The sequence below is a fragment of the Lontra canadensis genome, unplaced genomic scaffold (genome assembly GCF_010015895.1).
Source record: "Lontra canadensis isolate GAN:19392208 unplaced genomic scaffold, GSC_riverotter_1.0 scaffold103, whole genome shotgun sequence".
Classification (NCBI taxonomy): Eukaryota; Metazoa; Chordata; class Mammalia; order Carnivora; family Mustelidae; genus Lontra; species Lontra canadensis.
In genome coordinates, this window is record NW_022631097.1 from 3,216,922 (window position 1) to 3,289,010 (window position 72,089).

Here is a 72,089-nt window from a genome sequence, read left to right on the forward strand (position 1 = left end):
TTATGTAATGTCCCTCTCTGTCTCTGGTAATTTCTACTCTTACTTTCTTTTGATTAGTGGTTGTCTAACATATTTCTTCCATTATTTTACTTTCAGTCTACCCATATCATTATATTGAGTTGTGTTCCTCATATGTCATGTTTTCAAATCTTCCTCATATATCATGTTTCAAATCCATTCCACCAATCCCTGTCATTGAGTTGGCATATTTGAATCATATACATTTAATATAATTATTGGTACATTAGGGCTTAAGTCTGCTATTTTATTTTTGTTTCCTGTTTGTTCCTTTTGCTTTTAACTTCTTTATTTTTTTTTTCATGTTTTCTTTCTGTGGGTTATCTGAACACTTCTTTAAATTCCATTTTAATTTGTCTTTAGTGTTTTTGAGTATATATCTTTGTATAGCTTTTTTAGTAGTTACTCTACAATCATAAATATTTTCTCTACATATGTTTAGAACCATATCTAAGTGCTATAATTTTTCTTCAGCATTCAAACATGATTTAGAAACTCAAGAGAAGTAAAATATATTTGCCCACGTTTTTACTATTTCTCTTGTTTTCTTTTTTCCTTCCCCTGATGTTCCAAGATTTCTCCTTTTATTAAATCTTTTCTGTTTAGAGAAATTTCTTTAGGCATTTCTTGAAAGTAGACCTGCTGGTGATAATTCTATTAATTTTCCTCCATTTGAGAATGTTTTGATTTCCCATTCATTCTATGAAAGATATTCTTCCCTGAACATAGAATTTACAGTTCTTCTCTTTTATCACTTAAAAAAAATGTTGTATTACTTTCTTCTGGACTCCATGATTTCTGATGAAAAATCTACTGTCATTCAAATTATTTTTCTCTGTAGATAATACATTATTTCTCTTTTGTTTTTTAAAGATTATTCATCTTTGGTTTTTAGAACTTTGACTATACTGTGTTTTGGGGTGGATTCTTTGGATTTATACTGCTCAGATTCTTTTAGAGTCTTGAATCTATAGGTTTATAGGCTTTTGCTAAATTTGGGAAGCTGCAGCTACTTTTTAAAACTTCACCCTCTTTCCACATTCCTTCTGAGTTTTCAATGACAAGAATGTTTAATATTTTCTTATAGTCCCATAGGTCCCTGAGGCTCTGTTCATTTTCTTTAGTCTATTTTCTCTCTATTTTTAGGATTGGGTAATTTATGTTGTTCTATCTTCTAGTTCATTGATTTTTCCCTCTACATCTTCTTTCTGTTAGTGAGTTCACCAATGAGTTTGTATTTCTGTTATTATATTTTTCAGTTATACAATTTCCATTCTATCTTCTATATGATGAGATTTTTTAATTGTTCCAAGTGTGTCCATAGTAGCTCATTGAAGCATTTTAATGATGACTTCTTAATCTCTAAAATCTTTGTCAGATTTTAATATCTTTGTCCTTTTTCTGTTAGTACCTATTGATTGTCTTTTTTACTCCAGCTGAGATTTTCCTTGTTCTTAGTATGTTGAGTAATTTCTAATTGAAACCAGGACATTTTAGTTATTATATTATAAGACCCTGAATCTCATTTAAACCTGTTTTAGCTGGCTTCCTCTGACATCTCTCTAGCAGAAAAATGGGAGATGGATTGCCTCATTATTATCAGGTGTGAGTAACAGTCCATTCCCTTGGCCTCTGTTGATGCTCAATTTGGTGAGAGCTCCTTGTTACTGCTGGAAAATGATGGGAGTACTGGTTCTCCAAAAGACCCCTATTTATTCCTGGAGTGGGGATGAGAGTGCTTTATCAGTGCTCCCCACATGACCTTCACTGACACCAGGGATGTGGCCTCAATCATCACTGAGTAATAGTGAAAGACCTGACTCTCATGAGACTTCTTGTGACATCATCACAGCTGAGAGCTAAGGAATTCCTCATTCCTACCAGGACAGGGTGGAAATCCAGGTTCCCCACAAGGTTTCCTCTGGTCCTGCTGTGTGGAGCCTCATTACCATTTGGCAGTTATGAAAGTCCCAGTCTTCTACTCAGCCTTTTTTAATACCACACCAATAAAAGAGATTGAGATGTCTCATTTTAGCCTGCATTAAATGGAAGTCTAGGTTCCCCACTTCACCTTTTCCCCACTTACCTACATGGGTAAGTGTAGGGCCATGTTTCATTTAGGTGGAGTAAAACAATATTGCTAAGCTGGAGTATTAGCAATACTGCTAAGCTGCTGTTTTACTGGTTCTTTGGCTAGAAAGAGGCTTTTCTTGGGGCTTAATTTTGTCTGTACCTATTAGCATTTTCGGGGTGGTCAGCTACTCCAGCTCCAATGTAAGATATATAAAGGAAAAAAAAAAAGTCAAAACTAAACTCCAAAAACTCACTACCATGCTCTTCCTACATTCCCTAGTCAGTGTGACTTCTTCCCCTTTCACAGCCTTCTTAAATTTATTTTATATAGATTATCCAGGTTCTTAGTTGCACTTAGCAGGGAGAACAAGAAGTATTACTATTCCATTTGTCTGGAAGTAGAAGTCTGGCTTATTGATTTTTAATTATTGAAGACAGTTCTTTGATGAATAGTAAATTCTGCACTGGTGTGACAAATAAGACACCCCACTAGGAAAGGCAACATTTGTAGGGCAACATTCTATGGGTCCTGCCCTTCTCAGTGATTGGCTTCAGACTCTAATGGAGCAACTGGACAGTGTCTGTGTGATCAGAATAGCGCTCTAAACTGAAACATGAGTGGGGCTTTTATTTACTTTATTGTGACAGGAAAATTTGATCAGAATAAAATAATTGCATCTTACGATATCAGAAATATTTCATATGTTGTTTGAAAATTTAAGTATAATTATATACATCATAACTAAGTATAATAAAACTAGGTTCAAATTTGAACTGTTCATTCAATCTCACAAGGAGTTGATGAAATCCTTAAGAAAACTGTCTCTACTCTAATTCCAGTATGTGTTTACCTTCTTTCATTGTCCTTGCTCTATTAAATGTGTGTTCCATTGTATTATTCCAAATGTATTATTCCCAATGTATTATTCCCATCCATTATATTTTAGTAATAAATAATAATGACTGTGCTGATAGTAATGGTAGTAGTAGAGAATTAGTAGTTAACACCTATTTCGTTCCTTCTACATAAATTAAGCACTTTAATCACAACAAGCAATAGTTAGTTACTATTACTATTCCCTTAATACAGATAAGAAATTAATGAACAAGGAGATGAAATCACTTCCTTAGTAAGCGGTATAGCTGGGGTTTGAATTAAGGCAGATGTGGTGGCTTTGATTTCTTCAAAGAGTCTGTCACCAGTGATTAATTATCCTAAAAATGGCTTCTCTATTTGGAAGATGCTGTTGGGAGACACGCCTCCATGGGTTTCTCATGTCTATACATGTCTTGCTGTGTATCCCAAGAATAAAAGTTCCTGAAGTCTGTCATTGCTCTTTACCTGGCCATTTCTCAGGGTTTTGTCTGAATTGAGAACAACCTAGAGGGATTAGTTACCATTTCTCAAAAAAAAAAAAAAAAAAAAAAAGACAGGGAAATCATTGGATTGGTCCTGCTATTACTGTAAAAACAGTCACTTTCCCAAAGTTAAGGTTTGTTTCCTATAATGCAACTCATAGGTATCATCTGTTCCTCCATGTTCTTGTGGGACTCAGGCTTGGGTAATTGATGCAGCAATGCCAACACTTTGGCTACTGCTTTTGCTGTGACTAAGAAAACCGTTTGTCCTTGACCCAAGAGTTGTGTGTCTTCTGTGGCATCAGTGAAACTGGCTGACTAAATATTTTGTTAGCTTGCAGGTAGGTAGAGTAAAATCCCAGAAACTTTAGTTTTGATAGTGATGCAGGTCCACTCTTGCCTCCTAATCTGAGTGCTCTGGGAGCTAGCCCACACTTCAATGACTGGGACTTAAACTCTGCTTTTTTTGCAGGAAGAGTAAGTTAAAAATTGATCAGGCAGAAGATAAATTCTTCATCATTTAGAAGCATGAACTTTCTGATTCTTCCTGTGTGACATTATTGGAAATTCTCTCTAAATACAGTAGTTTTACATTTTACCAGCCCATTATTCCATGCCCTCAGCCACATAGACCAAATTGATCCGTTGTTAACTTGTTATCTTATAATGCTATTTCCATCTAATTATCTTAGAGAAAATTCTAGTGGATACAAGCTGACATGTGCTATTTTGGTCAAGCCAAAAAAAAAAAAAAAAGTAAATGGAGAAATAAAATGAAAATAAATAATATTCTGGTTAAGAGAAGATCCAGGAAATTATTTTTAAAAACAAGGTGAAATATATACTTATTTTGAGAGTTATTACTTTACACACAATGAAGGTAATTATTATTTTTATTTGATATAAATTTATACTTTGTCCCCCAAATCTGAACTTTCTAAATAGTCAAAAAGTTGATGGATTCCTCACCTGTACATAAAAGAAACTTACCTGGGCTCGCTTAAGTTAGGGTCTCCATACATTACATTTAACATTAAATACCAGACACAATAACAATAGATGAGGGCATAGCCTGTATCTGAACCATGATGCAAGGTTTATGCAAAACTCTAAGCTATGTTTTCATAGCAAAGGACAAATAGCAGAAGACTTGAAGTGGTAGAGTGTTTGTTGTCTGAAAAGAGACAACTGAAAGAAATATGAATAGCAGAAATAATCTAATGACAGACTGAAATAAGGTTTGGAAATGTTTTATTATTTATTTATTTATTTATTTATTTAGACTTTATTTTTCAGTGTTCCAAGATTCATTGTTTATGTACCACAAAGTGTTGGTTTGTATTAATAAAGTAGCAACAATTATTCCTCTCTTATTGTTGTGCCTTCCAGTAATCTCTCTCTCTCTCTCTCTCTCACACACACACACACATATACACATGCACAGGATCACACATGGGTTCAAAGGAGAAAATGTCTTCTAGAAGCTTGAATCCATGCTGTGTCCTTTTAGACAAAGTGGTGAAAACAAGTGTGGAGTTAAATGATTTTTAGTTTAAAGTTTCCTTCCTCAGTTTCCTCCTTCTTTGGCAGATATTTGATATAGTAGGCCATTTCCTTGAGGCAGAACACTATGGAGAAGGAGATGCATTTTGGTATTTTATTGTTCTATTTGCACCTCTTTTTTGTTCTTTCTTTCTTCTGGCCATCCCATTTTTTAAACACACTTGTCTGTGCTGTTTTGATTTTTTTGGTACATATTTTGCTGAATATGCCTTTTATTTTATTTTTAAAAAATATGCATTTTAAATATCATCTTTATTTATTTTTCTTTTTTTCTCCTGTTTTTGTCTTTGTTTGTCTGATTTTCTGGGCAGTGGGCCCAGTCTGGTTTATATTTCTTTTTGTGTCTATACTCTTTTCAAAAACAATTCTTTCCTTTATAGTTATTATTCTCATTCATTTATTTTCTCATCAGTGAATTGAGTGATGTGTAAAAGGGACCTCCCAGCTGATCCTTAAGGGGGAGTATTTCCTTCTATGTCTTTAAAAATACTCTTTTATGATGTTGGAAGATGGGGCTTAATGCTTTCCTTACACATTTGGCTGCTGGGTAAAGTGACATTTGTTTTGACCAATGCTCAGTTCATTTTCTTTCCTCTTACTGAATCAGGTAGAAATCGTGCACATGTCTCTCTGTGTTTGTATGCCTGAGTGTAGTATAGTTGCTGAGAATTCTCTGTGTGTGTTGGTGTGTTTGTGTGCCTCTGGGTTTGGGTGGCTGAGTGCAATGCACTGTAGATGCATAGAATGCTCCACTGCGCTTTGGCATGTTTATTTTGGAATGTCATTTCCAATCAGATCTAACATTTATAACTGGCCTCCCTTCATGGTTTTCTGGGCCACAGTTTAAATGCCCAAGAATAAACATGTCAGCTCTAAATGGAAGATTATGGCAGCAACCAAGACAGATTGCCATCTCATCAGCTGCTTAAAAATTAAAATTTCCTTCTGTGGTTAGACTTGCTTACAGCTGTGTCTATGGGTTATGAAGAAAGCAGATATTTAGTAGAGTGAATGGGATATAGGCTGTGAGATGTTAAAAATACAAGATACCTTTTCTGTCAGTAACAAACAGCTGTAGAAAATACCAAGTTAAGCTATACTGCTTTTAAAGAAATTTCTTCCAAACCACCATCATCTGGTGATTCAAGCATCTAAGAAGATTAAATTGTGTAGTGTGATGTATATTATATAGATACTGAAACCCAGATTCATATATTCATGTGTAAGTGCATACATTTTAAAGAGGTCAATGTCCAGTTTCAAAGAGAAGTGTCACTTACATGTCATTTTCTTTTGGAAACTAAAGTGTTTTTTACAAATAAATATACCCAATGTACTGACATATTTTCTGGATTTACCAAGTAAAAATAGCAGTGTCTGGAGTAATTTGCCAGTGCCTTCAGTAAGTATGAGCTTAATAGAGTTCTCATATTAAGAAGTCAGCAGAAACTGTCAATTGACCAACTCAGTGTCTCACTGAGTTTGGTTAACACTACCAAATGAACGCAATGAAATATTACTTCATTGATGTTGGCATATTGTGATTCTATTAGAGGCTTCTCTTATGAAACATTATTCATCATGGTGCTTTCCTTGATTATTACAAATATATTGATTCCTACCACTTGCTATAGCCATTTGAGGGGATCTGAGAAAAGATGTTTCACAAGCAACTCAAATGGATTCTTTATCACGCAATGTTGGTCTTATTATTATCTTAAATATGGGCTTTATCAATGAAGTTTAAGAATTTTCTGGATCCCCTGACAAATAATAAGGTAGGAGTTTATTCCTTTGAAAATCAAGCTGTGGCATTGAAGGTAGTGTTAGTGTTCAGATCAATGCATGATATATTCATGAATGTTTCATCCTGTTCCCATGTTTTAATCTGAGAGACCAGCAGACTAGCAGCTGTTGACCTAGAAAAGGTGGATCAATGCTCATGTCCATTGCCTGTATTAGTTTCCTTATCTTTGCAAGTTGGGTCCTATTGGGTTTCAAATCCAGCTGCCTTTAATAGTCAGGAAGAGCCATGACACATAAAGGAGTTACTAGATATTGCTTCCCTCTGTTTTTGCTCATAAACAGGCAGCAAGGATGGAGATGCACCAAGATTCATGTGCACAACTCAAATAAGGAAAAAAATAAAATCCATGGTAATTATAAGAAGGCAGTAATTTTTTAACATTTAGTTTGTTAAATGTTTGTTTAAGAAAAAGTTGCCTCCATTATTAAGACTGAATTTATCTTTAGATGAATAGTAGGAAATAGTGTCTATTTTTTCTTTAATATAGTGTCTATGTTCATACAAGCAAAATGAACTAAAGCATTGGAATTTTATCTGTATAATTCAAGTCCCTAACTTATCTTTACCTGATTATTACAAGAGAAAAATTTTGGTGGGTATGAATAAGGTCGAAGTCATCTACGGAATTGATCTAGTGCTCATTTTATTGTTTTATTTTTACATAACCTACAGGGCATGACTCAACAAATAAAGAAAGAAGGTGTTATTATTTAATACACATTGTGTGCTTGTTAGTAAAAACTACGTGCATCAAAATTGGTTGAAAGATATCAATAGGGTTTAATAATCCTCTATCTTAATATCACCTGTCATCAGTTGGACCTAGTTGATGTTGCTCTACCTCCAAAATCTAGACTAATTTCTATAGTCTCTACAGCTCTAAAATTTTAGAGTTTACTGTTCTGTTTTCTATAAATTTAAGTATCAGTAATGGATTTACAGATCATTTTTACTTCTTTTTCTGTGTCAGTTAACAAACAATAATCATTTTTGTCCCACACTTACTAAAAGAGCAAAATTTGCCAATGGTTATCTAATAATTATATTTCTGACCATCCCCTAGTTACAGTAAATTTCACACATACTGGAGTTACTTTATCCCCATTTGTATCCCCATTCCCTTCCCAGGAGAATGTTCTTTCTATCACAGTAATGTCCAGCAGATGAAATCAAGACATGGATCAGTTGGTGAGCAAAATGGGATTAGAGAAAATTGGTCTGGAACAGCCCAAATTCACAAATAAGCCATACCATGCATGGTATTTTATTTATCAGGAATCTTAATAAATGCTTCTATCATAATTCTTTTAAAAATAGTCTTGGCACAGCTTGGTTTTCTTCCTTCTTGTGGTCTTTATAACTAACTCTGTAAGCACAACCTGATACAGAAGCAGACTACTTGGGGGATTTATCCAATCTGGTAACTCTGCATACTATGCTCAAGACCTGGACTGATAACCAGTGAGACAACTACTGGTGAATATTAGCTGTCTCTCTCACATATTTAACCAAAGAAATTTAGCTATTCATTGGTTTGAGGCTTTTCTTAACCTTAAATGGCACCTGAAAGAGAGTTCTAGAAATCAGAGAGGATTAGGAAAAGGATTTTGGATTCCTGGTGTTTCTAAGCAGTGTAGAAAGAGCACTGTGTGCCTGTTATTCATATTTAACAGTTATTGAGTGCTTACTTTAGGTGCCAGGTACATTGGCAGGTGTATTGTATTCAAAGAAAAGTATAAGGAGTAGTAATCTTTTCTCCTCAGAGAAAAATGTATTGGTGGAGCTCTTAGTAGGGACACTGTGAATTTTAGTACCTCTGACATGGAGGTTCCTCACTAATAGTGGAAGGGAAGTAGGTAAGTGATTGACTTGGTCTATTCTAGGTGTTACAATAAAATACCCCAGACTGTGCAGCCTATAAGCAACAGAAAATTATTTCTTGCCATTCTGGAGGCTGAGAAGTCCAAGATCAAGGAACTATTTGCTCACATTCTTGTGAGGCTTACTTTCCTGGTTCCTACCTAGCACCTTCTCTCCATGTCCTCACATGGTGGAAGGGGTAAGTGATCCCTCTGGAGCACTAATTCCATTAATGGGGGCTCTACTCTCATGACCTAAGTACCTCCTAAAAGCTCCACCTCCTGACATCATCATCTTTGGATGAAGTTGAAAGTTAGGGAACACACACACAGTCAAACCATAGCAATCATCAATCATGTATGAATACTTAAGACTGAGACTTACTCAAGGGTCTACAAAGTGTTATGAAATTTATTTGAATTTATGAGAAAGAATTTTTTAAATCTAAATGTCTATGCTATAAACTGTTTCAGTTATTTTTTATTTTTTTTATTGTGTTATGTTAGTTACCATAAAAATACAACATTAGTTTTTGATGCAGTGTTCCAACTTTTTTTCACTCCACGTGCCAATACTCTATTAGGTATTTTTTTATTTTCACTCTATCCATCAGGGACTAGAAAAACAGTGTGAGGATCAATCTGTCCTTGGGAGCTGACCTAAAGGATGATGAAGAATGGTTCTCAGGAGGAATATAACTAATCATGAAACCTGAAGAAATTCTATTTATCATAGAGTCAAGATGTTGACATACTGCCTACATCCAGATTCAAATCAGAGAAAATAACAATAGATCATTACAATAACAAAAAGTAGCATAAAACTTGAAGCAGAGTATTAAAAATGCTATTATGCAACATATAGTAATCACATTCATTAAATCTTCACCTTCTTTCTAATTTAAACCTAATGTCACTATTAACTGTGCTTTAACCCCCTCCAAATCCCATTAGAGCATTCTACTATACCTCACTCCTTGACTCTGCAGGTAACCATCCCTAGTATACCGAGATAAAGTTATACACAAAAGATATGAAAGAGTTCAACTTTCTTCCTTCCTTTTTCTAACTCTGGCTGCTCAACAAACCTTCTTTTCAGTCTCTATGTTTCTTCCCCAAACCAGGCTTCCCTCAGGCCCCTCATTTCCAACCTCTTTTGTTTCATTATTGTGTACCTAAAAATTTATGCCTTCTTCACTAATTTCCTCAACCTATACATATGGCTAATTAGCCTATTCTTGGAGAAACCCTTCCTTGGGCTTGAATCATAATCTAGTTACTGCCTCCTTCCCTTTTCCTTCTCATCCAGTGTCATTTATTTATTCAATAGAAGTTACTGAGCATCTATTATATGCCAGGCACCATGCTAAACATTTTAATTCTATAATACAAATGTTTTTTCAAATTAAAAGAAGCACATATGTTTTAAATTAGGAAAATATAGAACTGAATAAAAAATAAAAGTCACAAGTAATCCTACTCACACACTAAACACTGTGTTAATACTTTATATTTAGCCAACCATTTATGTATAGCTGCCTATTGATAATGATGTACTTTAGATAAAATGCAATGTGTATTGTAGATACTGCTCTCTTTTATAGAAACTTTCTATTATGAGATTTTTTTTTCATGCTCTGGAATAGTGTTTGAAAGCACAATTGGTTATAGTTACATAGTGTTCTGTTTGACCTGGATAGCTAGCTGATGACCAAAGATTCACACTCTTGTTCCATTCTGTAAAGTTGGTCTGGGATGTGGTTACCCAGAGAAGATTATGTTTCGTAATCCACCTTCATTAAGGTAGAACCATGTGGCTAATTCTCATTAACAATGGTATATGTTACTTCTGGACCAAAGTAAGGATGATGTTTCTTCTCCAAGCTCTATGACTCCCCTTATTTAGTGTCTGGATATCAATGACCAAGGTCACTTTAGAAGCTATGTATTGAAGATTGACAGAGTCCCCATTGAACTAGAGCCATAAGGACTGTATAGAATAGATCACATTCTACCTACTTGTAATGACAGCTACATTTCACATAGTGAGAAATACAATTTTACAGGATTAAGCTTTTGACATATGGAATTTATTTGTTATATTAACTAGTGTTACTTTAATGTAGAAACTAGTACCTTAAAGTCAAAGCTGCCATAATGAAAATCTTAAAATACATGACATTGCTTTAAAGGGTAGGCAGAAGGTAATAGAAAACCTAATAATGATGGTTAGGAAGATGGAGGCCCAAGTTATAGGTGACAGGACATTTGGTTAAATTGTTTGCAAAAATGTTTAAGGACATCAATTTGTCTGTAGCTCTAAGAGAAGACTTTGAAAAGTAGAATATTGTAGAATAAATAGAGTAAATAAATAATAAATAAATAAATAAATAAAGTAGAATATCTATGTTGATTGAATTCATATTGTGTTAGTTTCCTATGATTGCCAGAAACTGAGCACTTAAAACAACAGAAATTTATTTTTTTGCAGTTCTGAAGCTTGGCAGTCCAAATCAAATTGTTGGGCCATGCTCCCTTGAAGGTTCTAGTGAAGAATCTTCTATGCTTCTTCCCAGCTTCTGGTATTTATAAACTCCTTTACATTCCTTGGTTTCTAGCTGTGTACTCCAATTTCTGTGTGTATTTTCACATGCCCATCTTCCCTCTGTGCAGGTGTCTTTGTCACCAAATGTCTCTCTTTATAAGGATACCAGTCATTGGATTTAGGGTCCACTGTCATCCAGTATCCATTTATGTTAACCCAATTACCTCTGCAAACACCCTAACCTCAAATAAAGTCACACAGTACTAAGGGTTTGAACTTCAGCATATCTTGTAGGGGGACACAATTGAGCCCACAAAATTGACATTGAAAAATTACAGTAGATCTGGGAAAATATTCTTGTTTGTAGGCAAAAATGAAAGGGAATAAAAATAGTCTAGATGTTTGCAGTCTTACAAGTTAGAAAAGGCAGGATCCATTATGTTGTTTGGAAAGCCAGATTGATAAGAATACCTACCATCTTCAACATGTGGCTTCCAAGGTTACCAGGGTGGGGAGGATAGTTTCTACATGTAAGAATAGAGAAATACACTGATATTTGGCCAGAGGTGGGTTGTGGCAGAGATGACTAGCTGCCCATGAGAGATCAGGTTCCCTTTTCATAATATAAAACCGTGACTGGAAAGGAATCCAGGTGCAGGAATGGAAGGGATATATTTCACTTCCACCTGGTCAATAAGTGAGTGGGCTTTCTCCGTTCACTCTTTCTTTCTCCTTCTCATTAGATGTCCATATTCAGGATTAGTTTGGGTTCAGCATTTTGAAGAGTAGAGCCTCCGTCAGCTTGGATCCCTTAATAATTGGATGAAGAAGTAAATATATTTTGTTAAGCCACTGAGGTTTCAGAGTTTATCTGTAATGGCAATAGAAAATTTTACCCTAACCACCACGTGAGATGTTTCTTAATTTATCTGAAATATCCTCAACTTTCAGACATTTTAGATGTGTTTAGGCTTCCAATGTTAACATCATATTTATCTGTGATGTTTTATATTTAACCCTGCTTATTTCTTCAGGATACATTCCTAAATGTGAAATTTTGGGGCTATGAGGGATTGTCAATATCTATTGCTTTCCAGATGGAATATTTCAATTTATTATTTCTATCATAATTATATGATAATAACATATTTTTACACTTTAGCAAGCTACTTTATAAAAATTTGCCAAATTGACAGAAGAAAAAAATCACAACTCAACTAAACTTTTGAAGTGCAGCCTGTGTGTGATTTCATCACTGTGTCAGCTTCCATTTACTTCCAAACCTATTACAATCTGACTTCCACCCCATTAAGCAAATGAAAATGCACTTCTTGATAGTCTCTAATGAATTCCTAGTTATCAAATCAAATGGATGTATTTAATTCTTTGTCTTACTTTAACTATTTACAGCACTTTGAAAAAAATGAACAGCTGCTTTTTTCTTCTTGTTACTCCTTTTTCTTCTTGGCTTCAGTTTTGTCATTTTATGATAATGATGATGACGGTGATGATGACGATGGTGATTATGATGATGAGTGAATACTTGGGCCCATTCATTCCAAGTTCCTTTTCTGGATCTTCTTTCTTTGCCTAGATCTTGCATGTTGGAGTTGTTTGATGTTCTCTCCTTGTTTTTTTCTTTCTTCCTATTTTCTATCTCCACCCATGCTTCCAAATCTACTCCTTATATGCAAATGGTTTTCATATCTCTGCCATTGGTCAGAACTATCACAGGCCCTGTATCAGGCTGCTACAGAATATTCCCCACCTGAATACCCCCTGGGACTCCATACTAAACAGAACTCAATTCATTATCTCTTCCTCCAAACCTTTTTTTTTTCCCTGTGTAAGTTGCTTGTCACATTGTTCACTCATTCCCCTGGACTATTGGAGTCATTCCGTCTTTTTAAATAGTCACATTCAAGTTTTGTTGAGTTTCCTATATCCTTAATCTACATGAAATGAACCAAGTTTAGGTAGTCATCACTTAGAGGATAAACTCCTTTTTGAGTTTCTCCTTCTTTCAATTCTCCATATTCTCCCATGACCCCATTCTCTGATTAGTCTTGTAATGATCCTTCTAAAACATAGCATGATAATGTCATTGCCCATATTAAAGTTCTGTTCTCTGACATTAGCGTAAAAGATAAAGCCCAATATTTTTAGCCAAGGCTAAAAAATTTCACTGTTCATATGATGCTTCATATAATTGCATATGCTTTTTTTTCTTTGGATTGAAGTCCATTATTTTATTATTATTATTTATTAGGCTTTGCAAACTTATTCAGCAAAACTTACTCACTGGTCAGTTACATTGTGTCTTTTTGACACAAAACTTTCTTCTGTATTACTTCTATTATCTGTGGATATGATAAACTTTCTTCTGTATTACTTCTGTTATCTGTGCATACGATGTTTCTATTATTGTCTCTATCACACTGCATTTTTTTAAGATTTCTTTTTTTTTTTTGAGAGAGAGAGAGAGAGAGCGAGTGCAAGCATGAGAAAGGGGAGGGTCAGAAGGAGAAGCAGACTGCCTGCTAAGCAGGGAACCCGATGTGGGATTTGATCCAATGACTCCAGGATCATGACCTGAGCCTAAGGCAGACACTTAACCAACTGAGCCACCCAGGCGCCCTGCATTATTTTTTTAAACCTGCTTGTCATTTTGCCTCTCTTACGAGACTCCAAGCAAATAACTTGTGCCCAAAGTACATAGCACAGTTCTAGCATAAAGTCAGTAAGCAATCCGTATTTGTTGAAATAATAAGTGCTCAACTCAAAAAAGATGAAATGACCAATACTCTGATACACAGAACTTTCTTTCTATTACAGTTCTCATAAATTTTTGTGTATCTGTTTTTTTCCCCAATTCTTAAACCAGGTTAACCTATTAGGAAATGCATGTGTAAAGAGAAAGTAGAACCAGTTCAGTCAATTTTACTGTCATTTAATCAATGTAATCTCTCTATTCAGGTACTTTGGAGTTAAAGAGAATATAATAATGAGCATCACACCATAGATCAACATGACAGTATTCATGAAGGAAACTGAGTCAGAGAGAGTTTCCTTTTTAAATTAACTTGCCTCAATCACCCGTCTGGTAAGTGATTAAGCTAGGATTAGAACTTGAGCAGTCATATGCTAGAGCTTTACTCTTAATTGCTGCACTGCCCTGCCATTGTGTGGGGGGAAAGATGGTGGGAATTGTACTTAGAAGGGTGTCAGAGTCTAAAGTAGAATTTGGGACTGGAAATGAGACAGGAGCAGCAAAGGAGAAACAACTGTGAGATCTCTTTGAACCATGATTGAAAGAAGATGGTGACTGATATTGAGGGATGCGGTAGCCAACTTCTGACATGGCCCTCAATGTTTCCCATCTCCTGACATTCACACCTGTCTTTTCCCCTGCCCTTGGTGTGGGCTGGGCCTATTGACTTGCTTCCAACAATAGTCTAGGAGAAAGAGATCCTTTCACTTCCAAAATTAAGTCATAAAATATTGTGCCTTCTATCTTGCTGGTACTCCTCCACTCTTCTCCTATGCTTGCTCTGGGGGAGAAAGACCCTGGTACAGAGCTAAGAGTAGCCCAGGTCACTAGGCTGCAAGGGATGGAATTCTGCTCACTGTCATTGAGATGGCTTGGAAACTGATTCTGCTTCAACCAAGCCCTGAGATGATTGTGGTCTTGACTGACACTTTGACCACAACCTTGTGAGGAGCTCTGAACAGGGGACTTAGCCAAGCCATGCCCAGTCACCTGACCACAAAAACTGTGAGATGAGAAATGTGTGTTGTTTTGGCTACTAACTTATTACACAGCAATAGGTAACTAATATAGGGAATAAGAAAACAACGAACATTTTATGCTAGCATTTCTAAATTTGAGTTTTTGAAATTTGTGACTGTTGGTGAGGCACATTCTTAGTGACAATATAGGTATGTTATCAAAGCTGTGTTAAAATATATTTCAACTTTTGTTGGCATATATGATGTTCCAGAAAGATTTTTCTTAAACATGCTTATTTATTCCTGGTATATTTAACTATATGAATTTATAAATGCATATTTAAATCATCAAGAAATTACGTAGATTTTGATTAATCATAAAGGAATTAGAATATGTGGTTAAATTAAACCTCAATTAATGGTACACAGCTATAAATAATCAAAGCAATGTCCCTTGACCTTACCTTGTATTAACATTTCCTGTGCACAAAAATGCCCCAAATTCCTTGAGAAATGCACAGCATTGGTGGTTCCAATGAAAATTTATGTCACAGTTTTATATACACAACATGGTGAATGGCTACAGTTCCCAGTACACCGGCTAATTGTGTCTGTGTGTGACTTAATTTAAGTAGCTGTCTTGTTTAATTCATTACCTTAATACTTTCACCTCCCTCTCTATGTTTTAAATTACCTCCAGGATGAAATAGAATGTTCTAATTCTGAAGATAGAAAAACAGTACTTCTGAGCAATTTTTCAGTCACAGTTCAATAATTTTGATAGCTGGTGTTGCATTTGCCTCATCTAGCAGTGTGGATATAGATATTCTTGCAGCTCAGAGAGAATCACTGAGGTACTAAATACCACCCATAGGACAAAGATAGGCATCATTAAGAAGGGCAAGAATCATGGCACATTTTATTGTGAACTATGGCTGCATGATGAAGTTTGGTTTCCCGACAGACATAAATCACATTCACAGATTAAACTCATTTTCTATGGCCTAAAGGAGCTTTTCTAGGTTCAGTCATTAAATTTTTAGTTTAATCATTTTCATATGTGGAAAAAATGATGTTTTCTACAGAGATGTAATGGTTATCCCTACTCTGGAGAAATTTACTGCATTATATTGCTGGAGCTTAATAGAGATTTAGGTTTCATGTGGGGAATATACTGAAGATAAAATTTAATGGTGCATTGAACCACAAAGGTGGGTTGTCATCATAAGTCATGGGAAAAAGCTGGAAGCGATGAGACTTGCTATCTTCTCACTGAAGGAAAAAATATGAAAAAGTAAATTTAAAATAATACCTTCTACCATAAATTTTTATTTCTATGTACTTTTGCCTGTCACCAAGTACCACAGATCATTTCATTCTTTCTGAGATGTATTGCCTATCAGTCTGTATTTAACACCAAAAGATGGCAACAATCAAATGCTTATTAACCTAGGATTTAAAAAGATACTTTTTCCCTTTTTGACTTTACAATACAAAATATAAGCAGATGGATTTAAATGATTCAGTAGGTTTTTCCTAAGATTTAATCCTCAAAATGAATCTCCAGACATCCTGAATGCCCCCATAAAAATGTATTGATTCCTTCTCATTTTGGCACTCAACATTAACTTGCTTTTGTATACAACTTTTGCTCCATAACTTTTGTGTCCATTTCCTCCACAAAAAAATTCTCAGTTCTGTTTTTATTCCTTCAGATGATTTCCAGGCAATTGTTTAGAACAGGGCTATCAAATGGATCTTGATGACAAAATATTCTTGATGATAAAAATATTCTACATCTGTGCTGCCTGGTACTGTGGCCACTGGTCATATGTAGCTACTTGTTACCACTTGGGACTAGTACAATGCAGAAGGAAATTTTAAATCTCATGAAATTTTAATTAGCTAAAATTTAATTAGTTAGAATTTAAATAGTCACAAGTGGCTACTGTATTGGGTAGTGCTGTGTTAATACATGCTTATTTTAAATATATTGTTCCTCTATGTATAAAATTTATTGTGTTCCCTTTACACTTTATTTATTTTATTTCATTTTATTGAGGGCTTATTATGTGCCAGGCACTGTGCAGCATTCATTAACACAGATACTTCTTTATTTCTATACTTTTTATCTATTTCTGAACTCTAATTGGCTACTGAGCCTTGTAGGAAATGATTTTTGACATCAGAGTGAACTGAAGATGACTTTTCTTGGAACTTGCTCCTGAAACACCAAGACTCTCAGCAATATGCCCCTGGGAGCTGGGGTGTCATGCTATGAGTTTCCTCCTTCACAGCCAGATGTGGCTATGCTGTAGGAGCAGAGTCAGGGGAACTTGTACCTGTGATTCAACGGAAAATATGTTACTAAAAGGACTGTTCTGTCTCTCTCTCTCTCCTTATTTCTTTCTTTTCTTCTTTTTTTTTTTTTTTTGGTCTTTTCCCAAACTTCTCTTTCAGATTTTATACTGAAGAAGTGAAATTTTCTTCTAGTGGAACAAGAATCCCATATTGTAATGTCAATGGTATTTTCACAGATTCTCTGAAATCCAAGTCCCAAATTCCTACATACAAAAAGACACATTGAAAGCAATTTACTTGAAAGTATTCAGGTATTATAATAACAACTACGTAAATTTTTCAGAACATTTCTGCCTGATTGGATTAAGATCAAATTTATTAAAATATGTCTGAACCAATTAAGTAAATTGTGATATAATGTAAAGTACAAAACACCCACCAATGATAATAATTTCTATCAACATTTCACATCTGCAGTTAACTTGAAGCAGATGTTATAAGACATGGCCCATTGTTTTATATTTGCATGTGACAACATGTTTTGATGTTTGCTTTTTAATTGTAACATCATGTAATGCAGCTTTTTAAAAGTACATGTGTGGTAAGTGTCAAAGCCTCAGTTAAAATTTTATTTCCAAAATTCTTTGTAGCATTTCCAATGATCCTATCTTTTTCCATACAGTTGACAAAGAGCAACAGATTTGGGTTGCTGAGAATAGGGTTACAGATTCCATACCATAGTTAATGGACACACGCACACATTTTGCTTGTGCTTGTTCCTGCAGACTGGATGATGAATCACAATTGCCCATTTATTATTTTTTTTTTCATAGGGAACTTCTCTATAATTCATAAGAGGTGACTTGTGGCAGTCTAGCCTTTTAGTGATGTTCCCGTGATTGACAAATGAGAAGATGAGCTCTGATAAATGCTGGACCACATTCACCTTAAAGAACACTCTAAGTAGGGAGATTGGGAGTATATCCAACTTTTCTTTTTCCACTGAGATAGAGGTAGAAGAGAAAGAAGGTTTTAGAAATCTCTTCTTCTAAGAAGGTGCTTATTCTCACTAGGAATATCTGAGTAAAATTGATTAAAATCTAATGATTCAAGCTGGAATTGAATAAGAGGCATATTAGGGAGCATGAAAGCATATTTTATTAATATCCTTTTAAAAGTCTACTAAAGTAAACACTTGCACAGAAACCATAATTCAATAGCAAAAGTGGAAACAGAATAAAGGAAACACATGGACATCAGATCTGGTGCTTGGTGGCCGCACATGTTTCTAGACTTTCTAGAAACATTTGAAAGTAATATGCCCAGCTGTGTCAGAGTATAGATGTCCTCCCTCATAGCACCTCTGCTCCTCCTTTTCCTTCTGTTGTTTCTTCCTTCATCCCTATTAAGCTTTTACTATGCAGTTTTTTTTTTTTTTAATTAGGAGTTATATGAGGATTCATATTCTTCCCCCTACTCTTCCATCTGGGTCAATAGGTTGCCTTTGGTGAGACCAGTAGTGCTTCCAGGAGCCTTGCATGGGCCCCAGTGGGCAGACCTGGCCATGGCATTTGGCAAAGACTGGACAGAGAACTAAAGATAATGCCTCATCACAAAAGCAGAGTAAAGACTCAAATATATAATCCAGATCTGAAGGTTCTGCATCGATAGTTAAAACCAGTTTCCCCCAAAGAGATTGTAAGTAGGGACTGAAGAACAGTAGAAGACATTGGCTGAGAGAATACAGAAGGAGTGAGAAGTAGAGGATGCATTCTAAGGGTATGTTTTACTTCTATACTGTCTCTGCAGCCTGTTAAGGGCATCTGAGACAGTTTGGAAAGCAGGGAGAGACCAAGGTATATAAAAAATGGTTTCTATCATCAGGGAGCTTTTGGTGTGGAAACATATTGCTTGTTGCTAAGGAGAAATCATCATATATTAAAAAAATAGTGACTAGATAGGGTCTAGTCGAGATAGAAATGATTATGAAGCCATGGGACACACTTTCTTTATAGAGCATGACTATCACTACTCCATGCCTACGTGTGGTTGTTTTTTCTTCTTATTTCTCTCACAGAGGCAACTCGTGGATCATGTATTGAATTGCTCTGCGGTTGATCTACTTGGAGTGTTTTCAAAGCATAAATCATAGTTTGGATGGTGCTGTGGTTTGGTTCTTCCAGCTCTCTTAACAAAGGAATCCGACTGGTTCAGCAACTGTCCATTCATTGTACTGGTTTTGGCTCTTATGGCAGCTGAAACACACACACACATACACAAACACACTGCCCTCATTGTAGAGACCTGACCATCAGCTTGTCAAATAAACTGATTCCAACTTCTGAAATATGCCTCAGGAATATGGGAAAGGAGTCTTCATCAACACGGAGCTCATTAATAATGTGGAGGAGAGAATCTTCTGGTATAAATTATGCCTTTTATACAAATTCTCCAGGTTATTTTCATACCCTGCAAGGACAGTTAGAAACTGGTTGGGAGTTAAAGATCAAACTGGAGAAAGAGAATATACCCTGTTTCTCACATGCAAAATTACCGTCTACCAACGTCTACCAAATACATGTTAGCTTCTTGTGAAAAGAAGAATACATAGGTCTTTTGTGTGTATATGTGTGTGTGTATCATGTATTTTGGGGTTTCTTTCTTTAACAATAACAAAGATATAGAGAATGATGCCAAAGAGAATTTTCTGTTTTTAATTTTCTTGTTGTTAATTGAAATGTATTTTTAAAAAGTTTTGACATGTGTGTTGGATAGAAATGGATTCTTCCTGGATCACTCAATCTAGGTTCCAGATTTTGACATTGTTCTGCTAACTGTATTAGTTGTTTGTTAACTAGTGAAGGTGAAAGCCTCTTTAAAATTCTTACTAACAATATGGAATCGCTTCCTAGAGAAATTTATATACACATACTTGAAAAATTCACTCCCTAGGATTTACAAACCTGGATATCATCCACAGAAATATCTAAGTTGGATCTGTGGTTCTCAGTTCGGTCTCCAGACTAGCAGCATCAGCATAACTTGGGAACTTGTTAGGAAGGCAGATTCTTGGGTCCTACCTCAGACCCATTCAATCAGAAACTGGGGGTCGGCCTGGAAATCTAGTTGTAATGGGAGATACTGATGTATCTTGATGACTGTAGTTGCAGGGAGATGTTAGCGTTGGGAATGTAGCAGCATCTATTTTTTTTCTTTTGTTTTTAAAGATTTTATTTATTTATGTGACAGAGAGAGAGACACACACAGAGAGGGGAGGAAGCAGACGAATGGGAGAGGGAGAAACAGGCTTCCTGCTGAGCAGGGAGACCAACTTAGGGCTCTATCCCAGGACCCTGGCATCATGACCTGAGCCGAAGGCAGACGCCCAATGAATGAATCGCCCAGGTGACCCTCAGCGTCTACTTCTTAACTGAGTCACTGCTTCTTGAGTGCAGAACCTCTTGCCTGTACTTGGGTTGTAACCTCAAATGGATGAGGAAGAGCACATGTGTTTTGGGATGGATTGAAAGAAATTTATCCCTTTCCTTTGACATCACTGTAGGCCACTGGGAATCAACTTCTGCTCCACACAGAATGATGACCAAACTTACCATTCCTCATCTGTTTCTTATTGTGTGTACCCAGCATAGTGCCTAGCTCATACAAGCTCTTAAATATATTTAACGGATTTGGCCATTGTATAGGTATGTGTACATGCATTTGTAAGCTCCATTTAGCAAAATAACTGTACCAAAAAGGACAGATTCCATTTGAAACATGTGGAGATACGTAGCAAACATTAAAAGAACTCTTGAAATATAGTCTAAATGATAACCAATATCCTATGAGTTGTCTGGTCTTGATATATGGGAGCATCTTGAGAGTTTGTGATGGTTGATTTCCAAAGGAGTACTTTTGGTAGAGTGAGAAAAACACAGGAATTAGATTCTGAAAAGCTTGGCTTGAGCCAGATCCATGGATTATAATAGTTGTGCAAACTTGAACTATATGCTTAACTTCCTTGAACCTCAGTTTCCTTATCTGTAAAATGAAGCTGTTATTATCTACCTCACAGAAATATTAGGAGGGCCAAACTTACTACACTGCCTATCTAACACATAATATGTATTGCTCAATAAATATGTTTTCTTCATGTTTCCCCATTTAGAGTATTTTTCCTTCCTCTTTTCTCCCTTCTCTGCTCCTAACCCAATATATCAATTCTACCTATATAAGGACATAGTCCAGAATAAACTTCCCAATATGACTATTGAATCAGCTTGATATAATGCAATTTTTAAAAAAAAAATTTTATTTATTTACTAGAGAGATGGAGAGAGAGCACAAGCAGGTGGAGCAGCAGGCAGAGGGAGAGGGAGAAGCAGGCTCCCTGCTGAGCAGGGAGCCTAATGTGGGGCTTGATCCCAGGACCCTGGGATCATGATCTGAGCCAAAGTCGCTTAACAACTGAGCCACTCAGGCACCCGGATATAGTGCAATTTTTAAGGGATATTTCTATTGGTATATCTTTAAAGGAAAATGAAGACTGAAAATGAAGACTTTATTGACTTTCTAGATTAAAAACATAAAAGCAATTTTTCTATAGAAGTAGAGGCCTTGACTTCTGGCATCCTGATCACTGTAAAGAATATAAAAGACAGAATCTGGAAGCTTTTGTATTATTCTCATTTTGTAGAGGAACCAGGACTAACTCAGGCATCAGATATCATCTTTCAGTTGGAGTTGAAACCTTAGAACATTTAAGCGTTTTGTTTCTGAGATCCCTTTTTGAAAATGGTTTTTGAATGGGACAAGGAAGAGAGTATCTGGGTGGCTTTTAGAATACTTTCAAATACATGTCTTTGAAATCCTAGGATAATGATACCATCATGCTACTCAATACATGTTCCACAGTGACCATCAATATTGTTCACACCTAAGATTTATTAAAAAATGAAGAATTTCAGGACCATTATCAAACCTGCTAAACCAGAATCTGCATTTTAACAAAATCCTCAAATGACTTGCTCATAGTAAAATTTAAGAAGTGCTGATCTGGTATTTGCTTTTGACATGGGGTGAACTCATTATATTAGTTGCCTACTTGTGATAAATTAAGTGGAAATATCTTGGCCTGTTTGAATGAGCCTTCATTTTAATGGAAGGAAGGAAAAACCAAATAATTGTTGAGTACTTTCTATAGCCTCTCAATGGACCCAAAATTTGAACTCAGGTCTAAGATCTTTTCATTAAACCTTACCTTATTACCTAAGTGATATAAAGAGGTCAGAGTTTAGAATTCAAAAAATCTAGGAGACATACTCCTAAGCAAGAGTGTGAAGCAGGGAGTTGGTTTATGGTGTCCTTACATCACCTTCTTGTGTACCCTCTTCCCTATCCTGTAACCACATGCTCTTCCTTCTTATGTTTCATCCTTATCTGAGATTTCCCTGAGCACTGACAGTAGCATATTGACTAATGGAGTTGACTTTGTTCGAGATTTTTATTACAGCCTTTTAAAAATGAGGTCCTCAAAGTCTTAAAAACCCAAAGGAATGGAAGTGTAACTCTGAGATTCTAGGCATTGTAATGGATTGAGCTTTGGGGGTAAGGACCCCTATCTTGAACTCTTTAAAACACACTAGGAAGGTGTTTGTTGATTTGTAAAGTCTGTTTAAAACTCAAGAACTGTACTTTATGTCAGGGATGTAGGTAAAGGCTACCATATTCGTAATACTTGGAGTCGATTTTCTTCTTGGGTATACCATCTTGTAAGATTTCCACAAGCAGAAAGCTAGAGAGTACCCAAATTTGTAATGTAGCTGGTGCCCCCTGCTGGAATAGGGTTGTTTAAATTTCCATCTTTTGGGGCATCTATGCCAACAGCCCTGTTAAGACAGAGTTTGCCAACATAGCCTACGGGTATCTGGGTAAGTCATTTAATTAACCTCTCTGCTTCAGTTCTCTGACATGTAAGAGTGGGATAACACTAGCAGCCAATCCTAAATTTCTTGTTGAAAGGTAGAATTAATTAGGGATGACAGTAAAATACTTTATGAAACCTGGGTACTAAATAGTGATAAATGTTTGAACATGCCTCCAGTATTCCTAGGGCAGGAAAATGACAATGAGATATGTATTATTATTAAACCTAATGTTGTTAATTTTATCTCATTATTAATTCTCACTACCTTCAAAGTTGAAACGCGTATATGCACCTCACACATCCTAACTGATATTCTGTAATCTAAAGATTTTGACTAATAGTGTGTCCTAGTGCACAGCTATGAGTGAAGAAAGTCCTTCCAATGGAGAACAGAATAACTCAAACCAGTAAGTACATCTATGCATAATGGGCCCACTGCTTTGGAATTCTTTTCTTTTTCTATTGAAGTATAGTTGAAATATAATATCATATTGGTTTCAGGTATACAACATAGCAATTTAAAGTTTATATGCATTGCAAAATGATCACCATAATAAGTTGCCACTAGTCACCGTATAAGTTAATGCAATATTATTGACTATATTTTCCATGCTGTATTGTCTGTGTGGAATCTCTTTTGATTTGTGCTCTTCAATGATGAGGGGTCTTGTCCCTGTATAATAGTGAGAGTACCATTAGAGTCTCAAAGAATGAATTCCAGTTGAAGAAGAAAGGGAGTATGAAATTGAAAATGATCTCCCTGACATAGGAGAAAGAGTCCCCTCTGTTTCTGACCAAGTAGCTGGTGAGTTAGAGTAAAAAGTTAATAAGGGTGTTCACTTTTTCATTCTTGAATTAGAACCCCAGGGGCGAGAAAGGGATCTTTGTAGATGGAGGTAGGACAAATATCTAGGAAGCTTCTGGGAGCAGTGGCTATAGCTGGGAGACTGCTTGACTCTAGGAGAGGCTGTGCTCTGTTTGCATCCAGCATAATGAGCAGAACATTGAGGCAAAACAGACGGGTCTTTTGGATACCATCACCTGTGTGTGATGTGCTAGAGATTAAAAAAAAAAAAATACCTGCAGAAAATGGTGAAGGAATGAATGATCCCGGGCTTGAGAGCAACGGTGATTTGTTAAATCTTCAGTATATGGTGCAGGTGGCTGGGATTATCGGTCTCAGTAAGGAGAACCATGACTGTGCCCAGTATCATGGAACCAACTGTATCACAGTAACTGTGGACCGAGAGACTAGACCAGTTCACCCACCCACAACAGAGACTTGAGAAAGTTGTAGTTTTTGTAGAACCTCGTTCTCTGGCCACTCATGTCTTGGCAAGAATATAGAAAGCCCACCCAAATACCCAGGTGTTGTCTAGGAGAGGAGCAAGAAGGGATATTGAACACTGAGGATTTACTTTAAAAAGGTATTTAAATTATTGGATCAGACTAAATTCAACAGACTGAGAAATTAGATCAGCTTCCAGAAATAAAGAAACTCCATTTGCCTTCACACATCCCACTTTAGTGTATACATTCATGATCCTTCTACATGGGCCAAAATTGTACCAAAACTATCACAGATTTCCACTGATGGCCATTATTTTAAGTATTATTGAACATGAAAATGTAGTATTGATCCTGAAGCTTGTTACAAAGGCCCTGGTCTATGTAAGCATGTGAACTTAATGGATTTTTGTAGGACCTTGAAGAAGTAAAGAGGTCCATGTTATATGATGTCATGTTGATAAAATTATTATAGAATATCATGCCAACAACAACAAAAAAAGCACCCATATAGGAAAAATGAATACGGATGGGGGATTTTCGTTAGTTGTTTACCAGAAAAGAAAAAATTAAAAGCCAAGTTTGTTTACTGTAATGACACAGAGGTATTAGGAAAAAGCAAGAAGCAAAGTTCACTGACATTTAGAAACAAGTAAATCATATGCACTTCTATCATTTTCTTGATGTTAGCTTTATAGAATGGAGGCCCTCTTTAAAAATAAATATATCAAAGGGAGAGATGAAGAAATTATGTTTTCCTACTTAAATCTGCCATCACTGAGACTGATACATATTAATAACATCACAATTATGGGTGTTGCAGTCATCTAATATCCACTCAGTTAATTAAACAATAATTACTTAAAAAATGCAAATACAAATAAAAATAAAACCGTGGGTCTTGGATAAATATGTCCCTGGGGACTTCCAGTCTGGACTGGAGGGTGTGTAGTTATCTCTTCTTTCTTCTTCCATCTAAATACACTGATAAATCCTGGAAATAGTGCAAGAGAAAACTGAAGGAGAATCCTAAGAGAAGGGATGAAAAAAGCAGACTGACTGGGGACCATATGAGGGGAGGAACACCACAGAGGCTGGGTGTCCCATGTCTTATCTGGTAATAGTAGGCCATCAAGCCTGGTGTTTCCTGATATTTACCGGGCAGAAGATAGCCCAGGTAGTCCCATTTCTCTCCTGGATCATATGGGAGTCCTTTTGAAAACATCAGCTAAGGGAATGGGACTAAAGTCCTGCTGAACACAAGCACTCTGTAAGAGTGGTGGGACACCCCACCACTATAAAATTCTCTACTATAAAATTCTATATCTATAAAATACTATAAAATTCAATATCAAATCCTGATAAAAAAGAAAATTCCTAATAAAACAAGTATAGATGTATCCTTCATTGACATAACAAAACATATTTACAATAACCTTAAAGTTAGCATTATGATTAACAAGGAAAGCTACTGGAAACTTTCCAGTAGTGGAACAAGAGATAGGTGTTAAAAGTCCATACCCCAGAAGCAATCTATAGACTGCATTCAATTCCTATCAAAATTCCAATGACATTTTTCACAGAAATAAAACAACCCTAAAATTTATATGGCCAAAGCAATCTTAAGAAAGAAAAAGAAAGCTTGAGGTAACATCTTTCCTGATTTCAAATTATATTGCAAAGTTATAGCAATCAAAACAGTATGGTACTGGCATGAACACACACACACGGAGATCAATGAAACAAAATAAAGGGCCTAGAAATAAACCTATGCATATACAATCCATTAATTTATGAAAAAGGAGCCAGAATATATAAGGGAGAGGACAATCTCTTCAATAAATGGTCTTAGGAAAACCAGACAGCCTCATGCATAAGAGCCAAACTGTACTATTATTTTATACCATACCCAAAAATTAGCTCTAAATGGATTAAAGGCTTGGACATTAACACCTGAAACCATAAAACCCTTAGAAGAAAACGTAAGTAGTTAGCTCCCTGACACTGGTCTTGGTGATGATTTTTTTTGGATTTGACACCAAAACCAAGGCAACAAAAGCAAGAACAAACAAGTAGGACTCTATCAAATTAATTAAGTTATGCACAGAAAAGAAAACTATCATAAAAATGGAAAGGCAACCTATGAAATGGAAGAAAATATTTTCAAATCATATATCTGAAAGGGGTTAATAACTGAAATATATGAAGGACTCATGTAATTCAATAGCTAAAATAAAGAAAATGATAAACAAACAAACAAATAATCCAAGTAAAAAATGGGCAGAACACCTGAATAGACATTTTTCCAAAGAAGTAATGCAGATGACCAACAGGTATAGGAAAAGGTACCCAACATCGCTAATCATCAGAGAAAAGCAAATCAAAACTACAGTGAGATGTCATCTCATACCTGTTAGAAAGGCTATTATCAGAAAGACAGGAAATAACAAGGTTGACAAGGAAGTGGAGAAAAGGAAATCCTTGTGCACTATTGGTGGAGATGTATGTCACTATGGAAATTGGTATTGTCACTATGGAAAACAGTATGGAGTTTCCCCAAAAAGTTAAAAAATAGAACTACCATATATGATCTAGCAATTCTACTTCTGGGTATTTATCTAAAGAAAATGAAAACACTAACTCAAAAAAGTATGCATACCCCCATATTCATTGCAGCCTTACTTAATAATACCTAATACTTTAGGCAACATATGTGTCTATGGATGGATGAATGGATAAAGATGTACTATACATATATGATGAAATTTTATTCAGCCATAAAAAAGAATGAAATCTTGCCATTTGTAACAACAGGGGTGGAACTTGAAGACATTATGCTAAATGAAGTAAGTCAGACAGAGAAAGACAAATACAGTATGGTGTCATCTATATGTGGAATTTTCAATTTATTTACCTATTTATTTATTTGTCAGAGAGAGAAAGTGAACACAAGCAGGGAGCTGCACACAGAGGGAGAAGCAGACTCCCCCCTAAGCAAGGAGCCTGACACAGGACATGATCCAGCACCCTGCTGTCATGACCAGAGCCAAAGGCAGATGTTTAACCAACCGAGCCACCCAGATGTCTGTATATGTGGAATTTAAAAACAAAACAAAGCTAAAAAACAAAAATTAAACTCACAGATACAGAGGACAGATTGGTGGTTGCCAGGGGTAGGGGCTGGTGGGTGAGCGAAATGGGTGAAGGTAGTCCAAAGGTACAAACTTCCAGTTATAAAAGAAGACATGGGGATGTAATGTACAACATGGTGACTGTTCTTAATATTGTATTGTATAATTGGAAATTGCAAGAGAGTAGATCTTAAAAGTTCTCTTTAGAAGAAAAAAATTTAAGTATGGTGGATGTTAACTAAGCTTATTGTGGTGATCATTTCACAATGTATACAAATATCAAATCCTTACATTGCATTCCTGAAACTAATATAAGTTTAAAGGTCAATTGCATCTCAGAAGGAAAAAAAAAAAAAAAAAGAAAGAGAGGATCAGAGTGTTTCTTATGACTTAACATTTTTCTGGAGATGTAAGCCAATGCAATCTGGTAAGAGAATGAAGTTAAATTGAAATTGGAAAAAGGGGAGGCACAATTTTATTTTTTATTTATTGGAAGATTGAATGATACCATATCTATACAAATCCTGTAGAATTAGCTGAAATACTTTATTTTTTTCCATTTAATTTAATTTTATTTCTTTTCAGAGTTCCAGCATTCATTGTTTATGCTCCACACCCAGTGCTCCATGCAATATGTGCCCTCCATAATACCCACCACAAGGCTCACCCAACCCTCGACCCCCTCTACTCCAAAACCCTCAGTTTGTTTCTCAGAGTTCACAGTCTCTTGTGCTTTGTTTCCTCCTCCAGTTTCACCCAATTCACTTTTCCTTTCCTTCTTCCAATGTCCTCCATGTTATTCCTTATGCTCCACAAGTAAGTGAAACCATATGATACTTGACTCTCTCTGCATGACTTATTTCACTCAGCATAATCTCCTCCAGTGCCATCCATCTTGGTACAAAAGTTGAGTATACATCCGTTCTGATGGAGGCATAATACTCCATTGTATATATGGGCCATATCTTCTTTATCCACTTGTCTGTTGAAGGACATCTTGGTTCTTTCCACAGTTTGGTGACTGTGTCCATTGCTGCTATGAACATTGGGGGTAGAGATAGCCTTTATTTTCACTACATCAGTATCTTTGGGGTAAATACCCAGTAGTGCAGTTGCAGGGTCATAGGGTAGATCTATTTTTAATTTCTTAAGGAATCTCCACACTGTTTTCCAAAGTGGCTACACCAAATTGCATTCCCACCAACAGTGTAAGAGGGTTCCCCTTTCTCTACATCCTCTCCAACACTTGTTGTTTACTGTCTTGTTAATTTTGGCCATTCTAACTGGTGTAAGGTGGTTCTTAATGTGGTTTTGATTTGAATCTCCCTGATGGCTAATGATGATGAACATTTTTTCATGTGTCTGTTAGCCATTTGTATGTCTTCTTTGGAGAAGTGTCTGTTCATGTCTTCTGCCCATTTTTTGATGTAATTATCTGTTTTTTGAATGTTGAGTTTGAGGACTTCTTTATAGGTCTTGGATATTAGCCATTTGTCTTTAGGGTCATTTGTGAATATCTTCTCCCATTCCATGGGTTGCCTCTTTGTTTTGTTGTTTCCTTTGCTGTGCAGAAGCTTTTGATCTTGATGAAGTCTCAAAAGTTCATTTTCGCTTTTGTTTCCTTTGCCTTTGGAAACATGTCTTGAAAGAAGTTGCTGTGGCCAATGTCGAAGAAGTTACTGCCTATGTTCTCCTCTACGATTTTGATAGATTCCTGCCTCATGTTGAGGTCTTTTATCCATTTCGAGTTTATCTTTGTGTATGGTGTAAGAGAATGGTTGAGTTTCATTCTTCTGTATGTAGCTGTCCAACTTTCCCAACACCATTTATTGAAGAGACTGTCCTTTTACCAAGGGATATTTTTTTCTGTTTTGGCGAAGATTAGTTGACCATAGAGTTGAGGGTCCATATCTGGGCTCTCTACTCTGTTCCACTGTCTATGTATCTGTTTTTGTGCCAGTACCATGCTGTCTTGGTGATCACAGCTTTGTAGTAAAGCTTGAAATCAGGCAACGTGATGCCCCAGTTTTGTTTTTCTTTTTCAACATTTCCTTAGCAATGTGGGGCCTCTTCTGGTTCTGTACAAACTTTAGTATTGTTTGTTCCAGTTCTTTGAAAAATGCCAGTGGAATTTTGATTAGGATGGCAGTGAAAATAAAGATTGCTCTAGGCAGAATAGATATTTTAACAATGTTTAGTCTTCTGATCCATGTGCATGGAATGTTCTTCCATCTTTTTGTGTCTTCTTCAGTTTCTTTCATAAGTGTTCTGTAGTTCCTTGAGTACAGATCCTTCACCTCTTTGGTTAGGTTTATTCCCAGGTATCTTATGGTTCTTGGTGCTATAGTAAATGGAATCGATTCTCTAATTTCCCTTTCTATATTTTCATTGTTAGTGTATAAGAAAGCAACTGATTTCTGTACATTGATTTTGTATCCTGGCACATTACTGAGTTGCTGTATGAGTTCTAGTAATTTGGGGGTGGAGTCTTTTGGGTTTTCCATATAAAGTATCATGTCATCTGTGAAGAGAGAGAGTTTGACCTCTTCATTGCCAATTTGAATACCTTTTTTTCTTTTTGTGGTCTGATTGCTGTTGCTAGGATTTCTAGTACTATGTTGAACAAGAGTGGTGAGAGTGGGCATTCTGGTCATATTCCTGATCTCAAAGGGAAGGCTGTCAGCTTTTTCCCATTGACAATGATATTCACTGTGGGTTTTTCATAGATAGATTTTATGAAGTTGAGGAATGGTTCCTCTATCCCTATACTTTGAATAATTTTAATCAGGAATGGATGTTGTATCTTGTCAAATGCTTTTTCTGCATCAATTGAGAGGACCATGTGATTCTTCTCTCTTCTCTTATTGATTTGTTCTATCACTTCAATTGATTTGTGAATGTTGAACCATCCTTGCATCCCATGGGTAAATCCCACCTAGTCATGGTCGATAATCTTTTTAATGTACTGTTGGATCCTATTAGCTAGGGATCTTGTTGAAAATCTTAGCATCCATATTCATCAGGGATATTGGTCTGAAATTCTCCTTTTTGGTGGAGTCTTTGCCTGGTTTGGGGATCAGGGTGATGCTGGCTGCATAAAAAGAGTCTGGAAGTTTTCCTTCTGTTTCTACTTGTTGAAGCAGCTTCAAGAGAATAGGTATTATGTCTTCTTTGAATGTTTGGTAGAATTTCTCCAGGGAATCCGATAGGCCCGTGGCTGGTTTTTTTGGGAAGTTTTTGATCACTGCTTCAATCTCATTACTAGATATTGGTCTATTTAAGTTGTCAATTTCTTCCTGATTCAGTTTTGGAAGTTTACAGGTTTCCAGGAATGCATCCATTTTGATTTGGTTGCTTAACTTATTGGCATATAACTGTTGATAACTGATGACTGCTGCTATTTCCTTGGTTTTAGTCATGATCTCTCCCTTTCCATTCATAATTTTATTAATTTGGGTCCTCTCTCTTTTCTTTTGGATTAGTTTGGCCAATGACTTATTGATCTTGTTGATTTTTTAAAAAACCCAGCTTCTAGTTTCATTGATGTGTTCTACTGTATCTGTAGTTTCTATCTCATTGATCTCTGCTCTAATCTTGATTATTTCCCTTCTTGTGTGTGGGGTTGGCTTAATTTGCTGTTGATTCTCCAGTTCTTTAAGGTGTAAAGAGAGCTGATATATTCTGGATTTTTTTGGTGTTTTTTTTTGTTTGTTTGTTTGTTTTTTTCTTTTTGAGGGAGGCTTGAATGGCTATGTATTTCCCCTTTAGGACCACCTTCACTGTATCCCATAGGTTTTGGACTGAAGCGTCTTCATTCTCATTGGTTTCCATGAAGCGTTTAAGTTCTTCTTTGATTTCCTGGTTGATCCAAATATTCTTAAGCAAGGTGGTCTTTAGCTTCCAAGTGTTTGAATTCTTTCCAAAGTTTTTTTTTTTTTTTTTTTTTTTTTGTAGTTGAGTTCCAGTTTCAAAGCATTGTGTTCTGAGAATATGCAGGGAATAATCTCAATCTTTTGGTATCAGTTGAACCCTGATTTGTGACCCAGTATGTGGTCTATTCTGGAGAAAGTTCCATGTGCACTAGAAAAGAATGAGTATTCTGTTCTTTTAGGGTGGAATGTTCTGTACATTTCTATGAGGTCCATCTGGCCCAATGTGTGATTCAATACTCTTGTTTCTTTATTGATTTTCTGCTTGGATGATCTGTCTATTACTGAGAGTGGTGTGTTAAGATCCCCTACTCTTAATGTATTCATATCAATATGACTCTTTATCTTGATTAACAGTTGTTTTATGTCGTTGGTTGCTCCCATATTGGGGACATAAATATTTACAATTGTTAGATCTTCTTAGTGGGTAGATCCTTTCAGAATGATGTAGTAGTGTCTTTCTTTATCTCTGACTACATTTTTTAGTTTAAAATCTAATTTATCTGATATGAGAATTGTTACCCCAGCTTTCTTTTGAGGCCCATTGGCATGAAAGATGCTTCTCCATCCCTTCACTTTCAGTCTGGATGTATCCTTAATTTCAAAATGGGTCTTCTGTAGACAACATATGGATGGGACCTGTTGTTTCATCCATTCTGCAACCCTGTGCCATTTTATGGGAGCATTTAAGTTGTTCACATTGAGACTGATTATTGAAAAATACGGTTTTATTGATATTATGTTGCCTGTGAAGTTCTTGCTTCTATAGATTGTCTCTGTAAATTTCTGTTCTATGACACTCTTGGTTTCTTTCTTCTTTTATAGAATCCCCCTTAATATTTCTTTTAGTGGCAGCTTGGTGGTCATATACTCTTTTAAACCTTGCTGGTCTTGGAAGCTCTTTGTCTCTCCATCCATTTTGAATGTCAGCCTTGCTGTATAAAGTATTCTTGGCTGCATGTTCTTCTCATTTAGTGCCCTTAATATGTTTTGCCAGCCCTTTCTGGCTTGCCAGGTTTCTGTGGACAGGTCTGACATTATTCTGATGGACCTTCCTCTGTATGTAAGGAATCTCTTCCCCCTAGCTTCTCTCAAGAGCTCCTGCCTAAAATTATGACTCATCAGTTTAACAATCAGGTGTCTTGAGGTCTTTCTAGATTCTATGATCTTGGGGGAAGATCTTTCTACCTCTAGGACATGAACACTGGTTCCATTCCCCAGTTGGGAATATTTTCATGGAGAATTTGTTCAACTATATCTTCTAGTCTTCTTTCTTTCTCCTCCCCCTCAAGAATCCCCAAAATTCTGATGTTGGAACATTTCATGGTGTCATTTATTTCCCTAATTCTGTTTTTATGGTTTCTAAGCTGTTTGTTCTAGGTCTCCTCCTGATCATTTTTCTCTATCATTTTGTCCTTTAGATCACTAATTCTATCTTCTGCCTTGGTTACCCCAGCTGTTGGAGAATTTAGATTAGATGATAGCATTTTTAACTTCTTCCTAGGCAGCTTTCACTTCTGCCCTAATAGATTCCATGTTGTCATTAATTGTTTTCCCCAATCAAGCCATTGCCTGGGTAATTTTACCGAATTCTCTTTCCGACATACAGTTTATGTCCATATCCAATAGCTCTGACGAAGAGGGCATAGTCTCTGAATTTTTCCTCTTTTGGGCATTCCTCCTCCTCGTCATTTTGGTGAGAGATGGTTGAGGGGATGTGTAGCTGAATATATCAACTGTGATTCAGGCAAGGTGCACCCTGGAATGTTTCTGAGCAATTAGAAGTTACACCAAAAAGAAAGAAAAAAGAAAAAAAAAAAAAAGAGAAAGAGAGAGAGAGAGAGAGAAGAGAGAGAAGATCCAGCCAGAATGGGCCTCAAAGGTAAGATTTTATAAGGTATATGAAAAAAAATGGTCAAACAAAAAGACAGACAAAAGTAAATGACAAGAAAAAAAAAGAACCCAGTAAAAATGAAGCCCAAGTATAACATTTATATAATATCAGAACAAAAACAAATACACAGAAACACTGACAAAATAAAAAGATGGGAGGGTGGTTATAAATCTTCAGTGGGGCAAGGAAGGTTGTTTTGATTCTTCCTGGGTGTATCTTGATATCTTTGTTAAAGGACTCAACTTTCCAGAGCTAAAGGGAGATTAAAACTGGTTTATATAGAGAGGTAGTATTGATTAGGTAAGGCAGATGTGCTAACCACTACACCATGGAACTGGTAGTATTGATTAGGGAAAGAAGATTATCTTGAAGCATGTATATATGTGTGTGTATATATATATATATAAGCAAAAGAAAAACACAGGTATATGTATGAAAAAAGTTCAAGTTAAAAGGCTATTATGAAATTTGTTGTATTGAACCTCTCCTTGTAATGGTAAATAGGTTAAAGGAAAAAAAAAATAAAAAGAGTGAGAATAGTGAGAATTAATTAAAAATAAAAGTTGTATCTATGAAATATACAGGTTTTAGGGCAATACCAGGAGCTTAATATTTTCTTTTCCCCTGATATTGGGGTTTTACAGTTTTATGACACCCTGTCATGGTTGTTCTCTAGTTTTTTCAGCTGGCTTTCTGGGGGAGGGACCTGTAGCATTGTTTTTCAGTTAGTCTTGCTTGGGTTGAGTCCTCCTGCTCCCTATCAAGGGGCGGGGCTCTGTTGAAACCAGTTTTTCAGGCTTTTGTTCTCTGGTGCTTTTTGTTCTTTGGTGGCTTTTGCAGCATTTTGGAGGTTTAGTGGAAAGCAAACTGTGCCCAGACCTCCATCTCAGAGAGAAGCCTCAGTCTGCTCCCCTCTGGGTGGTCCAGAACACACAGACTGCCCCCCGCAAAATCCACTGAGCCTCCCACAGGTAGTGTGCACCCCAGACACTGTCTCAGGGGTCATGTGAAGCACCCCCACTTTTTTCTGCACCCCCGTGCTACTAAAACTGCAAGTGAGGGAGCCCACTTCCAGTGGCTGCCTTTGCCAGGACTGTGGTAGACCAGAGATAGCGCACTGAGATTTTCAAGCCCCGGCTGGGAGTGTTCAGACCCTCTGCTGGTCCTAGCACCCACTGGCTAGCACCTGCCAGCTAGCGCCTGCACAGAGCACTTTCAGGCCTGGGCGGGGGGCATGGTTCAGTCCCAGGTCCTGCAGTGTGCATGCAGAGTGGAAAAGGCTGTTGTTCTAGGGAGCGCAGGCTGGCGCACACATCAGACTCCCTCACACATGGAGGGCACCTGGCCCAGCACTGGTGCAAGCCACAGAAAGCCAGCGGCTTAGGGACCAAGGCCTGGAGGCTTTGGCGCACTCTCTCGGGCACAGGTGGTCTCTGGCAGTGGCTGTCCTGGGTCTGTGGGCTTAGGCCCATGCCCATGACCACCTGATTCCACCAGTTGCCCCTTAAGATCTTTTGCTCTTTTTGAGTGCTTTTAACCAGACCCCAAGCTGGTCCCCAATCACAAGGCACTCTTGTCCTGGGGTAGTATTTTCCAGTGGGTTGCTCCTGGTGGCTCCCTCCCCCTTCTGTTTACCCTCTGATATCAATCTGACTGTTTCTACTCTACTTTATCCCTCCACTGATGATCTGCTCCCATAGAGATTCAGAAGAGTATAATCCTACATCTCAGGCTGATTTCATGGGTGTTCAGAATGTTCTGGTAGATAATTAGCTCACTTTAGGGGACTGGTTGAAACAGGGTCTCTTACTTCTCTGCCATCATGGCCCCCTCATAAACCTAACTGAAATACTTTAGAACAATAGGTAGGGGCATTTGGACCCAATATGCAGAATATATATAGAATCTTTACAGGAAAAGAAGACCCAATTTATATTATCACTGTAAAGGAGACACTATCTTGCAGTTAATTTAATAAGAAATGTGCTAAAAACAGCAAGATTTTATTTCTGGAACTTCTAGTTTATTTCATTGAGTTCTTTAATACTACTTGTGCCACTTTTATTCATTTTATTTTATTTTATTTTATTCATTATAGATTCATAATATATTTTAAAATTAGGTAAACCTGGTCCTCTCCTATAGATTTTCATCAATAGGAGACTTGCTTTGTTTATATATACTGACCACTATTTTTCACTCATTAAAACCAACTTGGATTTTTTAGGTTATGATGTAAAATTGTTTCTTATATATTCAGTGAAATAAGGTGCAGAAAGTTTTGAGCAGTTGTGCAAAAGCAGGCATAAAATGTACATACATATTTATAATGAATAGCATGCCTCTGGATTGATTTGTTAAAAAACTGATAATGTTGATTTCCTCTGGGGAAGGGAAATGGAAATCAGGAGACAGTGAGTGGGGGGAAACCTGTTGTAAAAATTTCTATTTCCTTGTATTTATGAAACACATGAATATATTACTTATTTAGAAATAAGTAACTTTAACTTTGAAATGCGATGATAGTCTCTACATATGAATCCTTGAAATTTAAATTTTTTTCTGTATTAATAACTTTCAATTCATTAAGCTTCTGTAGGTATTGCTTCTTGTTCTATCTTATTCTTCCACCCTCCAGGGGAAATGACATAAATGTTTTAAGCATTCAGACAATAACTTACTAAAGTACTCTATTAAATTTTATTTTATGAAATTAAATTTTGTACAATGACTCTGGCTTTGCCTTAGGTGAGTTATACACACCTATAATATTTACAATGTACGGGGTGCCTGTGTGGCTCATTTGGTTAAATGTCTGCTTTTGGCTCAGGTCATGATCCCAGGACCCTGGGATTAAGCCCCACATTGGGCTCCCCACTGAGAAGAGGGCCTGTTTCCCCTCTTCCTGCCATTGCCCCTGCTTGTACTCTCTCTCACTGTCAAATTAATAAATAAAATATTTTTTAAAAAAAGAAAAAAAATTACAATGTGAAACATATAGGTTTATCATTTTTCAGTAAAGCAAAGGAAGTATTTGTGTGTCATCTTGTCCTTTTTTATAGATTTTATTTATTTATTTGATGGAGAAAGCCAGAGAGCACAAGCAGGGGGAGCAGTAGAGGGAGAGGGAGAAGCAGGTTCTGGAGAGCCCACTGCAGGTCTCCATCCCAGGACCTTGGGATTATGATCTGAGCTGAAGACAGCCATTTAACCATCTGAGCTACCCAGGAACCCCCCATCTTGTCCTTAATCAAAAATATCATCTTTTACCAATTGATTTGTCTGATTGAAAACATCAAATTCAATGTAACTCTCATACCATCCTGCTCTGCATTCTCATTCTTGTCTTCTGCTCTGTGAATCTTATGTAAGTACAATATTTGCACCACATTTTGCACCATATTAGATTTTATATAATTGTTTTTCATGGCATTATCCCACAAAATCTCAGAACTTGTCCCTGTATCATTTCCATTGTGTTTCATCTGTGGTTATGAAATTTCTGAAGGCAAAACTAGCTTTCTTGAAGTTATAATTTATGTTATGATATTTTCTTCTGTATTTTTTTCAGATGCCATTGGAATATAATATATTCTTTTAATTAATAAGATTGATACTATTCTCATGATACAATATGTGAAATCTACCAAGAAACTTTATATCACAATGCCTAAAATATTTTGCCCAATTAACAAGGAAATGTGTGTGGTCTTTCTGACCAGTTTCAAATAGCCTGCTAACCCCTCAAATGCTCTGTTATCTTAACCTGTCCCCTTAACTTACATGTAACTTTTAAACTAGGAAAAGGATATTTAAATTTTATTTTATTTTATTTTATTTTAAGGATATTTAAATTTTAAAAGTTGTGATTTGTTAATTTATTCTTTCTCTTTTCTATTGTATCCATTGTTCCTATCTCTCTAACTCCCATCCACAAACAATTCTTCAAATTCTTTGACCCTGTGAGACCATCTCACACCTTCACACTGGGGTTGACCTAGATTTTGCTGTGCTCTTTTTAAGACAATAACACAAAGATATAAATATAGATATAGAGTGTATAAAAGCAGGTATTTGTTAAGAGAGTCAGAAATAAAACCCCAAATTATGCATTTCAAAGAGCTAGAAAACCACAAACATAAAATCCAGAAAAAAAGATTTTTCCTGTAACATTTATAACATTTTTTACTTCCTAATTTTCTGACTTCTTGTTCTTTGACTTGTCATATTGATGAGGGAACAGAGGGCTACCTGTGGACAAAGCAAAAGCTGACACCCTGTAACCTTCCCCCACACCTACTCCTGGGTGGGACATAGGTGACATTCTTTAGGAATCTCCCAACTATCTTTATGTTAATACCATGCTAGAAGGGAAAAATGACCTTAACAATGGCAAAGCCTCTGGTATCAGCTATCTTTTAGGTCCTCTTTACATATGAAAGTTATATTGAAACCTCCCTTTTTCCTTACCTCCCCCAACTCTATCTACATAACCTGCCACCCCTCACAACCCCAGGGCAGCAGCTTTTTCTGCCTATAGGTCCTGTCCCCATGCTTTAATAAACTACCATTTTGGACCAAAGATGTCTCAAGAATTCTTTCTTGGTCATCGGCTCTGGACCTCACCCCACCGAACCTCACTTATATTCTAAAACTTCATCAATATGGCAACTAATTGAAAAACCAGTTTCTACAGAGAAAATAGGAAGAAAAAAAATCAGTCTTTTCTCTAGCATGGATTGTTGAAATAAATTAGAATAGTTACTTTGAGTTTAACAACACATCACTGCTAACAGGTAAACTTTTAGGATTATTGTCAAATTTGAGTCACCTGCTATAGACTTTCTTTCATAACTGAGCTGTAAGAGTTCAAGTCATGCACTCATGGAGGTGGGATAATGATAAGTTTTCACTATATTTGTCAATGTCAGCAAGAAATATAATTCTTTTCCCAAATGTTCATGGGATTTACTGTCTTGTATTAAATGGATTATCCTATAGTCTTTCAAAAAGCTATTCATCCTTTCTGAAATTTGTCTCCTTCTTTAATTGAACTACAGCTTTTTGGTGGGATCTGAATTGTTACCATTTGCTTCTTAATGTCAGAGTAATATCTGTGGATTTCATTGCTAATCTTTGTGACTTTTGTTTTACATTTCATTAATTTTTCTGTATTCTTCTCAGTTCTTTAATAATATACTTAAAGATGACAAAAAAAGGAACCAGGATGATCCGTAAAAGAACACCATTTGGATTATATGTTTTCTGCTTAAGATTCTTTAATGTTTTCTATTTTAATTAGCATTAAGTTGGAAGCACATGGCCCTGCCTTCCTCTCACCTCAACTCTGACCACAACTTCTACTCATTCCTTATGCTCCTCCCCTTTGGACTCCCTTTCTGGACTTGAATGGACTGAGATTTGTCTATATCACAGTGGCACACCTGCTCTTGCATATTTCTGGGACATTGTCCTTAGATCTTTATATTAAGGACTCTTTCTCATCTTTGGGAATGTGTTGGGTGAACTTTTCCAGGTTATTCTTTCTAAAGAAACCATTGCTTCCCATCATTTCTTAAGACATTTTATTTTTTGATAACACTAACAGAGAAACTTCTAAACTTCCATTGTGCATCTGTTCCTTTGATTATGTGTTTGGCTATTACCATCCATCACTCTGGCTGGACAGCCAGTTTTTTGAAGTCAAAATCCCATTTCTAATCACTATTTCTTCTCAAGACCATGCATAAGCCTAGAACAGGATAGTAATTGTTGATTGAGTGCATATGACATGAAGGATACTTCAGTCCAAGCAAATTTGAATACTTCATACAGAAACCTTTTAGAGATTTATATTGAATATTAGTTTTTGAAGGTTCTGAGACTTCCTAAAATAGAGAAACCTGTGTCACTTCAGATTTTCATAAATTTAAACACAGACATTTTTTTTTTTCTTTTTTGAAACATACCTACCAACTAACATTTTGGAAATGTTCATGCAAGCTTTGATAATTATAGAATTTCTTCTTTTTTTATTAATTTAAAAAAATTTTTATAAACATACAATGTATTTTTATCCCCAGGGGTACAGGTCTGTGAATCACCAGGTTTACACATTTCACAGCACTCACCATTGCACATGCCCTCCCCAATGTTCATAACCCCACCACCCTCTCCCGACCCCCCTCCCCGCAGCAACGCTTAGCCTGTTTTGTGAGATTGAGTCTTTTATGGTTTGTCTCCCTCCCAATCCCATCTTCTTTCATTTTTTTCTTTTCCTACCCCCCAAACCCCCACATTGCATGTCCATTTCCTCATATCAGGGAGATCATATGATAGTTGTCTTTCTCCGATTGACTTATTTCGCTAAGCATAATACCCTCAGTTCTAACCACATTGTCGCAAATGGCAAGATTTCATTTCTTTTGATGGCTGCATAGTATTCCATTGTATATATATACACACCACCTCTACTTTATCCATTCATCTGTTGATGGGCATCTAGGTTCTTTACATAGTTTGGCTATTGTGGACATTGCTGCTATAAACATCCGGGTGCACGTGCCCCTTCAGAGCATGACATTTGTATCTTTAGGGTATATACCCAGTAGTGCAATCACTGGGTCATAGGGTAGCTCTATTTTCAGCTTTTTGAGGAACCTCCATGCTGTTTTCCAGAGTGGTTGCACCAGCTTGCATTCCCACCAACAGTGTAGGAGGGTTCCCCTTTCTCCGCATCCTCGCCAGCATCTGTCATTTCCGGACTTGTTAATTTTAGCCATTCTGACTGGTGTGAGGTGGTATCTCATTGTGGTTTTGATTTGTATTTCCCTGATGCCAAGTGATGTGGAGCACTTTTTCATGTGTCTGTTGGCCATCTGGATGTCTTCTTTGCAGAAATGTCTGTTCATGTTTTCTGCCCATTTCTTGATTGGATTATTTGTTCTTGGGGTGTTGAGTTTGATAAGCTCTTTATAGATTTTGGATACTAGCCCTTTATCTGATATGTCGTTTGCAAATATCTTCTCCCATTCTGTCAGTTGTCTTTTGGTTTTGTTAACTGTTTCCTTTGCTGTGCAAAAGCTTTTCATCTTGATGTAATCCCAATAGTTCATTTTTGCCCTTGCTTCCCTTGCCTTTTGCCATGTTCCTAGGAAGAAGTTGCTGCAGCTGAGGTCAAAGAGGTTGCTGCCTGTGTTCTCCTCAAGGATTTTGATGGATTCCTTTCTCACATTGAGGTCCTTCTTCCATTTTGAGTCTGTTTTCATGTGTGGTGTAAGGAAATGGTCCAATTTCATTTTTCTGCATGTGGCTGTCCAATTTTCCCAGCACCATTTGTTGAAGAGGTTATCTTTTTTCCATTGGACTTTCTTTCCTGCTTTGTCGAAGATTAGTTGACCATAGAGTTGAGGGTCTATTTCTGGGCTCTCTATTCTGTTCCATTGATCTATGTGTCTGTTTTTGTGCCAGTACCATACTGTCTTGATGACGACAGCTTTGTAATAGAGCTTGAAGTCTGGAATTGTGATGCCATCAACTTTGGCTTTCTTTTTCAACATTCCTTTGGCTATTTGAGGTCTTTTCTGATTCCATATAAATTTTAGGATTATTTGTTCCATTTTTTTGAAAGAAAATGGATGGAATTTTGATAGGGATTGCATTATATGTGTATATTGCTTTAGGTAGTATAGACATTTTCATAATATTTGTTCTTCCAATCCAGGAGCATGGAACATTTTTCCATTTCTTTGTGTCTTCCTCAATTTCTTTCATGAGTACTTTATAGTTTTCTAAGTATAGATTCGTTGCCTCTTTGGTTAGGTTTATATCAAGGTATCTTATGGTTTTGGGTGCAATTGTAAATGGGATTGAGTCCTTAATTTTTCTTTCTTCTGTCTTGTTGTTGGTATAAAGAAATGCAACTGATTTCTGAACATTGATTTTATATCTTGACACTTTACTGAATTCCTGTACAAGTTCTAGCAGTTTTGGAGTGGAGTCTTTTGGGTTTTCCACATAAAGTATCATATCATCTGCAAAGAATGATAGGAAGTCAAACTATGGTTTGATAGTTTGACTTCCTCTTTGCCAATTTGGATGTCTTTAATTTCTTTTTGTTGTCTGATTGCTGAGGCTAAGACTTCTAGTACTATGTTGAATAGCAGTGGTGATAACGGACATCCCTGCCATGTTCCTGACCTTAGTGGAAAAGCTTTCAGTTTTTCTTCATTGAGAATGATATTTGCGGTGGGTTTTTCATAGATGGCTTTGATAATATTAAGGTATGTGCCTTCTATCCTTACACTTTGAAGAGTTTTAATCAGGAAGGGATGCTGCATTTTGTCAAATGCTTTTCCAGCATCTATTGAGAGTATCAAATGGTTCTTGTTCTTTCTTTTATTAATGTGTTGTATCACATTGATTGATTTGTGGATGTTGAACCAACCTTGCAGCCCTGGAATAAATCCCACTTGGTCATGGTGAATAATCCTTTTAATGTACTGTTGGATCCTATTGGCTAGTAGTTTGGTGAGAATTTTCGCATCTGTGTTCATCAAGGATATTGGTCTGTAATTCTTTTTTTTTTTGATGGGATCCTTGTCTGGTTTTGAGATCAAGGTGATGCTGACCTCATAAAATGAGTTTGGAAGTTTTCCTTCCATTTCTATTTTTTGGAACAGTTTCAGGAGAATAAGAATTAGTTCTTCTTTAAATGTTTGGTAGAATTCCCCAGGAAGCCGTCTGGCCCTGGGCTTTTGTTTGTTTGGAGATATTTGATGACTGTTTCAATCTCCTTACTGGTTATGGGTCTGTTCAGGTTATCTACTTCTACCTGGTTCAGTTTTGGTAGTTTATATGTCTCTAGGAATGTATCCATTTCTTCCAGATTGTTGAATTTGTTGGTGTCGAGTTGCTCATAGTTTGTTCTTATAATTGTTTGTATTTCTTTGGTGTTGGTTGTGATCTCTCCTCTTTCATTCATGATTTTATTTATTTGGGTCTTTCTCTTTTCTTTTTGAGAAGTCTGGCCAGGGGTTTATCAATCTTATTAATTCTTTCAAAGAACCAGCTCCTAGTTTCGTTGATTTGTTCTATTGTTTTTTTTGGTTTCTATTTCATTGATTTCTGCTCTGATCTTTATGATTTCTCTTCTCCTGCTGGGTTTAGGGTTTCTTTCTTGTTCTTTCTCCAGCTCCTTTAGGTGTAGGGTTATGTTGTGTATTTGAGACCTTTCTTGTTTCTTGAGAAAGGCTTGTGTCGCTATATATTTTCCTCTCAGGACTGCCTTTGTTGTGTCCCACAGATTTTGAACCGTTGTGTTTTCATTATCATTTGTTTCCATGAATTTTTTCAATTCTTCTTTAATTTCCTGGTTGACCCATTCATTCTTTAGAAGGATGCTGTTTAGTCTCCATGTACTTGGGTTCTTTCCAAATTTCCTCTTGTGATTGAGTTCTAGCTTCAGAGCATTGTGGTCTGAAAATATGCAGGGAATGATCCCAATCGTTTGATACCGGTTGAGACCTGATTTAGAACCGAGGATGTGATCTATTCTGGAGAATGTTCCATGTGCACTAGAGAAGAATGTGCATTCTGTTATTTTGGGATGGAATGTTCTGAAAATATCTGTGATATCCATCTGGTCCAGTGTGTCATTTAAGGCCTTTGTTTCCTTATTGATCTTTTGCTTGGATGATCTGTCCATTTCAGTGAAGAAAATGTTAAAGTCCCCTACTATTGTTTTATATTGTTGATGTGTTTCTTTGATTTTGTTATTAATTGGTTTATATAGTTGGCTGCTCCCATGTTAGGGGCATAGATATTTAAAATTGTTAGGTCTTCTTATTGGACAGACCCTTTGAGTATGATATAGTGTCCTTCCTCATCTCTTATTACAGTCTTTGGCTTAAAATCTAATTGATCTGATATAAGGATTGCCATCCCAGCTTTCTTCTGATTTCTATTAGCATGGTAAATTGTTTCCCACCCCCTCACTTTAAATCTGGAGGTGTCTTTGGGTCTAAAATGAGTTTCTTGTAAGCAGCATATTGATGCGTTTTGTTTTTTTATCCATTCTGAAACCCGGTGTCTTTTGATTTGGGCATTTAGTCCATTTACATTCAGGGTTAACTATTGAGAGATATGAATTTCGTGCCATTGTATTGTCTGTAAGGTGACTGTTACAATATATTGTCTGTGTTCTTTTCTGATCTACTACTTTTAGGGTCTCTCTTTGCTTAGAGGACACCTTTCAATATTTCCTGTAGAGCTGGTTTGGTGTTTGCAAATTCTTTTAGTTTTTGTTTGTCCTGGAAGCTTTTTGTCTCTCTTTCTATTTTCAATGATAGCCTACCTGGATATAGTATTCTTGTTTGCATGTTTTTCTCATTTAGTGCTCTGAATATATCATGCCAGTTCTTTCTGGCCTGCCAGGTCTCTGTGGATAAGTCTGCTGCCAATCTAATGTTTTTACCCTTGTATGTTACAGACTTCTTTTCCTGGGCTGCTTTTAGGATTTTCTCTTTGTCACTAAGACTTGTAAATTTTATTATCAGGTGACGGGGTGTGGACCTATTTTTATTGATTTTGAGGGGGGATCTTTGCATCTCCTGTATTTTGATGCTTGTTCCCTTTGCCATATTAGGGAAATTCTCTCCAATAATTCTCTCCAATATACCTTTTGCTCCCCTCTCTCTTTCTTCTTCTTCTGGAATCCCAATTATTCCAATGTTGTTTCGTCTTATGGTGTCACTTATCCCTCAAATTCTCTCGTCATGGTCCAGTATTTGTTGGTCTCTCTTTTGCTCAGCTTCTTTATTTTCTGTCATGTGGTCTTCTATATCACTAATTCTTTCTTCTGCCTTATTTATCCTAGCAGTTAAGAGCTTCCATTTTTATTGCACTTCATTAATAGCTTTTTTGATTTCAACTTGGTTAGAGTTTAGTTCTTTTATTTCTCCAGAAAGGTCTTTTATCTCTCCAGAGAGTGTTTCTCTAATATCTTCCATGCCTTTTTTGAGCCCAGCTAGAATCTTGAGAATTGTCATTCTGAACTCTAGATCTGTCATATTACCAATGTCCGTATTGATTAGGTCCCTGACCTTTGGTACTGCCTCTTGTTCTTTTTATTGTGGTGCAATTTTTAGCCTTGTCATTTTGTCCAGATAAGAATATATGAAGGAGCAACTAAAATACTAAATGGGTGGCAAAGGCCCCAGGAAAATGTGCTTGAACCAAATCAGAAGAGACCCCAAATCATGGGAGGAAGAAAGGGGATTAAAAAAAAAAAATTAGCAGAAGAAAAAAAAAATATTAACTGCAAGACTAAAGAATCATGGGGAGAAAGCCATGAATTCCTTGCTTTGCTTTCTTCTCCTCTGGAATTCCGCTGTTGTCTTTGGTAAGTGAACTTGGTCTTGGCTGGGTTTCTTGATGATCTTCTGGGGGAGGGGCCTGTTGTAATGATTCTCAAGTGTATTTGCCTGAGGCGGAGTTGCCCCGCCCTTATCAGGGACCAGGCTAAGTAATCCGCTCTGGTTTCCTTTCGGGAGCTTTTGTTCCCTGAAGGCTTTCCATAGAGTTCTGGAGGATGGGAATGATAATGGCGGCCTCCCAACCTCTGGCCCAGAGGAGCCGAGAGCTCAGGCCCAGCTCCTCAGTGTGCCCTCAGAGAAAAGCGCTCAATTACTCCCATCTCCTTGGCCTTGGCCATGCTTGGAGAAAAGCACTCAATTACTCCTGCTTGGAGAACAGTGCTCAGTCACTCCTGTCTCCCTGTCCTTTGGCCACACTTGGAGGAAAGCACTTAATCACTACCATCTCCCTGACCTCCAGCCACGCTCCGAGCTCACCAAGCCTGTGACTGGTTCAAAGTAACCCTGGGTTGAGAGCTCACTCCTTGAATTTGTCTCTGTAGCTGCTTTCCCGCTCTAATACCTGTGAGCTCTGTGACACTCAGATGCCCCTGGTCCTTCTGTGACCCCGTGGGACCTGGGGCTACGCTGACCCCGCATGGGCTTCACCCCAGTTTAGCGATGTCCCTCAGTGGAGCAGACTTTTAAGAAGTCCTGATTTTGTGCTCCATTGCTCTGCCACTTGCCGGGAGCCGGGCCCTACCCCCACGGTCTATCTTCCCATTACTTTGGATTCACTTTTCCGGCAGCCTACCTTTCAGAAAGTGATTGATTTTCTGTTTCTCGAATTGTTGCTCTTCTTCTCTTCAATCTCCCATTGGATTTGTAGGTATTTGCAGTGGTTTGATAAGCTATCTAGCTGATCTCCTGGTACCTGATGTAGTCTCAGCCTGTTACTTCTCCGCCATCTTGACTCCTTCACTCTGATAATTATTGAATTTCTAATACTAAAGGAACTCTAGATTATTCCATGAAACAACAAGGTAAAAACTTAGAGTAAATATGTTGGATAAGCGTTCCTTCATAACTCTTCTCAATCCATCCACTCATTTGACAATCATTTCCTGAGTGGCTATTGCACACTGCAATGATGGAATGCTCCAGAAGAACAATGATTGGCATGATAGTCACATGTCTGCTTTCATAATGTCTAAGCATATATGATAATGGTATGAGAAGCACCTCACCCCACAGGAGCAGGTTGGAGAAGCCCCTAACCCAGGGTCTAAGAAGGCTTCCCTGATGAAGTATCATTAAACAAGAACTTTAGGACAAGTAGCCATTTGCCAGAGGGAGATCTAGAGAAGATCCCATCAAGCACTGAGAATGGTGTGTGCCCGGAGCTGGAGGCCAGAAGCCCCAGAGCATTTGGTGGGGATTGGGAAAAGCTCAGTGTGTTTGAGCACAGAATGTGAGGGAAAAGTGGTGAGAAATGAAGACAGAGAGGTAAATGATGGCCATTTCACACAGAAGTGACCTGAACTCATTGATCTATTTACTGGCCTACTAACCTGAATGACAATTTATTTTGACTTTGTATTTCTAGAGCTGACCATATCACTGGGTGTTTAGTAAAAATTTGTTAAAGTTTTATGAAACAGATGAAGTAAAACAAGTTGAAAACCAGAAGAATCTTTCAGTGGCATGGCCAGGGAAGGGGTTGGTGGGGGCAATAGCTGCTATTGGGTGTACTGTGATCAATTACTAGTTCATTTGTTACTTGCTAGCAAGCAACTTTCTGCGGATACCAGGAAAACCAATCACAGCAATGATAGTAATTGCAGGTCTTTCTGATGGAGCAACTGGCCAGAGTTACGCTCTCAGGAAAAGGGAGCAGCCATTCCTGACACAGTTGGGAATATCTTTTTAGTGTTTGAGTAATTCCAAGTGTCAGAGTCATTTAATGTTTCAGAGTGTGCAATGTAAAACAAGTGGTCAATTGGCAGGAAGGGGTGGGGGGAGTCAAGAGGAGAAAAGGGGAGATGCTGCAGACGTGTTTCCACTCGTCAGTGGCCAATAAATGATGTCTAGACTCTGTCCCTTGCTCCCATCTGGAGAGGTCGGCTGTTCTTGCATAATAAATGAATAGAAGGAAAACAATTAATGGTGGGAGAAACAGCAAGGTCTTCACATTCTTCTTCCCTTATGTTATGTTGCCAACAGGAAGGCAACTATTCTAAGTAAGTCAATGAACACTTTGTGAAAACTGCTTTAATCCCAGACTTTCTTACCTTCCTGACTAGCCAAGTCACTTTTGGGTAGCTTGACACTTCTTATTTTGGCGTGGGCCCAGGGCTTTCTTATACTCTGAGAATTCATATGAAGAATATTATATAAACTTTCTATGACTACTTTCTTCAGAGGTTGAAACCAAAGAAATACTTAAACATTTTATTATCTCTATGGTGATTATGTCTGTGTAAGTGATCAGACTTTTCTAAGGGGAAGAAAAATACAGGTTTTGTTGGAGAGAGGGGGTGGTAAAGAAAGAGCTTGTTTCTTGTGAAACTGATTCTATGAATAAATAAAATAAGAATGATGGTTTTGAAGAGAACATCTGATTTCCTCCCCTGCCTTTGACAACTCCTTACCATTTGGGTAAATCACATCTTTTTCTGTTTTATAGTTTTCTTGGTTGGCCAAATTCTTGCCTACAATATAAAAGATCTCTGTTTCCTGAGATCTTCACAGGAGAAGTCTTCTGTCAAAGTGTAAGGGTGCTGGGCCTCAGACAGGAACCTGGTTCTTCAAACTGGTCAGGAATGGGAGTGCCTGACATTTTCCGTTGCATTCTGGGATTCTCCTAGGCTACAATTTCTGCATTTTTGCATGGTTGGAAAGAGGGAAGCTGTAAGAGGCTCTGAGAATTATTATTATTATTTTTTAAAGATTTTATTTATTTATTTGACAGAGAGAGACACAGTGAGAGAGGGAACAGAAGTAGGGGGAGTGGGATAGGGAGAAGCAGGTTTCCTGCTGAACAGGGAGCCCAATGCAGGGATTGATCCCAGGACCCTGGGATCATGACCTGAACTGAAAACAACTGTTTAACAGCTGAGCCACCCAGGCATCCCTCTGAGAATTATATTTGAGCACCTGTGACCCTGGCTCAGGTACTGTGCACCTGTGGTTGACCCCAGGCTCTTGAACATGCATTTGGACTGTCGTATCTATGAGGTTATGCATTGTGGTAAGGGTTCAGTTCTGTCAAATGATTGCCTCTCCTTATACATCCGTAACTCTGTTTATAGTTATGTTGCTATTTTGTTTGGGGGCATGTGACATAATTTGATGGGGCATGACATAAAAGCATAAAGCCCTCATTCACTTTTGTCCAAGTCACATCACAGTGACACCCATGATCCAATACCATAAAGCTTTGTGTCTAATTTGTATGTTTCTATGTTTGTTTTAGGCTGGTGTTTCCTGTAGTGAGTCTAGAATAGGAAAGCAGCTGTTACTCAGACTTACCTCATCCTCCAAATTCTAAGTCTTTATGCTGCTATTGATTTTTTTTAACATCTGTAAGCTTAGCTGTTTGAGGTGAGCATATTAACTCTCTTACAGGTATATTTTATAGAATCATTTCTAAAATTTTAGTGTTTAATAAGGTTAGCAACTGTAATAATATTAAAATATGTCATAACTTCAAGAGCAAGGGGAGTGTCTCATTCTTTACTGAATTCCTAATGTTTAGATTTGGATTTGTATTTGTACTAGATATAGCTCAATAAAAAGTTTTGGCTGCTGTTGTTTTTCAGTCTGATTTAAAATAAATACCCTAGGAATTTGACCCTCAGACAAGGATTTGATTGCATGTAGTTTTTCTTTTCTTTTCTTTTCTTTTCTTTTCTTTTCTTTTCTTTTTTCTTTCCTTCTTTTCTTTTTTCTTTGTTTGTTTGTTTTGTTTCTTTGGCAGGGGATAGGGTGATGATAAGACAAGCAGGGAAGTGATGTAGGGAAGGGAAGACAGCCAATAAAATGTGCATTGTTCAGTCTACTAACACAGTGGGCAACTGGAACTTAATCCCACAGACAAACTCTGGAATGTATTGAAAAACATATGCCTCAGATTCTTCCCATCCAAGATGCAGCGGAGTCAGTGTCATTAAACATCAAATTCTGAAAACTGATTAATACCTAGGGCATTCATTGATTAACACCTGGGGTGTTGATTCTTTCACTTCCTGCTTGTCTTGCTTTGACCAGAGTGGCTTTGGATGGTTCAGGAACTGAATGTCCCCTGGCACAAAGATGTAGACAGAAGCAACTGAAAATCCACAGTCACACTGATAGGCCAAGGGGTGTGCACAGATGGGACACTGGCAGTGTCTGCTTAAGTTAATTTTTTTTTAATTCATTTTTTAAAGTGAATGTTAATTATTCTTATTCCCCTGGATACAGTTTTAAGAGTATTGAAGACATTCTTGTCACAGTCATTTCAACAATATCATCGTGAACAAAGATAGTTTTACTTCTTCCTTCCCAATTTGGATACCTTTCATTATTTTTTTTCCTGCCTAATTTATCTGGCTAGAAGTTCTAGTGCAATGTTATATAGTGATGATGAAAACAGGGCTCCTTGCCTTAATCCTGATATTAGGGGAAAGCTACCTGTCTTCCACCACTAAGTATCCCAGTGGGTTAGTCATAAATATTTTTATCATGTTTATCTATTCTGATACCTATCTATCATGTTTATCTAGTTTCTGAGTGTTTTATAAGAGGATCTTTGATTTGGTGAAATGCTTTTCCTGCATTTGTGTCAAATGAGATGATCATGCAATTATTTTCCTTCATTCAGTTAATGTTACTTACTACATCGACCGTATGTATGAAAATGTTTGTTGAAAATACTTGCACTCCAAACTTTTGTACATTAAAGGATGTTATTAGGAATGTGAAAAGACAACTTATAGAAATGGAGAAAATATATTCAAATCATATGTCTAAGAAGGGTCAGTGTCCAGAATATATAAAGAACCCTTACAACTCAACAACAAAATAAACAAACAACCTAATTAAGAATTGGGCAACTCCAATAGACCTTTTTCCACAGAAGATATACAAATAGCTAATAAGGACTTGAAAAGATACTCAGCATCATTAATCATCTGGGAAATGCAAATGAAAATCCTAATGAGATACCACTTAATGCCTTTGAAGATGGCTTAGGGAAAAAAAGGGAAACAAGTATTTGCTAGGATGTAGGAAACATGGACCTTTAGTATACTGCTGGTTGGAATATAAAATAATTAAGCCACTGTGGAGAAGAATTAGGTGATTCTTTAAAAAGTTAAACATAGAATTGTCATATGACCCAGCAATTCCACTTCTAGGAATGGATCCCAAACAATTGAAAACATTCTTAAACAAACATTTGTACATGAATACTCATATTAGCACTATTCACAATAGCTAAAAAGTGGAAACAGTCCAAATGTCCATCAATAGGTGAGAGTATAAACAAATTGTAGTGTATCTATACAAGGGAATATTTACTTAGCCTTAAAGAGAAAGGAAATACTGATACATGCTACAGTGTGGATGAAGTTCAAAAAATTATGCTAGAATGAATGTAAGAATGTAGACAAAAAAACAAAAGGGTATATATATTGTATGATTCTATTTATAAGAAATACTTAGAATAGGTTAGTTCATAGAAATAGTAAGCAGATTGGTAGTTATCAGGACGTAGGAGTTAGGGGAAAAGAGAAGTAATTTGTTAACACTACAGGATTCTGTTTTGAAGCAATGGAAATTCTTATAACTACATAAGGGTGGTAGTTTAGCAACATTGTGAATGCACTAAATGTCACTGAATTGTTCACTTTAAGATGGTTAAATTTTATGTTATATGAATTCTACTTCAAAAAATTTAAATAAATAGTATTTATTATAATTATGAGTTATCTTACCCTGACATTTCATGTATCATGCATTCTTTGGAAACTGTCATCCTGAATATGGTTAAGTTTTGTGTGAATTTGAGTTCGTCATTATTTTTACACATAATTTTTGCATCTATATTTGTTACTATTACTTTGGGAACAAAAATAAGTTTGTGTGTGTGTGTTTTTGGTTTTTTTTTGTTTGTTTGTTTTTCAGAGGAAAATGTGTTCTTAGAATGGTCTTAATCCATTTATGACTGTGGGAAATCAGAGGGCTGGGCTGCCATAGTCTTTTTGGTCTATGTTGGCCACAAGATGCTTTCTGAAGAATGGAGATTAAAAAAAAAAAAAACAAAAAACAAAAAACTGGGTGATTTTTCTGAATATTTAAATGCTACTGATTGTCATTAGATTTTCCTTAATCAATGATGACCTTCCATTTAAATTTATTTACTTATAGTGCACCTGGTTTTAACCCTAAAAAATTAAGTTAGTGATAAGATATTTAGTGAATTCAGGTAACAAGTAGGCTTAACTACCCAACTTAGTCTCTGTACATCCATGGTGACTTATAGATAAAAGGCTTGGGTATGACCATGTGTACACTTCAAGCCACCTGGAAAAAAATACTGTGAACTCTATCTATTCATCAGAAGCTAGCTGTTCAATGCATTTCTGTTCTGTAAATAAGCATATTTGATCTTTTTTGCTGAAATCACTAGAGAAATTGAGGAAGAAGGGTTAATTACCAAACTAGTTTTTGTGTTCAACAGTGCAATGTACAATATCAAATTCCTGGATCTTTTTACATGATACACTGTATTCTGCAACACTCTGGTGTTTTGAAAGCAATTCTCTGTCCTCATCATTGAGGGAAGAATGATGCTTTCTATTAATCAAGCTTAGTTATTGGAATTGTGTTTATGGCTTCCAACTTGGGAGAAATACTTTTAATAACTTTTAAAAAAATATTTAATGTATTTATTTGAGAGAGAGAGAGAGAGTGTGAGAGAGAAAGAGAGACTGGACAAGCAGGTGGGAAGGGTAGAGGGAGAAACAGACTCCCCGCTAAGCAGAGAGCCCCAAGAGTGACTTGATCCCAGGACCCTAGGATCATGACCTGAGCTGAAAGCAGACACTTAACCCACTGAGCCAGTTATGTTTTTCTTTTTTTAATTTTTTTATTACCATATAATGTATTATTAGCCCCAGGGGTATAGGTCTGTGAATCACCAGGTTTACACACTTCATAGCACACACCTTCCCCAATGTCCATATCCACACCACCCTCTCCCTACCCACCTCCCAAGCCCAATTATGTTTTAATACTTTATCTTGGCATTATAGATCCCTAGTTCTCATTAATTCAATATTTCTTGCTTTGTGAAGGTTTGGCTGAGATAGGAATTTCAGATTTTTTTTGTCCTTTTATTTGCTCTTCTAGCTGAAGAGTGATGACCAAATAACATGGCAATCATCACCCATATTAATAGTCTGCATGGGTTTTTATACTTGAATTAAAATTCAAGATTTTTCATACTTGAATTAAAATTCAATGTTTTCATACTTGAATTGAAATTCAAGAATTTGAAATTCAAGATTGAAGATTTTGCATTCATTTATATTATATATAAGTGTTACAGAAAATTTAGAAAACACAGAAATGAATTATAGGAGAAATTAGAATTAGACATTATCCTGAGATAACAGCTATTAACTTTTAAGAATATTTCATTCACAGGGCACCTGGGTGACTCAGTCGGTTAAGCATTCAACTTTTGATTTTGATTCAGGTCATGATCTCAGGGTCATGAGATGTATCCTCATGTCAGGCTCCACCCTGTTTATGGAGCCTGCTTAAGATTTTCATTCACCATTTTCTATACACATAATTATGCATTTCTAATTATGCACTTCATATACATTTACATTATAAACTTGCATTCATGCTATCTGTATAGTTTTATATTTCACTTTTTATGTAAAACATATTGTAAAATTTTCTATGCCATTAGATAATTGCCATTTTACTAGCTTCCATTTAACTCTAATTCTTATCTTTTTATATGTAGAATATATTTTGTTTCCTTATGTCTCCTCTAGGGATGAACAAAATCTATGATAGGTTTTTAATTTGTGCTAGTAGTCGTCTTTAAGTTTTTCAAGAGTATTTTCAATAACTTGTATATTGTCAATCAACAAATCATGACACTTTGTGTTCTTTCTATGTAAGAAAAATAAGTGAACACTCCTTTGCTTCCATTATCTATTTTCTGTATGTCTTTAAAATCTAGAATTTTAGGTAAAACATATTTCAATTGAATTATTTTTCATTTTTAAATAGTCCTCTTCAAGAATGATTGATGATATACATTTTGTACATTTATCCCTGTGTTACTCAATATGTTATTTTGACTTCAAATGTTCAGCTCTGGTCCATATTCTCATTTAGAAGTCTGCTTCTTTGTCACCTGCAGTGCATCTTAGATTCTGTTTTTGTTCATAGATTTACTTTAATTAATAAACTTTATTTCCTTTTTTGAGTGATTTTAGGTTAGCAGAAAAATTGACTAAGAAGTATTAAGAACTCCACCTATCTCTCTATGCACACATAAACGACCTCCCCCACTATCAACAATCAGCACCAAAGTGGCACATTTACAATCGATGAGCCTGTATTGACACATCATTATCATCCTAAGACTTTAGTTTATATTAGGATTTGCACCCTTGGTGTTGTACATTCAGCTCTGGGTGTGAAAAGTGTGTAATGACGTACTCACCATTATAATATCATATGGAATATTTTCATGACCCCAAAAATCTGCTGTGCTCTGCCTATTCATCATTCCCTCCCTCTTAACCCATGGAAAGTAATAATCTTTTTACTGTTTCTACAGTTTAACCTTTTTCTAGTAGGATGCCATATAGTTGGAGTCATATTGTATATAGCATTTTCAGATTATTCTTTTGCTTAGTAATATGCATTTCAATTCTTTCATGTCACTTCATGTCTTGATAGCTCATTTCTTTTAGTGCCAAATAATATTCTATTGTTTGGATGTACCACAGCTTATTTAGCTACTCACTTACTGAAGGCCATCTTGGTTGCTTCTAAGTTTTGAAAATATGGATAAAGCTGCTATAAAACATCCATGGGCAGGTTTTTGTACGGATATAAGTTTTCAATTCATTTGGGTAAATACCAAGAAGCATAATTGCTGGATCATATGGGAAGAATGTATTTAGTGTTGTAAGAAACTGTTGTAAGAAACTAAGAACGTATTTAGTGTTGTAAGAAACTGCCATACAGTAAGAGTATCTGTGACACTTGCATTCAGGTGTTCCTGTTGCTCTACATCCTTGCCAGATTTTGGCAATTTTAATAGGTATGTAATAGTATCTTATTGTTTTGATTTGCATTTTTCTGATGACCTATAATGAGGATCATCTTCTCATATGCTCATTTACTACCCATATATCTTCTTTGGAGTGGTGTCTGTTAAGGTCTTTGTTGACCCAACAAACCCTTTGTTAACCCAGGGTTTTTTGTTTGTTTGTTTGTTTTTTGTTGTTGTTGTTTTTTGTTTTTTCCCCTTAAGAGTTTTAAATTTTTAAGTAATCTGTATATTCAATGTGGGGTTTGAACTCACAAACCTTGAGATCAAGAGTCATATGCTCTACCAACTGAGCCAGTCAGATATCCCCAGGTTTTTTTTAATATTATTAAATTTTAAGAGTTCTTTATATATTTCAGATAATAGTCCTTTACCAGATATATCTTTCTAAATATTTTCTCTGAGTGTGTGGCTGGTGTTCTCATTCTCTTGACATTATCTCCCACAGAGTAAAAGTTTTTAATTATAATGAAATCTAGCTTATCAATGAATCAATGATGTCATAGATTCTGTCTTTGTTTTATCTAAAAAGTCATAACCATAACTAACATCATCAAGGTTTTCTCCTATGTTATCTTCTAGGGATTTTCTAGTTTTGTGTTTTATGTTTAGATATGTGATTTTTTTTTTTTTTTTTTTTTTTTTTTTTAGTTAGTTTCTGTGAAGGATATAAGGTTTGTGCCTAGATCCTCCCACCCCTTTTTATTATGCTTTGTGATTTTTTTGTTGTTGAGAAGTGAATATTATTTACTGGTCAATATGAATTGCAGTTAATAGGCCTATAGGAATGTGGTAATGAAGTGTGAGGAGAGAGGGAGAGTTCTATTGTCCTATGATTACATCTCCAGGTTTTGGAGTCTGTGCCCTTGGGCTGTGAAATTCATGAATGATTTTCTGTGTTTTCTCCTCCTTAGATGGGACAGGATAACTAGAGGGAGTTGGATTTGGGTATTTCATCTCATCTATGAAAGTTAGATTCTAATACAATCCCAGTCTGTCAGGTTCTAGTAAAGTAGTTTCTTCTGGTGGAATAGTTTGTTAAGAAGAACTGAATGTTCTGTGTATTTCAAAATGGTTTCTTTTCCTTTTTTGTTGCTGAAAACAAGAGGGGATTTCTCCCTGATATTCACTATATGGATCTGATAGAGCTCCTGGAGGTAAAACTAACAAAAGTGTGGGGTTCCCTTGGAGATTTTATTTCCCCAGGTTGTCCACACTGCACTTCCAGAATATCATCAATTACAGTTGAGATTTTCATATCCCAATACTTGTTCCCATGGAGGTTTTTTTAAAAATTTTTTCTGTGTTCCAACATTCATTTTTATGCACCACACCCACTACTCCATGCAATACGTGCCCTCCTTAATACCCACGACCACAGTCACCCATCACCCAACCCCTTCCAAAACCCTCAGTTTGTTTCTCAGAGTCCACTGTCTCTCATGGTTCATCTCCCCCACCATGATTCCCCCCAATTTACTTTTCCTTTCCTTCTCCTAATGTCCTCTATGTTATTCCTTATGTTCTACAAGTAAGTGAAACCACATGATAATTGACTCTTTGCTTGACTTATTTCACTCAGCATGATCTCCTCCAGTCCTGTCCATGTTGATACAAAAGTTGGGTTTTCACCCTTTCTGATGAAGGTGTAATATTCCATTGTATATATGGACCATATCTTCTTTATACATTCATCTGTTGAAGGGCATCTTGGCTCTTTCTACAGTTTGGCTGTTGTGGTCATTGCTGCTATGAACATTGAGATACAGATGGCCCTTCTTTTCACCACATCAGTATCTTTGGGGTAAGTACCCAGTAGTGCAATTGCAGGGTCAGAGGTTGCTCTATTTTGAATTTCTTAAGGAATCTCCACACTGTTTTCCAAAGTGGCTGCACCAACTTGCATTCCCACCAACAGTGTAAGAAGGTTCCCCTTTCTCCACATCCTCTCCAGCACGTATTGTTTACTGTCTTGTTAATTTTGGCCATTTTAATTGGTGTAAGGTGGTATCTCAATGTGGTTTTGATTTGAATTTCCCTGATGGAGTTTTATTCTCTGAATGTCTGCTTGAATAAGTTGTGATTTTCTGTATCTACTTGCGTCCTTTTCTTAACTTTTTGGAAGAGTAATTTGCCCTGTGACTTCACTTATCTTACAGATCTAAGAAGGATTTTGAATTTTCAGTTTATTTAACTTCCTGTTATTAGGATAGAGTGAAAATGTCTTAGCTTCTTACATGTTGGACTATAAATAGTATCTGATTTATATATTTTTTAAGCTAGGTTTTTTTGGTGTCTTTAAGTTTAAAACTGTATGTCTTCTTGCTGGATTGAAACTTTTATCATAATGAAGTGATCTTTTTCATCTTGGATTATATTTTTAATTTAAAAGGCTATTTGTCTTATATTGGTATAGTAAAGCAGTTTTCTTTAGATTAGTATTTGCTGGTACAGAGTTACCCATTCTCTAAGTCTCAAACTTTCTGCATATCTGTATTTTAACTGTCTTCAGTATATAATGATATAATTTATGTCCATTCTGTCTATATTTATGTCTTCCCTAAAGAATTTAATCTTTTTATATTTTTATGGTTACTGTTATATTTGGATAAATTTTTACTAACTTAATGTTTTACTTCTAATTTTACATGTTTTTCTGTATTTTTCCTCTTGTCTTCATTTGAGTTGATTGAATATGTTTTTATACTCATTCCACTCATACCTTTCTCTTTATATTTTTCATAAGATTTAAGGTTAACAGTCTCACCATGCATAGTTAACAAAGCTAAAGTTTAATGTCATAGTTCATACCAAATAATAAAATACTTAGCAATGCCTTAAATTATATCACTTCTGAGTCAATATTTTTGTCTAGAATTTAATGTTTCATTATTGAAAAATAAAACACCCAAATTGTATAAAGACATGATTATATACATCCAGTATTGAACTATATGTGTTAACTGATATGTTTAACTTTAATTGTGTGGTACTTACTTTTTATTTTAGACTATCCTTTGAGGCTTATTTTGCTCCTTCCTGAAGTATATTCTTAATCATGGTGATGACTCATTGGTACAAAAGTTTTTTCTCCCTGCAAAACAATTCATACTTTATCTTGTTTTCTCCAAATATAGTTTTGCTAATCATACAATTTGATGCTGGCAGTTATTTTCTCTCAGTATTTTAAAGATATCTTTGTGTCCCCCAATTTACATTTTTGCTTTCAGGAAATTTGCTGCTAGTCTAATGATCATTCATTTGTAGAGCGTATGTCTTTCTGATGTTTTTGAGGTGTTTCCTTTTTCTATGAGGTTCTGAAGCTTCAAGACAGTATTGTGTTTTCTTATTGTGAAATAAGTTTGTCTATCCATCTGTCCTTCCTTCCTTTTTCTTTCTTTCTTCCTGTTATTTGTTGTTATTGTTTAAGCTCTGGAAGTTTCTCAGCTAATAACTCATAATTTCTCTCCTGTTTTCTATTAATTCTTCTGGAACTCTGATGAGATGTATGTTATATCTTCACTTTGTCTTCCATATCGATACATTTCCCTGTTATATTTCACATTTCTTGGTATCACATTCTGGGGAGTGTTTTCAAAACTATTTTTCAGTTCACTATTTCTTCAGTTCTGTCTAACCTATTGAAAGACATGATACATTTGAATTTTTAATCTCTACTGTGAATTTTTTTCTGCAAGCTATATTTGTTTCAGATTTGATTATTTTAGTATTATCTAAATTCTTGCTTAGTTTTTTTTTTGCCTCTCTTGTATATCCTTAAACATACTTTGTATTTATATCTCATAATTCTAATATTGTCTCTGTATGTTAATCTAATTCAATTTTATGTTGTTTTGCTGGCCTTATATATATATATATATATATATATATATATATACATATATATATATGTATATATATATATATATATATATACATATAATCAGTATATGATTCTTAAAACTTTATCTGTGAATATTTTTGAGGTCTGGGTTTCATAGAGATTTTTCTCTCATTCAGGTGGAAACATCACCAACCTGGAACAATCCATAAATAAATACTCTCCTTGAGTACTTGGAGGTCACAGAAATACTGTATATTCTATCCCCAACCCAGATATGGCTATCCCTTGACTGTAAATGTTAATGGAGACCACTTATAATTTTCCTAATTACCCATGCCCTCTCTTATCACCTTGATTTTGTGTCAGTTCTGCTTTATCTTTTCCAAGTCTAGGCAATGATCTTGGGAATGCATTTTATGATCTACTAACCCTAGTCTCAGATTAATTAAGGTGTCTTTAGGCTGGTGCATTATGTTTTTCATAACTGTCTTGACACTATATTTCAATAATCTGAAAACTTCCTAAGAGAAGGCACTGTATCTTTTCCATCTTTGTACCTCAGGGCTGAGCATTGTTTTTGACACATAAAAGACATATGATAAATCTTTATTGAATAAATGAGTAAGTACACTTCAAAATTAGTAAAAATAAAACTATAATACCCCCCTATATTGCTGATGACTTGATCTTAGCATCATGTTTCAGGCCTAATTGTAAAGGATAATTGAACATATTTACCAATTTTTATCTTCAGGAAGAGTTAAAAAAATTACTGCTCAAACCAAAATAGTTGACATTGGCAGGGACCTTTCAGTATTACTCAAGTGGGCAATACTAAACAATGTATTCAATAAACTCAGTCATCTAGTTATGTAGGGGTGTTGGGATGTTCATTTTAATCATTCCAGTGCATTCATCTGCAAGCAGTTCTTTCTAAAAGCCTATGTTAATGTCAGTAGAAAAGGTCAATTATTTACTCCTCAAAACTTCCCTAACCTTGACTCTTATTCCTCTTCTCTAGCACACAATTTGAGGATTTCAGGGAGGTGGCTTATTGATGTAATTGAGCAAAAACAAAATTGTCCTTTTGGATAGCTATGTTCTTTGCCTGTTGGTGCTTTTGCTGGACAAATCCTTAAAATCTTTAAAATGTGGTCAGAATATAAGCAAGTTTCCTTGATTTACATTAGTTTGCCACCTACAACCCTGGCATCTCAAGCTTTATCTATTCTTTTGATAATACAAAATACTTATACTCCAATCACTTTTCAGCTTTTCATCCTTTGCCAAAAATCCAACTAAGAAAATGGATATTTGAAAGGAAAACTATGGGGTATGTTAATTATTCATTCTTTTAGTTTCTTGAATCCTATGTCTGTATCACATCAGAGTATCAGAAAGTTGTTACCTGGGATTTATTACCTTGGATGTCCCCAGAAAATCCTTTACAGGAATAGTGTTCAACAACCTATTTGCCTCTTACTGAAACTCAGTATGAGAAAAGAACACAGAGACTTTGTTGTTATAGTTGAAGCCAGAGCGTATTCTAAACCTATGCAATAGATTGCTTCCTGTTACTTTAAGTGATGTTTATTGAATGCTTATTGTGCTAAGAAAAGTATATGTTTTCTAGAACTACTAGGTATCATTTATTGGATAACTCAGCTTATGTTGTGCCTTGAACTTCCCCCTTTACTTTTGCTGCCAGAAAGCTTAGAAAGAATTTTGGGGATCAGCTGCAGTGATTTTCTTTAACCTAGCATTTCTGGTGCAATTCTCTCCACTCTAATTTTTCATGCCCTCCCAATGGAGGTTCTTGGTTCTTATTATTTACCTTTGTTCATATGGTTTTATTTAGTTTTGAACCTTTATATTTAGTGGCCTAAATATAGACAAGGTTATATATAATAAATAGTGGTACAGCAACATAGCACCTTTATTATTTATCAACTGGAATTCCAGGACATTATTAAAAGTCTTAAAGATATTGGAAAAATACATCAAGCATTTCTGACTTAACTGAACTTAATGTCAAATGGAAACTAGGATAACTAGGCTCTATAAACTCAAACTCTTAAACAGTGAAGATATTTTTAAAGAGTTTAGCTCTTTTTCCTCAGTTCTATCATGGGACTAGAGGAAGAGGGTTTGCTGAAATGACACTTTTAGTTACCTAGAGCATGACAAAAGCCATCATTCTCTGCTACCATCTCCAGCCCAGGAAAATCACTCACAGCTTAAAAGTTTTTTTAAATTAATTAATTTTTGCCAGTGGGGCATGATGATAGAATGGTTGACTTATGTTTCTGTAGCGTGTTAAGCTAAAATAAGAACTGTCAATATTAATAAAAAGCTTTTAAGAATAAATAATCTGATATCAAAGAAGGTATGATGATGACTTATTGAAATAAAATTTAAGTGATTTCGAGACAATAGTATTAGGCATATCGGATTTCAACACAGTAATAAAGGGGGTAGATATTTTAGAGGAAAATAAGAAATACCTACCCAATAATCATGTAGACTATGTAGTGTATATGGACCATTCACACAATTATCTCATTCAGTTATCACAATGTTATGAAGTGGCTAGGGCAAGAATTATTACCTAAGATTCTGAGGCTCAAAGAAGTCAATTCCAATTCTAAAATCTCTGACACAGCAGTTAAACTTAGTAAATCAGATTTACTTGTATCATCATATATAATTGAAATAACACATAATGGTTAATGATGGCAAATATCAATGAATGCAAACATTACTTCAGATGTAATTGTTATAATTGGGGAATAGACAGGGCATGAGATTGAGAACTGTTATTTCTACATAATCTCATTAAAAATGAAATATAATAAATATGATAAAAGTTAACATTTCTTTAGCTGGGATTGTGAGTATAGAAGTGTCTGATATAATATTTTCTTGATATTTGAAATATTTATTTCAAATAATCGTTTTTAATTAAAAATCCTGTGTCTTTGTAATTTCATGATTTATCCATGGTCACATGGCAGTGTTTTAGTAGCTTGGCTGGTATCCCCCTAAAAAAAATATCCATTCAGAACATCAAAAATGATTTCATTTGGAATAAGCTCCTTTGCAGATGTAATTAAGGTAAAGATCTCAAGATGAGACAATCCTGGATTAAGGTGGGCCCAAAACCCCATGGTGAATGTCCTAAAAAGAGACAGAAAGGAAGACACAGAGGCACAGAGAAGAGGCCACATAAAGATGGAAGTAGAGGTTGGAGTGATGTGTCTACAAGTCAAGCAATACCTGGAGCCACCAAAAGCTTGAAGAAGCAGGGGAGGATCCTCATCTTGCCTCTTCAGAGAAAGCAGAGCCCTGCCAAACCCTTAATTCAGGGCTTGGCTCCAGAACTTTATGAGAATAAATTTCTGTTGTTTAAGCTACCAAGTTCATGGTAATTTGTTATGGCAGTGCTAGGAAACTAATGCGTGGGGAAATATAAGATACTAACTATATTTCCAGATTGTAGTACATCTTGCATTTAATTCTAGAGAAATTCTAGAAAGGCAAAGTAGCATAGAGGCTGGCCTGCAAACCTTGTCATATCATGGGTTATGTGTAGGTACTTGGAGCCATTTTTAAGTACACAGGAAACAGTGTCTTTCCAACAGCAGTAAAGATAGAGGGTTTCTTGGAAGATGTCAAGGAAAAGAGCATTCTTCTTTTCTATTTAAAGATTTTCAGAAAAATTACCAGATTTCTCAGTTATGATCCTTTACCATTTGTGAGACTGATCCAGAAACTGAATGCAGGTTGTCAGGTGAATTCTACACTTGAGTAAACTCTCTCCTAGGAGGCAGATGACATATGGGACCATTTGGAGGTTCAATATGGACCCATTGTCATATTGAACAATAAACTCAGCATGAGGTCAGTGCTTCAGCTTTGGCCAGTATGATTCCAGATCCTAAGAACGTGGAAAATAGCTGGAGATAAGACAGGAAAATCTGTAGGTCAGTTGACTTTGCTGACCCTTCAACTGGCAGAGAGAGTGCTGGAGTTGGAAGCCGGGGGCTGAGCACTCCAACCTCTCCACCCCTCGAAGCTGAGCAGGACAGGACAGGAGCCATGCATGTCCTTGGCTGCTGCCTGGTCAGGGCTGAGTCTCAGTTGGCACTGGCAGAGAAGCTTCTTTTGTGCTTCCCCACATTCTTGGCAGGAAGACAAAAAAAAAAAAAAAACATCAGCTTTGGAACAGGCCATGCACTGGCATAGTGCAGCTCACTGCTGTGTGAACAGCAAATCATTTTTCCATCTGTGTATGAAGCTTGAGTATGTGCTGCCGGTTAGTGGGTATAACCAATCCACCCTTGCTCTCTGGTCTTGGTTTCACAAGTAATTGATGTTTCTGATGATGCTTCAGGTCCCTCATTAAAACACCGGTATTTTATCTGAATGAATGTTTCTACTTCTTTTTCCTTCCTTCTTTCCTTCCTTCCTCCTTCCTTCCTTCCTTCCTTCCTTCCTTCCTTCCTTCCTTCCTCCCTCCCTTCCTTCCTTCCTTCATTTCTCTACTTTTTCCTCCTTGTTTTGCTTCTCTTCCTTTTTTCATTTAGTGATAGGTCATAAGTGAGCTGGGAGAAGTCATTTGGAAAGCCATGGATTTGAGAAGTTCTCAAAGCATCCTAGATTAAATTTCTTTGAAAAAAAAATACAAGAGATTTTAACATTCCTGTAGGCAATGGAAACTAGGAAGTATAGAGTAAGAGAGTCTGATTTGGGCATGAGAAGGGTTACTGGGGATCTACACTATGAGTTGTGCCTTGCCAGAGACTCTAGTGGGTCAGAACATCTGTGTCACTTCATGAGCATAAATTTGCAGAAGTACTTTCTCCTGACACTTGACCTGGACTAAGGTCAAGGTAGAGTTTTTGTTTTCAAAAACACTTAGAGCACGATTGAGGAGACAAGGGTATTTTTCAGAGAGAAAATGACAGACCAAGACAAAATATGTGTACAGAAGTTAGAGGAAAGGAGGGAATACCTGAGTAAGCATCTTTTGTATTGGAAATGTTTCCTGAAACTGAATCTTGTGTATGGATATGGTTAGTTATGGAGAATAATGAAGAACATGACAGCTCTAAGGAAGAGCATAATCAAAGGGATATGGTATTCTAAGGAAAATGAGGAGTGTGACTTGGCCAAGACACAACCTTCAAGCTGGGCAATGACAGGAAATAAGCTTGAGTAAGTGGATTTTAAAAAGATGGCACGACTTTGTCATTTCTTTGTCCTTAGCTCTATTTGAGGTGGTCTGATTATCTCATTCTTTAACCAAATGTGGCCAAAGATCAGACCATGGGATCAGGCTGTGACAACTACATGTCTCTTTATTTATGGGTACATGCTTTACCCTGATGGGAATCCCATACCAACATAAAATCTAGCTACAGCTGGATTGCTCAGTATATTTTTACCCATTTCTCTTTGACTCCTGTGGAAACTTCCATGGCTGTAAACATATTCTCAAGTTTCTCCTCCACTTTCAGCACTGGGGCTCCTTATTACCCCACTTCTCCACTTCCAGAAAATCGTACCTCTTATCTCTCCCTTTTTCCTGCCTCTAATGAGGAAGTACCAATTCTCTTTGCCATACCTACTTCCATTTGGGAATTGATCCCAGTTTTTCTTATTTCTTTCAGAGAATGGCTTTTCAGTAATCCTCACACACACCACAAAATCACTTTATTCATTTCTTCCTTTCAGATGATTTTTGCTCTAAGTTTGTTAAGATTTTCCAAATTTTTTAAAAAAAATATTTTAATTTATTGAGTGAGAGAGAGAGAGAGAGTGTAGGAATGGAGGGCAGGGAGAGGGAGAAGCAGATTCCCCAGTGAGTATGGAGCCCAATGTGGGACTCAATCCCAAGACCCTGGGCTCATGACCTGAGTGGAAGGCAGACACTTAACTGACTGAACCACCCAGGCACCCCAAGTTTTCCAAATTTTAAAACAAACAAAACTTCACTCTTCAATGAAATCAAATGAAAGAATGACATAAAATAGAAAGTTGCTTTTTTGGTATAACCTTTCCCTTAAAAAATCTTGTTTTTTTCAAAGAACTTCTAAAATTTTCAAAGAAATTGACCTTGGTTTACATTTAAATTATTTCAGGTGGGTTTTGTGTGTTCGTGTGTGTGTGTGTGTGTTTTGTTGTTGTTCGTTGTTTGTTTTTTAGTTTCTGCTGTACAACACAATTGAAACTATTACTCCAAATGTCACCAAGGACCTCCTTTTTGTTATGTTGAATACTTAACCATTTTCTTTGAGTCATATTTCCAGTTCTCTCCTATATTTATCTTTCCACCTCTGAATCTCAGTTTTTCCTCATTGTGGGTCCTATTCTTTTTCCCTCTTTCCAGTTAAGATAGTTGACTAAAGCATTGTGTTTGTATGCCTTTTTCCACTGTTTTATCCATGCTCTTTTAACTAGGACCTTCCTACACATGGCCTCTGCCTTCTCTTTCCCATATCTCTTTTTCCTTCCTTTCAGTCCTTCCTTTCCCTCCTGTTTTTCCTCCTTGCTCTCCCCTTTCCCCAGGCTTGGCCTCCTGCTTAATGTAGTAGGTCCAAACTATCCCTTTGATTTCCCCAGACATGCCAGTGTCTCCTCTTCAATACTCCATTCCTGGAAATAGGAAGTGGAAACATCTGTAAATTCCCTTTATTTTCTAAGTTCTATTAATCATCAACTCCTGGTCTGGAGAAATATTTTGTATATATATATATATATATATATATACATATATATATATATATGTATATATATATATATATATATCCACTGCCCCTTCTCTGTATCTCTCTCTCTTTTAATAGTTTTATTGAGATATAATTCAAATACTATACAATTCACCCATTTAAAGTGTGTACACAGTTTGATAGTTTTTGGTATATACCCTCATTAATTTTCAAAATTGTGCTAAAATAAACATAGTATAAAATTTCCCATTTTAACCATTTTTAAGTATGTAACTAAGTAGCATTAATTACATCTGTGATGTTGTACAACCATCACCACTGTTTATTTGCAAAACATTTTCACAATCTTAGAAATTCTCACTGTGAAGAGAAGACACTCCCATTTTTCTGTCTTCTCAGCCACTATAATCTACTTTCTGTCTCTGTGAATTTTCCTGTTTTAGGTACCTCATATAAATAAAATAATAAAATATTTCCCTTGTCTGACTTATTTCATTTAGCACAATGTTTTTAAGGTTTATCCATGTTGTAGCATGTGTCAGAATTTCCTTCCTTTTTGTGGATGAATATTTCATTGTATGTATATAGCACATTGTTTATCCATCCATCTATTGAGGGCACTTGGGTTCCAGCTTTTGGTTATCATAAATAATGCTGCAATGAGCACTGGGGTACAAGTGTCCATTCAAGTGCTTGCTTTCAATTCCTTTGGGCATATACTTAGGGGTGGAATTGTTGGGTCATGTGACATTCTATGTTTAGCATTTTGAGGAACAACCAAACTGTTTTTCATAGCAGGAACATTTTACATTTCCACAAGCAATATATGAATGTTCCAGCTTCTTCATATTCTTACCGGCAGAATGTGGAGAAGTTGAACAACTTCTTGTCCTCTTCTTTCTCTTTCTCCTCCTCCTCCTCCCCATTTCCCTGCCTTCCTCCTCCTTCCTTTCTCTTTTTTTCTATTCCTCCTCCTTCTTTTTCTTCTTCTTTTCTTATTCTTGTTCTCCTTCTTCTCCAATTCCTCCTCATCCTGGTAGTTATCAAGTGGTATTTTTTCTCTCATCTTACTATTTTATGGCCAGACTATGATATAATCTGATCTTCTTGCTTTCACATTTCTTCTTCAATATACCTAGTATACTAATGCTATATTCCCTTACCTACAAAAATTTCCTTGTTCAAGTTTCTCTGTTTCAATGTCTCTTTATTGCCTCTTGAAAAAAAGCCTAGGTTCTACTTGCCATTTTTGGGCCCCGATCTACCTTATTTATAAATGGGGAGAATAATATTACCTACCTTGTGGGGGTATTTAGAAAGAATAAAAAAGATAATATACATTTGGCAAAGTTGCCTAACACATGCATCTTAAGAAAATGTTTACTCTTTTGAAGTAATAACAACTTATTTGCAGATGAAAAAAATGAAGTTCTAGAAAGGTGAGTGGCTTAACCAAGACCAATCACTCAGTCTGATCTACAGTCAGATTTTCAGTCAGCCAGAGTCAGGTGTAAATGAACTGACCCCCTTAATTGTTCTATTCCATGTAGAATTATGACATTAGGATAATTCGTGTCCCATTGAGATTTTGATGGCTAAATTAAGAAATGATTATATCATAGTGCTAGTCTCATGGTATAATACACAATCTTTGCGTTAGTTCTAGGTCTATAGCCCCCTTATAGTATAATCCTCCCTTATCATATTAACCCCATGTCTCATGCTAACCATCCAGAGCATCATAAATTCTTTGTTTCAATCCAGTGGTGATTTCAGTCACATTGATGAAAACATCCTTCTGCTTGTGTATGGACTTCCAATTCATAGAGACCTCCTTGCACCCTGTGTTGCTCTTCACTGCTTCCTCATTCTGGCAGCCCTGATTTGCTCTGCTGTGATTGGTTTAGCCTTAGTATTGAGTCCTCTACTCTTTCTTTATGATTCTTTTATTTTGCTCTGAAGTTACTCTTATCATTAATCCAGAAAGGTAAACTTCTTTCATCTCTGTTTCAAAAGAGCTGCTTTCTTCAGCAAGTCATCTACTTGTGGTGGCTTGGCCCCCAGACTGAAAGCAGCTGGTCAGGAAAAATAAAAGAAAACATGAAGGAAAAATGCAATCAGAATAGGCAGTAATCTTTGATTTGTAATATTTATCTCCTATCCCTTGATGGTTTTAAATGTCTTTGTGTTATTTAGGTGATAAGCCCAAGAGATATAAGCAACTCTGTTTTCTATATTCAGAGCTATATTCAGGTCCAAATATGCTGACAGCATTTAATTATTAACGCATGAAAACAATAAAAATAATACCAGCAACAACAAGCAGATACCACCATCTGCTACTGCCTCAGGGCTAAAAGGGGTACACTTTCAAGGCCAGCTGTTTTGGAGGTGCTTTACTTTTTCCATTTGCTTTCCATTTAAGGGCTCAGGGGCCCAGGACCATTTTTAGGATTTGTTTCCCTACCAACATGTTATAATTTCTGTATCATTATCTTATGGTTCTAATATTCTAATTTCTATATCATTTTTTAAAAGTTCTGCTTCAATGTTTTTTTTAGCTTTTCCCACACACTTTTTGCTCACTGGAGGTTAGAACTGCTAAAAGTGTTCCAGATGCATTTGCACCAGGCTGTGTAAAGCAGAGTGATGGCCTCCTTGGTCTCCCGTATGAATGGCCCACCTCAGAAACTCAAGATTGGCCCTACCTCTGCCAGACCACCAGAATGCAAATAGAGGAGAGCTCTAGACCCCTGGATTCTAAATCACTAACATCTGCTCATTCAAAGTCCTTCATGTCAAACAAAGATGGCTTTTCTTTTGATACCTTCATTAAAGATCAAATTGCCTTTACTTTCCTTCTACTTTATCTGGTGTTTAGTAAATGGTCCCTTGGAATTCGAGCTATTCACTAAGGCTTGTTCCAGCCAAAACTGGAAACCAGTTGGTGATACGTTTTCTACCTTTACTGTTTTTAACAGATATTAAATGATTAATTGAAATATCTTCCCAAGAATATTTTCTGTAGAAAGGTGAATGTTATGTAGTAAAATGTGTTTTCTATGATTTAAACTCTGTCCCTTATAATGTTAGTAAAATTTTCAGAAAAAAATTTTTCTTCTCTGTACATGAAAATTCCATATTGTAGGTTATTTTGGTCCCTCAATATATGGCTTGTGAGATAGACCTGCCATATATATTTCATAATTTTTCATTATGTAGTGTGAAAGCCTTTTAAAATTCATGGCTGAATGTACTTCCTAGAAGCTGTTCATATTTGGGGGATAATGTTTTACCTGGGGTACAATTAAAATCAGTGGAATGGTAAACTTATTATAGGTTTCCTCTAGATAAATTGAATGGTTCCCAAGGCTATTCCAAGCTTTTATTGCTCCCTAAAGTACTTCCTCTCATCATACACCCATTTGCCCCAATGCACTCTCCAAACATTATTTTGCTTTCAACTTGAGCCAGAAGATAGAGACCATTAGGTGAAAACTTCATCTTTATCCTCTCACTTTACATTTTATACATCTCCATTTACAATTAACTATTTACCTTCTACTTATCAGAATGAAGCCATATAGCCTTATTTCTTTTTATTGGTAATCCTTCCTCTATAATTTTGGCCACAGAAGAGCTTAGGGTTGGAGTCATCTAGTCTTCCATTTGAACTCTAGGGTTATTTACTAGTTGCCTTCTGTTGGAATAATTGCTTCATCTCTCTGAGCCTTTGTTTCTCCATCTGGAATAGAGATGGGGTAAAACATGTTAGACAATAATAAACACTAAAAAAATAATTCTCATTCCCATATATTCCAAGGCCTTCTCTGAAGCACCATTGATTTCTTGGTTTTTCCTCTCTTCATTGCCTTCTTCATCAGTGAACAAAATTTCTACTTTCAGAAAATGAAACTTCAAAAATGTTTTCCTATGTTCTCTCATGTTTCTCTTTTCAGTCGCACTTTTTATTTTTTTCTCCAATTTGTTGTTGTGTTTCTTGAAATCATATATTCATGATGCCACTATTCACATTCATTTACCCCTCAACCACATTCCCTGCTTTTCTTCACTGTTTTATCAAAGGTCTCCTATGGTCTCCTATCAGTTCTCATACTGTCCCATGTGTTTGAAACTTTTGCCATATTGAAAAACCTAAAAATTCTAATGTGGTTTCTGAATCTGAACCCTTATCTCATTTCCTTTCCTGGCCCTCTAGCCTCTTTTTGGTGTCCTTCCCTAGGTATGCTTTTTCTGATCACCTATTAAATTAGGCTGTCCCTAACATTCTTTCCTGCAACATATGTTATTTTTGCACATTACTTGGAAAAAATATTTTCCTCCATGCCTTTAAATTTATGGAGAGTAGTCACTCAGTTTTCTTTATCCCTGAATATACAGGTATAGTTAATATCTATACCTGTCACAGAAATGTTAGTAGATGAACATTCTGAAAAATAAATATGTGACCATATTTCTACCATATTTTTTTCAATTCTATTAAGTAGATTACCTTAAAGCCAATTGTTCTCCTTCAAAAAAAAATCAGTTTGCCAAAATGACAAGTTTTGTCATGTTGACCAGAACAAAAGCCATAAATCTGGAGAAAAATGATGATGTTCCAGTATAATATGTGATCTATATTGACCTTCCCTAAACATAGAGTAGATTAGGGAGTTAAGTGCAACCCCTGAAGACCTATTTCTGTGAGAATCTTTCTAGAAATATATACCAAGAACCCAGATTTTAGGGTTTTCTTAAATAATGTTGTTTTTTTTTTTTTCTTTTTCAAATAATGACCTGGCCACTATATGAATCAAGCAGTTATGAAAAACATCCTAGAGTAAGTGCTTAAAATTTATTCCATTGGAAGTTCCTTCAAATATTAAGAGATTTGTAACACCTAAGCAAAGTATGTGAATTGGAGTTCAGAGTTGTCTAGTATTAATCCAAGGTGAAATATGTTAGGTACACTGCCAAAGAAACCAGCCATCCATGTTAAAAGATTTTAACAGTTGAAATAAAACCTGGATACAGTGACAAGTTATAAGTTTACTCTGTAGCAATACTTTGATGTGATTTGAAAGTCTTCTCACTTACCAAAGACTAGGAAATATATTACTTCTAAGGATCAAGGCAATTGTTTGATCAATGATTTTTTTTTTTTTTCATTTGCTACGGAATTAAGATATACATTTGTGTATAGACGGTGATGGGGTTTCACTTTTAAGGTTCTGGGGAAAATAGTGTTAAAATATACAGAATTTGAAATTTAAGGCAAAATATTGAGAATATATCTTAGAATATTGTCTAACATTGTACAAAACGATTATTTAATTCTTTAGGAGAATGTGCCTTTGATTAAATTACCATTTACTACTGATTAAGTCTCACCTGTAAAGTTACATGTTACCTTGTAAATTCTTTTCAATGAAGATGTAAATAGTTTCTGTCTAGTACTAGGAATACAAGGTTAAATGGTACAATTTTATTGTCCTGTACAATACTACTAGTTTTGTATCTAATTTAACAATTTTATTCCAGCATACTTTTCTTTCAGTGACAGTATGTATTTAATTTCCTTGATTCTTCATTGAAGTAGCTTTAGCACACTGGTGGTTGATTCCTTCATTAATAATAAGTTAAATAATTTTTTGACATGTACTTTATATTCACATAAAAGTCATATTTTTCAGGTTTAAAAACACCCATACTGTGACAGTATCACTTAAAATTAATGACAGGTGTATTCAAACACAATTACTCTGGGCTCTAAAATAGCTTTAGATTTTATATAATGAGAAAGTACTAAAATTATCTGGCAGTAGCATTACTAGCATACAGAGTATACTTTCGTCATTTTTATAGATTAAAAACAAAGCACAGCAAAACAAATACTTTATCTACGTAAGTATAATTCATTTACACAAGGTCATAAAGTAAATAATGAGAAACTCAGGACTCTAACCTCTACATCTGAAGTTGTACTTTCTTTCATAATTAACTTCATTCATTCAAATACATCTTATTTTATTTTGATGATATTCCTGAAACCTTACTAAACACTGGGGAAACTAAGGTACATAAGACATTATCCCTGCCTTTAAGATATTTACAGCCTAGGAGCACCTGGGTAGCTCAGTGAGTTAAGCCTCTGCCTTTGTCTCAGGTCATGATCTCGGGGTCCTGAGATCGAGCCCCACAGTGGGCTCTCTGCTCAGCAGAAAGCCTGCTTCCCCCTCTCTCTCTGCCTGCCTCTCTGCCTACTTTTGATCTCTGTCTGTTAAATAAATAAATAAAATCTAAAAAAAAAAAAAAAGAAAAGAAAAAAAGAAATTTACAGCCTAGATTGGGGCATAGATATGTAAACCAAAATTTATAGTACATAGTGTGGTAAACACTTGAAGAAGTGTGATGAAAACTTATTCATCAGCCTTGCAGGTCAAGGAAGACATTTGGAGTAAGTGAGGCATGAGTTTAATCTTGAAGGCATAGTAGAAGTACAGACCAACGAGAAAAGTGTACATATGTATCTATATCTATATATCTATCTAGAGGTACAGGTAATGCAAAGTCATAGAAGTTATACTCTGTGTCTATAACCCAAGGGCAACTGGCAAAAGTCAGGAGTGAAAACATAAGATGTGAAAGGAATAAAACCAATTTGGCTCTTCCAAAAGTGGCAATCTGTAGTTATTCTGATGTGTGTTGATTTCTAAAATCAAATAAAGCAATGGAATTTTAAAAGTATATAGGTAAATGCACAAACTTTCAAAACAACAATCTACTTCAATACATACAGAAATAAGAGATCCAAAATATATAAAAATAATATATAACATAAAAGATATAGTCACATTTAATACATAAAAAATTATCTTCGTGAACTGGATTGGGCAGAAAAATAAGGGAGTAAATTGGAATGTGAAGTAGTGAGTGAGGTTTTAGCCATGGTCTGCTTTTTTCCATACCTTGAAGTAGTCAGGGCACTATGAGGCCTGTGTTGTTGGGTAGTGAGTCCATAATGCTCTCTCCAGAAGAGAGAGGACTACAGCAAGGCTTCCTAAATGAGCTATGAAAAAAAAAAAGAGTGAAGATTGAAATCACAAAAATCAGAAATAAAAGTGTGACATTACTACTGATTCTACAGAAATGAAAAATATTTTGAGTACTATGAACAATTATACATTAATAAATTGGACAACATAGATGCAAAAGACAAATTCATAGAGACACAAAACCTACTAAATCATAAAGAAATAGAATATTTGGATAGACCTATTAGTAATAAGGAGATTGGCTGAATCGGTAATTAAAAATCTCCTGACTGAGAAAAGCCCTGAACCAGATGTCTTCATTGCAAATTCTACCAAATACTGGAAGAAGAATT